Below are 72,089 nucleotides of genomic sequence, written 5' to 3'. Positions count from 1 at the left end.
TGCAAGTTCCAAGGTGGGGTAAAATGTTTTTCAGATCAAAAGATGCATTGAACCTAGTCAAGCATGAAGATCTGATGGCTATGATTGATCATGGGAAATGTGATCAAGGAGATTAAGTGGTTAGCTAATTGTTTATAAATAGGGAACTGTTGATAAACAATGTATGTGGGCAAATGTATGCACAGGGATGCTACATAGTGATTACCGAGCACAGAAGCTTGAAGACCTATTTGAATAACATAGTATAGAAGCCTAGCAAATGGACAAGATTAGTTCTATGTCTAGATTGTATTGAGCAAATAAGAATCTGCTTTAGCATTTTAGATGTGAAGTTGCAGATAGATTTTTATTACTATTATTTTGTGAAAGTGACAAAAAATCTCTTAACCGAGTGGACTTAACAGTCTTATTTGTAAAACCCTCTAGCAAGGTGACATTCTGATTGAGTGTTTGAAATCCTTTAACATGGTCACTTCTAACAAGGTGAAGATCCTAACAGATCTGAGGGAAATCCCTTAACCGGTTCGCATCTAGCAATGTGTTTGTAATCTTTAATAGGATTTGCTTTTAACCGAGCATACTCTAGAAGAGTATATTTCTTAGTGGGTCTAAAATCCCATAATGGTTTTTCCCTATTTGGGTTTCCACGTTAAATTTGGTGTTATGAGGTTTATGATGTTTATATGCTTTTGAGTTTGCATGTTTAGCAGTTTTGGTTATATTACTGAAGTATATGTTACCGAGGTTGAATCTGATGTTTTTATGGAAGATTAAGTTTGTATGATTCACCCCCCCCCCCCCCCCACCTCTCGTCTCGTTGGCTATTGGATCTGTACTTATATTAAGTATCAAAACTATCAGAGATCACTCCCCATGAATTGGAGAAACTAAAATAGGCCCAAGCCCTATTTCCAAAGAATTTGTAAGAAAACTCTGTAGAAACATATCTGGGATTTTCTAGTCTTATGGAGAATACTCTGAGTTTTGTAATATTTTCTCAAGATTAATATCAATATATGAACCATCATCTTTCAATCTTAAATTCTGTGTTGTCTTCTAGTCTACTTGTAAGTATTTACTATTTTCAAATATGAGTAATCTAGGGTTATTCAATTGAGGATTGGATTGTAAGGCAGTCTTAATAGAGGCGTTTCTTAGCTTTTATCTCCAGGAAGGAAATTAATTACACATGAATCATCTATATCAGTGAATTCCTTGTGGGAAATTTTGAATTTGGTGAATGCAGTCTAGTTTCATAAGGATAAACTCTTATGTATGTCAGGCATATGTGGGGTTTTATAGAAGCCAAGGTGATGGGATGTGTGGAGATATTTGATTGTGGGAGTATTGTTTAAATTTTAGATGACTTTGTGGCCTGGATAAGGCACTTGCATCAATTGTGGTTATCTTTTACATATCTTGTAGATCAATACTAAACATGAGTATAAGCTTTCTTTCTTTGTTTCAGTTAGTTTTGAGGCGATAAGATTCATAGGTTTTTGGACTGGTTTACTGTGGATCTGTCTTTTGAAAGTGTGAAGTCAATTCACATAAGGTATACCCACCTGAACTTTGTATAAGTTTGAAGTGTAGAAGGTTGCAAAACCTTGTCATATGTTGCTCTGAAGTTTCCTTCTCTTTAATCTCTCTTCTGCAGACAAAGTTTATCATATTATTATAAGGGTTTTTAAGGGGAATCAGATTTTGAGAACAACAAAAGTGGTGACTCTGCTGGGGAGAGTCATACTATGAATCCAGATGCAGATTGGTGCTTCAATAGAATATTGGTGTTGTATTGATGTATTCATTTAAAGAAGTTTGCATGATATTTGATATGTGATGCTGGTTTGAGGATTTATTATATTTTGTTCAAAGCTTTTTTTCATATTTCCCATAGATCTATGGGTGGTGACTCTGTTAGTTCAACTAGTCCTTTTGAGATAAGAAAATTTTGAAAAGGGAAACAAGCATAATGCAAGGCAGAAAAGACATCAGATCCTGCATGAAAAAGAATCCTCGTGAGATGTTGTAGGAGGGATTACCTGAACATTCACGAAGAGGTCAAAAAAGGTCAGTACAATATGAGCCATCAAATGCTACATGGGTGCAGAAAAGTAACAATACTAGTAAGGTATTTGATAGACTAGTTTATGCAGTGTCTAATTCTTCTTCCCGAGAATCTGAACATGATGTTTTTGGTTTCCATTCTAGTTTATTTGGAAATATAGAAGATGTTAATGTTTTAAATCAAGGAATATCTCATACTAGTTTTTTTGGTAAAGACATAAGTAGTTCTAATGTAGTCAGACATTCTGTGCCTAGAACAGTTGATGGAAACATCAACTTGATTGATATAGATCAAGTTAACCTATCTGACTCTAAGGAGATTTTCCCTAATGAAGATAAAGTATCCGAAGAAATAGAGGACCTAAATAGAAAGGTTCATCACTTAATCTTCTTAAGAGCCCAAAAGGAAGCAAATAGGGAGAAGGAAGTTAAAGAAAAACTGATGGAAAGAGATAGGCTTCTTAGGCAGATTGTTGATCTTGAATTATTGGCCCAAGAAAAGAAAAAGAGTGATGATGAAGGTCCTGTGATCAGGAAAATTCTAGTCCCCAAAGCCAAACCAACGTACAAGTCAGTAATCCAACCAAATAGGGAGGTTTTAAGTGACCCACAACTTGTTAGAAATGAGGTTGATAAAGGAAAGAAAAAATGCATGGAAGGTGGGTCAAGATCAAAGATTATAGTAGACATCTCTCATAGATTATCAGCACATGAGAGGGAAATGGAAAGAATGAGGAAAGAGAAAGAAGATCTGCAAATGGAGCTAGAGAAAGATGAATTGGAGGTAGCTAACCAGGAAGTTAAAAGAAAAATTGGCTACCTAAAAGCTCCCCCTATCATTTTCCCATTAGAAGATCAAAATAAACCTATTCCTCAGCAAGTTACCCTCCCCCGTATTAAGATTCAGTCCACTCTGCCTGTCAATACAACAATGGCTAGTCAAGCCCTTGTAATTCAAATGAATAACCAGATATCACAAACTCAAAACCCTCCTCTGAGAATGAACATAGGTAATAACAATATTGTTAACCATTTCCAAAGAAGACCCATCAACTTAGAGTAGTACAAGCAGTTATTTTTTTATGGAATCCCAGGATATCCCAGCCATGTTCCTACCAAGTTAAGAGATAGACTCCCTAAGTTTGCTGGAAATAATGCAATTAGTGCAGAGGAGCATTTAAAATCTTTTAGTGACTTGATAAATGGTTATGAGATAGCTGATGAAGATGTCATAATGAAATTATTTGTCCAGTCCCTAATAGATGATGCAAGAGATTGGTTTAGAGGTCTCCCTATTGATAGCATTGTGTCTTGGGAGGATTTAAAGAATTGTTTCCAAGAACAATACGGTGACAAAACAAATGTGAGTTTCATGCTAAATGAATTTAATAATATTAGAAAATCTGATAATGAGATGGTCACTGATTTCAATGCTAGATTTCAAAAAGCCATACATAGGTTGTATCAGGTGATGAGACTAGATGATAACATGTGTCTGAATACTTATTATAATGCATTTGATTCCAAAATGGCTTACATTTTAAGGGATAAGAATCCACATAGCCTAAGAGATGCATTCAAAATTGCTATGAATGTGGAGAGCAATAGGAAAGCATCCAGAAAATTAGGGAGAAGAACTGATGGTAGGCTATGGTAGGAAACAAAACAACAATCAAACAAAGTTGCTAAGGAGGAAGATAAGATAGAAAAGTTAGTCACTGCTATGAAGGATCTAACTGCTAAGGTAAATAAAATGACAAGCCTCACTATAATTGGCAAGATAGACCTCCCAAATTGCATGACATGCCTTATAATACCAACTAGAAGTACGGTAAACCTCAGAATGAGAAGCCTAAGAATGTTTAGAGCCAAGATACCTTTGATCCCTTAAAAGGAAAAAATGTTCACAACATAGAGAACACTCCCTGGTGTATTGCTTGTGATGGGCCACATTCTCCTCATCAGTGTGTAGTTGCTCAAGCCCTTGAAGAGTCCATAAGGCAAGAGATTGAGCCTGATATTAATATGTTTGAAACCATTGTAGAAACTAATGCGGAATCTATACAAAGTGAATTTAGTGATGTGCTAGATAGTAAAAGGTCTTTTTAAGGATAGCTAACACTTGATTGGCATCCTACTCTAAATGTGGTAACCATTGAAGATGAAGAAGTTCATCTTAGAAGACCTAGTGAGGAAGAAGTGAAAAATCTCACCAAGGCTGCTATAGCTAAGGCAAAGCACAATTTTAACCTAAGGAGCACCAAAAGGGATAGTGATCAGGGTGAACCTGGTTCTATGTTTATAAAAGAATTTTTTCAGAAAAAAGGCAACAAGTAGTGCTACTACCCCTCAATTGGGTCAAGAAAAGAAAGATCAAATTAAAGATATGCACAAGAGTATAGATGACAAAAATACCAATGATACACAAGGAGTTGCCACAACAAAGAAGGCAAGTCAGCCTAAGGCAGAAAAGGTTAAAGCTAATGCTAAGTTGAGAAACAATTCCACATTTGACATGGCTCAGGATCTTACACAAATGAAAGTTACTGTCCCATTAATAGAGTTACTGAAAATAAAAGAACATAGAGAAGCTGCCTTGTCTCTGTTTTCTAATATATCTGATTGTAACACAGTCCTACCCACCAATTCAGTTAAAAATGGAAAGGATCAGGAGTTCCAAACCCCAGAGGTTTATGTTGGAACAACTATTACTCAAGAGCCTTCATAGGTGGATCCTTTTTATGTCACTTTGCTAGTAAACATCCGGTTGATAAAAAATTGTATGATAGATTCAGGTGCAGCTGCTAATGTAATGCCTTATGGTGTTATGAAAGAATTAGGGTTAGTAGTGACTACAGTATATGGGAAATGCTATGCTTTGGATAACAAAGAAGTACCTGTTATAGGTACAATGAAAGATGTTGAAGTAAAGATAGTAGCATTCCCTGAAGTGACCTATAAGATGGATGTTATTGTCACTGACACTAAGCCTCATTATGGCATGTTATTATCCAGGCAGTGGGCAGCAACAGTAGGTAGAAATGTCCAATTGGATCTATCTTATGCTACCATCCCAATCAATGGGAATCAAGTCAAACTATACAGAGAACCACGTGCTCCTAGATTGATTGAAAATGTAGATCCTAGCATGCTCAATTGTATGATTGATGTGGATCTTGACAACTTTAAAGTGCAACCAATTTTACCTCAGTTAAAGAATACTAACTCCATTGTAATTGAATTAGAATGACAACAACATGGTTTATGGCAAATGTATTTTGATGGAGCTTTCTCCAAAGAAGGGTCTGGAGCAGGAGTTCTTTTTGTATCCCCATCTGGTATAACTTTTAAATATTCCTTTTTGTTAGCCTTTTAGTGCACAAACAATACTGTAGAGTATGAAGCTCTATTGTTGGGGATTGAAGTTTCAAAGAGGCATGGAATACAACTATTGAAAGTTTTAGGAGATTTAGAATTGGTTGTCTCTCAGGTAAGATCCAAATATGCATCAAAAAATGATAGATTGAAAAGATATAAGCATGCAGTTTGGGATGTCATTGAGCATTTTAGTTCTTTTTCTATTAATTGGATAGAGAGATCAAAGAATATCATGGTAGAATTTTTAGTTGATGTTCCATTGAAAAATGATGATGCAACACTAACTGGCATATCCACTGTGGAAATAAAATCTAGGCCTACCATTCTTGATAATGTGTATAATTGGCAAGTTTTTGCTGATGATGAAGATATTCTTAGGTTCATACAATGCATCAATGATTATGATGGACAAAAAATTGATTGCAATGCATTAGTAGAGGTTATTGACAACAGAGAGACAATATTTGGGAATGACTTGGTTCAGTTGGAAACAAATGAGATACAGAAAGGGTTGGTAGAGCTTGAGGGCTTGTTCAACTATAATGATAGTCATTTGCACTAGCAATCTACTACCAAGTTAGAAGAATTGGAGGAAGTAAACTTGGGGATAGAATTATCCCCTAAGTTGGTATACATTGGAAAAAAATTGCCCCCTCATGTTAGAACTAATCTTATTAATTTATTGAAGAGATATAAGCATGTGTTTGCTTGGTCATATGAAGACCTAAGGGTGTATAGACAAGACCTTTTTCAGCATGAAGTTCCTCTACTTCCAGATGCTAAGCTTTTCAGACAAAAGCAAAAACCTATCAATCCCTTGCTAGAAACCAAGATGCAGCAAGAATTGACTAAGCTAAGGGAAGGGGGCATTATTAAACCTATAAGACATTCTTCATGGGTCTCCAATTTGGTCCTAGTAAGAAAGAAAAATGGGGACATAAGATTGTGTGTGGATTTTAGAAATTTAAATTTTGCTTTCCTGAAGGATAATTATTCTTCTCCCAATATGGAAGCTATGTTGTAGAGAGTAACTGGTTGTGATCTTTTGTCCATGATGGACAATTTCTCAGGGTACAATTAGGTGCTAGTGAAGGAATCTGAGCAATTCAAGACCGCTTTCACCACCCCATGGGAATGTATGTTTATGTAAGGATGCCATTTGGATTAAAAAATGTTGGAGCTACATTTCAGAGAGCTATGGACGTAGCCTTCAAAGAATTCATCAACATCATCATGGTTGTATACCAAGATGATCTAACATGTTTCTCTAAAAGGGTTGATGACCACTATGGACGTTTGGAAAAGGTGTTCAATAAGGCTTTGGAATCTGGTGTGTCATTAAACCCCAAGAAATGTCATTTTGTTGTTACTGAAGGGAAGTTGCTGGGGCATATTGTCTCCAAGGAAGGGGTAAGGATAGACCCTGAAAGGATTGAAGCAATAAACAATGTGCCTGAACCAAAAAGTGTTAAAGGTATTCAATCTTTTTTAGGCAAAGTTAATTTTGTTAGAAGATTCATTGCAAACTTTGCAGAGGTGGTAAAGCCCATTGTTAGACTACTCAAAAAGGATACCAAGTTTTGCTGGGATCAAGAAGCTTCAAAGGCTTTTGTTGAGATTAAAAAGGCCATTTAGGAAGCACCTGTGTTGAAATCCCCAGATTATATTAAGCCCTTTTCTTTGTTCTCTTTTGCTTCATATCATACAATAGCTACAATGCTTTTGCAAAAGGATAATGAGGGACATGAACATCCCATAGCTTTCTATACCAAGTCTTTACAGGAAACATAATTAAAGTATGAAATCATGGAAAAGAAAGCATATGCTTTGGTTAAAGTTGTCAAGGATTTTAGGCCATATCTTGTAAATGCACAAATAGTTGCTTACGTTCCACATGCTGCAGTCAAAGACATCTTGTCCCAATTTGAAGTCACAGGTAAAAGGTGTAGATGGATAAACAAAATTCAAGAATTTGATTTAGAAATAAAGATTACTAAACTAGTAAGAGGTCTAGGCCTTGCAAAGCTCATGACTGAATCAAATCTTCTTGATATTGAGGTAAATAATGTTGAAGTTGATAACACCATGGTCACCAGCATTGAAAGGCAACCTTGGTATTCAGAAGTAATAAATTTCTTGAGAGATGCAACATTTTCAGAGGGGATGACCCATAATCAGAAAAGGACATTAAAGCTTAAGTCACAAAAATATGTTCTCATTCAGGGTGACCTTTTTTGGAGAAATAGAGATGGAGCATTGTTAATGTGTTTGGATGAATTCCAAGCCAAGAAAGTGTTGATTTAGATGCATGATGGAGTATACGGAGGTCATTACTCTACTAAGACAACTGCTGGTAAGATAATTCAGGCTGGGTATTATTGGCCTACTTTATTTAAAGATGCCCATGAACATGTAAGAAAATGTGACCCATGTCAAAAAATTTCATCCAAATTGAAGTATGAAGGAGCTTTACCCCTAAATCCAATCACAGTGGAAGCCTCTTTTGTCCAATGGGGCATTGATTTTATTGGAGAGATGGTTGAAAGATTAGGAAGAGGTCATATGTGGATCATAGTAGCCATTGATTATTTTACTAAATGGATTGAAGCCATACCCACCAGAAGAGCTACAAGTAAAATTGTCATTGACTTCTTAATGGATAATATTATAACTAGATTTGGAGTCCCTGCAAAGTTAGTAATGGACAATGCCATGAGCTTCAGGTCAGAAGAGTTTGTGGGATTTTGCACTAGTCATGGAATAATTATGTCCTACTCTTCACCCTATCATCCTTAAGGGAATGGACAAGCTGAATCCAGTAATAAAAGCCTCTTGAACATTATTAAGAAAATCTTAGAAGAGAACAAGAGGTCATGGGATCAAAAGTTGAAATTAGATTTGTGGGTTGATAGAATTACTGTCAGGAAGGCCATTGGGATGTCACCTTTTGAATTGGTTTATGGTACATAAGCTAGAGTGCCAGTAAACAATCTTCTCCCATTATATAAATTCCTGCAAGCCAGAGACATGGATTTGTCTGAGCCTATGGAGGACCGGATGATTCAAAGGGTGGAAGTGGAAGAAATTAGAACCTTAGCCCATAAGAGAAATTTGAAGATCCAATTGTAGTCTAAGTGTCTCTTTGATAAAAGGACATCATTGAGAAAGTTTCAAATCGGTGATGTTGTTCTTCAGTGGAATGCCAAAGGTCAGAACAAGGGAAAGCATAAGAAGTTTGATTCATTATGGATTGGCCCCTTTGTGATCTATGATGTGAATGGAAAAGATTCATACTTTCTGAAGAATATAAATGATGAAGTATAGGAATTTCCAGTGCATGGATAATTCCTGAAGCATTACTTTTCTTAAGGTCCATGCACAGTAGGTCCTTTGTTTGTATATATCTAGTTTGCTTTATGTTGTTGTTTTTTGGGTTCATGTTTTGGTTTGTTTCTCCAGAGTTTTTTGAGTTCTTGTGTTGACCTTGCGATCAACCATCCCTAGTCAGAGCCGATGTTATCACTATTTTAAAAAAATGGGTATTCTTTTCCCATAATTGGCTAAGTTTATGATTTTTTAAGTCTAGTATGACCTTGTTGCTTCAAAATTGTTTTAAGTCCAAAGGGGGTTTAGGGTTTAGTCTTTATTCACTTTAAATGTCTGAGAAAAAACCTTTTAATTCTATTGTGGTGTTACTTTATTCACTTAAGTGATGGGTCCCTTGGTCGTGCAAGTGTCCCCATTATTCTTTGCCTAGGCGGTCGCTAAATATTTGTAAGATTTTCTGCCTATTTCATATGCCTTTTCTTAATGTTTGTTAGGCCTAGTAAGTATCGTGCAACTCTCATATAAATCTATGATTTTCATTGTTTCATTGGGCGGAGTTGCTAGCATGTTAGCCTTTGCAAAATAGCGAAAGGCATAAGCTAGCCTGACCGGGTGCACTAGGATCTTGCTTAACGAGACTCCATCTTGTTTTAAATCCAATGGCTCACATTGATTCATAGCTGAAATAAGCATGCAAGTTACCTATCACAAAGTAGCAAAAAGGTTTGGTGGGACCCAGTGGTGAGGACCTCTCCTTTGGCTAAAAGGCGATTAAGTTTGAAAGAGATCAATGGCTTGCATTGATTTGCGACAGAGAGATATTGGTGGTTTACTCTTTGTGAAATAGAAAAAAAAATTTGGGCTTGGGCGAGGAGGCTCATGACAGGCGTAATAGATGCGCAGGTCCCCAAGATCTAAAGGCTAGCGTAGTTTCGCGGGATGACAGTTCTCGAAAGATAGCTTTCGTGAAATGGTGAAAATGACATGGCATTCCAAGTGAGTAGTCAAGCTAGCTTAGATGGCAAGCAAGAAAGTGACATGTGGCCAAAAATCAAAGTGTACAGCGAACTAAATTTGAGGATTAAGGGCCGGTGGGCCCAAAGGACAGGCAAGGCACAAAGTTAAAAGCCAATCAACTCTGTTTTGATCCAACGGTTCTCGTGGCTTTGTAGCTGCAAACCAACCAGAAATTAATGTTCGCGAAGTAGCAAAAGATAGATGGAAGTCACATGAGGGCGTGATGTGGTATGACAGTTGCTACCTTTTGTAGAGCTCGATGGTGATGTGTTGGATGACACCTAGTTTTAAAAGGTGATTGAGGGCCTCCTTGGGTGTAACCGTTGGTTATGTGGAAATGGTGAAGTAAGACACGTGGCTGACTCAGAACTGAACATGAAGGATCTTCCAGTGCTAATGTGTTGGCATATGCACACTCCAATGAGACATTGTATGTGATTGAAGGTTTTGTCATTGATGGCAACACTCATGAGAAATTTCAAAAAAGTGTTCAAAAGTGTGCAATCCAAAAATGTTATGAAAAATGTGAGAGCTCCCCCTAAGCATATGATTCCTGTGTTTTGAACTTTCTCATCCCACTACTCCCCCTTTGGCATCAATGACAAAGGTTGTCAAGATGTTAGTAGAGTTTGTAGTTTCAGCTATCCATAAACTCAACCTTGTACCTAGGTGGTTATAATCTGAAAAAGATCTCCCAAAATCAAGTTTATACTATCCATAAACTTCTTACTATCTTTTATTGTTGTCTTAGTTCTCTTCACTGTATCGGTGAGATGCTGCAAATGCTCTGCCAGTGTTTTGCTTCCCTATGTTAATGCCTCAGAAATTTCCTTCTGTAGAGATGCTAGATAGTCCAATCTTGGACTTAGTTTAGATCTCAAATGTTTTGCCTTGTTTATTATCCTTTCTTTCTCTATTTCCAATTTGAGTAGTTCTTCCTCAAAATTTGATATCTTCTCTTCAAAAACTGATAGCGTATTAGGTGAGTTGACAAAGCTATCTGCGAGTCTATTTATCTCATCCTATACCTTGCTTATTTTCTTGTCAATATCTACAGTCAAAAAGTTTGTTTTACATGTATCTTTATACAGATTTTTGTATTCTTTCAATAAATTACATAGTTCCGGTAGAAGTGTGTCAAAATCTCTATTACACTTCTTTATTTCCTCTACAAAGAATTTCTGCTTTTCAATCTCTACCTTATCCTTCACTGATTCTTCTTTTATTTTCTCAAAATTTTCTAAGATATATTTACACAATGTATCCAATTGTCCTAAAGAATCTTTATTATCTATATTATAGTTGGGAGCTATTATCTTCAAAATTGGTATAGAATCATCAATTGCTTTGTAAGCTTGTGAGCTGCAGTCAGTTATTTTCTTGACAGAATCAAGTAATACCTCAGTCACATTTGTTGATTTGAATGCTGATGATGATCCAACGATCTAAGTACTAGTGGAAGTAACCATGCTTGTATTGACCTCTGGTAGGTTAGTTTGTGTCTGCATTTCTTTAAGCACTGGTTTTCCTACAAGTCACTAGTTACCGGTGGCATTGTTTCATTATGTACCTGTTCTGATTGATGTTGTTCCAGAGCCTTTAGCTCTATTGGTTTCTCTGTATGTTGTGTTGTCTTTGTCTATGACTCAGTCTCTACCTTTTTCTCTATATCTTCTGTTGGTTTCTCTGTTTCCCCTGCTACTAGAGGCTCATTAGCCATATCTGACTTATTAGTTGTATCTTTGTCTACTATTATGTTGATCTTCTGAGTATCAACATTCATAGTATATAGGACTTTAGAATTAGGATTGTTATCCTCTACATCCATACTTTCTGCTATTGGTTGTTCTTCAGTAGTTGTTATTTTCACCGGTGGGGGTAGGTTGTCTTTAACTTTGATGCTTGGTAGTCCACCAACTTTACCTTTCCCCTTGTCTCTATCTTTTTGATATACATTTATAGGTTTAGGGTTCCTGTACTCCTCTTGTTTTTCTTTGTCAACCAGAAATATATCCCATCCATCTTCTGTTTCCTTTGTCACTTCATTAACTCATCCTACCATTAGTGAAATATGCCAGTGTGTAGTAGAGAATACTGACTGGTTTGCTTGAGCAATCAAATCATCAATTTCTTTTGGAGAGTTTACTGGATAAACAACAAGTAGCTTCTCAATTTTTATTTTCTTATCTAATTCTATCACCGCTTGCCTTCTAGCCTCAAGTCTTTTGAATAATTCATCAAGAATTTCATTTACTACTTCCATCAAGAATTTCTTGTACATGTCCATATGCAATAGAACACTATTCTCAACTTTCTCTTTCTCATCAGTTGTTAGAGTGTCATAATTTTTCTCTATGTTCTTCAATTTTCATTTCACCGTGATTTCAAATTTTCAGAGAGCACGAAGATTCCGAGCTAAGGCATTTCGAGCAAGAAGCAAGCACACTCCAAGAAATCATCCATCCAAGGTAGTAAAAGGTATTTAATCATGGCATCCACCTCTGCAATTGAATACATAGCAAACCCTACTGTTTTTGAAGTAATAAAAAGACCTAGGCCCGTATTTCAGTTAGTTACCAAGATAGCAAAGAAGGATGATACCTTAGGTGCATTTTCTTAAATTCCTAAGGGAGTTGTTTATGCTGAAGACCCCCAAATGTACATCCACTGTAACATTGAAGAGTTAGGAGATGAGGAAATCAAAAACATGTATAAAACCATGATATGTGATAACACCGGCAATGTTAAAGATGAACAAAAAATCATTGAGACCCTAGGATTTATAGAGATCCTTAGCATTCCTAAATTTCCAAAGGATGTGATTTGGATAGTCTTAAGCAGAGTGCATGGAGAATTTTTCTGGTTAGATGCAATCCATAAGATCATCAAGGAAGTTGTGAAAGCTGTCACAGGGTTACCGACCACCGGTAAGAGACCAGATAAAACCAAGAAGGTTCCCAATGACCTAGTTACAAAACTAACTGGTGCAACATTTGACAAGAGGTCTCTAAGGGTTAATGATGTAAAAGATATCAATGTGAGATTCATTAGTATGATATTATGTTATAAAGCCACTCATGCTAATAGACTTAATTCAGTTTCAAGTTTATGCATTAAGAGTGCTTATGATATGGTAACAGACAATGCAAAAATTGACATATGTGAATGTGAATGGTTAAAGGATGAACTAATTGACAACCTTGGAAAGATCAAGAAGGACAAGAAAGGAATTTTCAGATTTCTAAATCTGTTAATATGCCTAATGCTACACATAACAAAACAGGTTCCTGGTATAGGTTATAAAGAACTTGGATATGGCATACCGATAGGAAAACAATTGACTGAACTATTTAATGACATGGGTGAGAACAAGGAAAGCAATATTAATGACTTTTTTCAAGGATTAAAGACCAAAATGAAGAAAAGAGTAAGGTTATCACAAAAGATTGTCGATAAATACAAAGATGATATATGCTTTGTTATTAAGAAAGATGAAATCTAGATGGAAGCGGTCATCCCAAGGACAATTTGCATAACCGAGATGGGCTATGAAACAGATGATCACATAGTTGAAACATATGCTAAAGCACTTCTGGAAGCCCCCAATGAACCTCAGGAAGAAGTATTTGGTAGTGCTGAGACTATAGAAAGCCAAATACAATCAGAGAAGAGAGTAAAGAAGGTTGAGGCATTTGTAAGGAAAGGGTCTAGACAAGCAAAAGCCATTAAGGAAGATGTATTGAAGAAAATCGGCATAACAGAGGATGAGTTGGCAGCTCCACAGCTTGAAACTCATCTATCACCAATAGGTACCTCTTCAGAAGGTGACATGCCAACAACTTTTAAAAGAATTGTAAGAAAAAGAGATCCCTCATTGGCAACCACACCTTCACCTAGAAGAATAAGGCAAAAGCAACAAGTAGTGAGATCTCCGGTTAGAAAGGCCACACTAAAGAAGAAGCTGACACCTAAGAAGAAGAAAAGGACAAACAGAGACTTGGCCCCTCTTGATGTACTGCTAAATGAAATCATAGAGGAAGGAAAACTAAAGAACATAGAGAAAACTTATGACACTCTAACAGATGCTGAGAAAGAGCAAGTTGAGAATAGTGTTATATTGCATATGGACATGTACAAGAAATTCTTGATGGAAGTAGTAAATGAAATTCCTGATGAATTATTCAAAAGACTTGAGGCTAGAAGGTAAGCAGTGATAGAATTAGATAAGAAAATAAAAATTAAGAAGCTACTTGTTGTATATCCGGTAAACTCTCCAAAAGAAATTGATGATTTGATTGCTCAAGCAAACCAGTCAGTATTCTCTACTACACACTAGCATATTTCACTAATGGCAGGACGAGTTAATGAAGTGACAGACGAAATAGAAGATGGATGGGATATATTCCTGGTTGACAAAGAAAAACAAGAAGAGTACAGGAACCCTAAACCTATAAAGGTATATTAGAAAGATAGAGACAAGGGGAAAGGTAAAGTTGGTGGACCACCAAGCATCAAAGTTAAAGACAACCTACCCCCACCGATGAAAATAACAACTACTGAAGAACAATCGACAGCAGAAAGTATGGATGTAGAGGATAACAATCCTAATTCTGATATCTCTTGTAAGTAATATTCTATTATTGGCCAGTGAGTGAATATTGTGGGTCACAAATCCCACCAAGGTTTTTCCCACACCGGGTTTCCTCGTTAAACATCTTGTGTTATGGTGTACTTTTCATGTGGATATTCTTGATTCTGTTTATTACATTATTTATTGCATACTGGTACACTGTTATATTATGTTCTACATGTTTTAACTTAAGAAATTCTTATTACCTGTTAGATACTCATTCACCCCCCACTCTAAGTATCTATGGGACCCCTAACATAATGGCTGAATGCCATGTGGCATTTGTTAACCAGTGAACAAGTGGGGTAAGTAATACCTAGGTAAAGGGCCCACTTAAAAGGCATTCATCTCAAGATTGATCCAACGCTTCTCGTTGTTTCGTGGCCCAAAGATGGAAGAGGATTAACTTCAGGGAAATAGCGAAAACCATTAGCCATCAAGATGAGGCACAGTTAGTTAAAAGGACTGACGGTCTCGGTTGGAAGTTAAAGGCCGAGTGATTAGAGTTCCATCTAATGCTTGGTGCGGCTTCGTGAAAGGAAAATGCTCGAGGGTTAAAGCCCACAAAGTGGTGAAAAGGAAGTAGGGCCCAACACTAAGGTAAAGAGATAAAATGGAGATAAAGACTGATCAAGTTCCATCTGATTGGATGGCTGGCACGGCTTCGCTGGGTTAAAGTGCAAGTTGGCTACCGTCTGTGAAATAGTGAAAAGATATTTAGCCTGTCGCCAGATGAGGAAAGGTAAAAGGGTAAAGGCAGTGCAAGTTTGATTTGATCTAGCAGTTGGCGTAACTTCGTTGGATGAACATGCTAGGGTGTTATGCTCTATGAAATGGTGAAAGAGCAAAAAGAAAATACACAGGTATGTTATGACCCGTTGGAGCCAAATTTTGAAATTCTTTCATGAATTCAATTCTGAAGGGACGGTCGAAGCATGCGGTATCAATGTTGCAGTTAAGAGCCCAATTGCTGATATATGGTCTCACATCAATTGAATGTAGGCATCATTTTGAAGAGCTATTGTGAAGAAGAGGGTGCAGAGCAGATTTCTTCAAGCCAAGAATAGGTTCTCTTGTACTTTTGCTTAGCAATTACTTGACAGTTTGTTTGAATTGGGGTTTTGATTTGTTATAGAATTGTTGTGGTTAGTAATTAAGTTACTTTCATAGTATTATTGAGATGGCACCTAAAAGGGAGTTCTCAAAGAAAGTCAATTACCATGAGAGGACAATTTGTGATGATTTCCTGGAGCAGTTAACCATGTCAACTAACATGGAAGCTAAGGTTAAAGAGTTGGTGCCAAAAGCTCCTCGCCTGAGAATAGGAGAAGGATTGTATGACAAAGGCAATTGGCTAAGAGACCCACAGATAGGATTGTCTGGGTTGGGTCTATTCAAGGTCAGATTCAGTATGAGACATTCCCCAGCCCCAATGAACAGTATTTGGGAGTTGCTGGAGTATTCATGGATGTGGATCTCCTAACTCAGATTGCACACAACTATGACCCCATTACAAAGAGTGTTAGGGACATAAATGGAAAAACCCTCATTGAAATAAATGATGAGGAGTTCAGAAATGTATTTTGGCTCAGTGAATGTTCCAATTATTTGGAACCCATCAATTTTAAATCATTGGCTCAGGTTTACAATGCACAGAAGAATCACCTTAGGAATGGGCCTCTTAAAGAATTCTTTGTCAAAGTAGGTGGATTAACCATTGTAGGACCTAATACTATGGAGCCTTTTTCCTTAAATCTGTTTACTCTTAGAGCCAAGGGATTATAATGGTCACTCTGCCAAATTTTTGGAGAGGATGCTGAAGAAAACATGCCAACTCATTGCATGTTAATGATTGCTCAAATTTTAAATCCTTCTCTAGTAGTGACATTTGATTATGCCCCCTATATTACTGATGCCATCCATGAAGGCTTGATAGGGATTAAGAATGGAAAAGTGGATAGGCCTTTTGGATGGTACTCTCTCCTCATGCACCTATTTCTTTTCAAGGGTGGTGATTACTTTGCAAATGGAATGGATCTAGTAAAAGAAAAGGATGGAGAGAAGATGCCAGTTCAGTTATGGAGCATAGTGTTGTCATGGGACAGAGAAGATGCTAGCTACTTGAGGTTTGATAAGTGCTTTGTATCCAAGATCAGGACTCTTTTATGCTCAGAGAATCCAAGAGTCCCTAAGGCTCTTTTGGAGTTTCTTAGGCCAAAGGAATTTGCTGAAGGTATCAAAATTGTCCACAATTGGTGTGATATGTACTTATACCCTGTTTCCACAGTTTTTAGAGTGTATGGTTTCAGGGGCACTCCATTTTTGTTGCCATATCAAGTCCCACTAAAAATAGGAATTGCAGAAGTCCTCAAGTAGATTGGTAGTGTGCAAGAGGCAGAGCTAACAGGTAGAGGTAAAGGGACCATTTTCCCTACAATAACTATAGCACATCAGTTTGTAATAACTAAAGGAGGTTGGAATTGCTTTGAAGATTTCCTTCAACCCTACCATTTATCAATGAAAGTGTCAAGGTGTGCTAACCCTAAAGATTTCTTCAACAACATGTTTAGAAAAAGGGCAGTATGTAGAGGCAGACCTCATCAATTCCAATTCCCCGAAGACCTCGTCAGGAATGAGTTCGATTTGGATGAGCAAGAGCTAAGGAAATAAAAGTTGGTGGCTTACAAGAAGGCCCTAGATTTTGTGCACCAGTTTGAAACCAGCTATGACCCTTTGTCTAGTTTCCACCCCTTTGAAGAAAAGGCAACATTCTTAATTCTTTGTTTTGAAGATGTAATGCAAACATTGAAGGAGAAGAGGAAGGCTGTGATTAAGAATAACCCTGAGAAGTCAAGATTAGTTTTAACTAGGTCTACATCTACCAAAGCAATCCCTCTAGGTGATTATATGCTACATAAAAAGTCCAACTATAGTGTGTTAGTGCCAACAACAGGGGAGCCTTCTACCTCAAGAGGGAAGAGGAAAGTACAAGATATTATAGACATTCAGGAGAGCCCAAAGAGGCAAAGGGTGGGAAAAGAAGTGCAATCTGATGAGCCCTTGTATTCCCCATCTCAATCCCCTGTTCACATAGGAGATGAATAGGTGGCAGCCGAGCAACTATTAAAATTAGGTAGTCTTGGGGAGATAGCCTACACCTATGATGAAGTAGAAGAGGGAATGCCTTAAGAGCCCCTTAATGCTGAGATGAACATAACCACAAATGAGTTCAAAGGCCAAGAGTTGGATCCTGATATTAAACAAGCTAGTGAGGATTTCTTGGCTCATAGCAACTTTGTCACATCAGGAGCTTACATGCAATTCATGTGGTATCAAAATATTGATTAGTTTAATACTAGATGCGAGAAGAGGAAGAGTGAGCAGCCCCACAAGGATCCAGCTATGGTGGAGGAAGAAATAAAGCAAGAAATGGTCATTGAGTTCAAGACCATCACTCCTAAATAAGGAAGAGACATGGTAGCAAAGGCTGGTGTACTCATTCTCCCTGAATGGGATATAGCAGATGCCTTGGTTTTAGAGGAAGTAAGGAAGGAGACCAATCCAATGGAAGGAGTCACTTTCAGCAAGGACAATGCTACCCTGGTCATGTGGTCTTTGAAAAGAGATGAAAATAGAAATAAAAAAGACACCCCAGGTTCAAGCTACCTAGGAGGAATGATAGTGAAAAGAGTACAAAGCACTAGGGTGGTGGAGGCTGCTAGCACAGTCCTAGAGACTACAAAGTTTAGTGTTGCAGTGGCAGAGAAAGAAGCAAAGGAAAAGGCAGATCTCCAAGCTAAGTTGGAGACAGTTTTAAAAGCTTGCAACAATGCCAAGGAGGAGGTAATGGGTAAAGATAACATCATTGCCAAGTTGACAAGTCAGTTGGCAGGACAATACCATCAAGGTGAGTCCTCAACATTGATGATCTCTTCTTCTCCTACAAGGCCTCCACCTACTAACCCTATCATTGAATTCCCACCATCTCCAGCATCTTCTAGTTCCTAATTGGTTGAGATCGCTCCCCATGAATTGGAGAAACTAAAATAGGCCCAAGCCCTATTTGCAAAGAAATTTGAAGAGAGAGTGAGGGCTACAATTTTGAGTTTTGCTGACACCATAGGGTCCTCATTAATATACAACAACATGAGAAAAATTTTGGACATGTGGAATGAGCTAAATAGAGACAAGGCTGTTCTAATGCCTATTTTTGACTAGTGGAAACCCAAAGAGAAGGATCTAGAACTTATTTGTGTATCTTATGATGAGGCAGGGGCTGACCCCATTATTAAATCCACTTGTGATATAACAAAGGATCTAGCAATGTTAGCAGAAGGAGTAGATAATGTAGATAGAAAGATCAACTTGTACAAGAAAGAGTACACTGATCAAGTATTTGAATTACTCCCAGGGGGTTTTTCTAGTCCAACTCAATTGAAGGAAAAACAAATATGACTTAATGAAATAGAAACCAACTTATCATTAAAAATAAAAGGAATCATTAATACCAATGATACTTTTGTATTTGTCAAAACAATTGAGGAGATAGAGAAAATCAAATCACACTATGATTTTCTAAATTCAGAGGTCAATAAAATGAGGAATGCTTGGAAAAGATTAGCCAAAATGAAGGGAAAAGTGATTAACTTCTCATGGCCTACTGACGATGTATACTAGGAGTGGACAAGAAAGTACGCGGTGCTGGATGTAGAGTAGTTAGAAGAGGTTGCAACAAAACAACAAGCTGAGGAAGCCGCAGAAGCTGAAAAGGACTTATAACTGCTTCTTGGAAAAGGCTGTTGTTTGTAACAAACTTTCTTTTGAAAGGTCCAAAGCTTGTATGCATCCATGATATTATAAATGGATACCATGACTAGTAAAAAAAAGGATCGCAAGAATTTGTAAGAAAACTCTGCAGAAATATATCTGGGATTTTCTAGTCTTATGGAGAATACTCTGAGTTTTGTAATATTTTCTCAAGATTAATATCAATACACGGACTATCATCTTTTGATCTTAAATTCTCTGTTGTCTTCTAGTCTACTTGCAAGTATTTACTATTTTCAAATATGAGTAATCTAGGTTTATTCAGTTGAGGATTGGATTGTAAGGCAGTCTTAATAGAGGTGTTTCTTAGCTTTTCTCTCCAGGAGGGAAATTAATTACACATGAATCATCTCTATTAGTGAATTCCTTGTGGGAGATTTTGAATTTGATGAATGCAGTCTAGTTTCATAACGATAAATTCTTATGTATGTCAGGCATATGTGAGGTTTTATAGAAGCTAAGGTGATGGGATGTGTGGATATATTTGATTGTGGGAGTATTGTTTAAATTTTAGATGACTCTGTGGCCTGGATAAGGCACTGGCATCAATTGTGGTTATCTTTTACATATCTTGTAGATCAATACTAAACATGAGTATAAGCTTTCTTTCTTTGTTTCAATTAGTTTTGAGGTGATAAGATTCATAGGTTTTCGGACTGGTTTACTGTGGATCTGTCTTTTGAAAGTGTGAAGTCAATTCACATAAGGTATACCCGCCTGAACTTTGTATAAGTTCGAAGTGTAGAAGGTTGCAAAACCTTGTCATATGTTGCTATGAAGTTTCCTTCTCTTTAATCTCTCTTCCGCAAATAGAGTTTATCATATTATTATAAGGGTTTTTAAGGGGAATCAGATTTTGAGAACAACAATCCCTAATAGGCTGAAAGAATAAAATAATAGAATCTAATTCACTGTCAATCTTGGTTAGAGAATAATAATTAGCATGAACCTCCTATAATCTATCCATGACTCTGCTAGCTACCTTTAAAATTGAAGCATTTCTGATCTCATAATAATTATTTGAGGCTTCCTCTTTGGCTTCTTGTAGCTCCCTTGTGGCCTTCTCTAACTCCTCACACCTTATTCCTACTGAGGTCCCTCTCTCAGCTTTAATCAAATTTTCTTTCAATTTACACTTTTCTATAAATAATAAATTCTAACTATGATTAAGATGGGCCAAACTATCCTAGAGAAGAATGTACTTTGCTTCTAAATCCTGCACCACTATCTGAGCAAATTGGGCCACATGGGAAGTCAGAGAGATGACCTCTCCTATAGTGGTGTCATTGGTTGTCATCAAAATTGCTTCCCCCCTCTATTGTTCTAATCCAAAAGGAACAATTGGCTGATTGACATTTGATCCTCTAGCCCAAACTCCAAAGGCTTTGATATCTATATCTATTACGGACCCATAGTTCTCATATTCTTTAAGATACCTTGGGTCATTCTGCCTGATTAATTGGTCTAACAAAAAAAAAATTCTATGATCCCATCCTGGGACTAGGAGCATGCCACTTTTGGTAACCATTTCCCTTGCCTCCTTAGGGCTACATTGAACATTGTTGGGATCTACATTTATTTATTCCCCCTTAGCAAAATTTCTGAATTTCTCTTTGAGCCAAAAAGATTTAAATTCAGTGGAGTTTACAAAATTGTCATCTGACATGAACTCCCTTGAGGCAGCCACTCTTTCATCATCCACCTCATGTATATGGATGACACTAGGAATAAAATATCTATCCATGTCATCTAGCTACTCTGCTGCTTCATCCTCATTGAAAAAAACTCTAGAAGGGGAAGGGGAAGGCACATTGAGATCATCAGTCTTAGGGATGTCTACAAAATCTGAGATCTTTTTTTTTCCTTTCTCCACTCTTCTTTTCTCTCCCATTGTTGGCCTCTTATCTTTGGCTGCTAATTTAGAGGACCCATGTTGCCCTTCTTCTATGATAACTACCCCCTTTTTGGAAAATGTGGGGATATCAACAACAGGTTGCTCTTGAAATTTTTCTCCCTTATTCCTATATTCCTTCCTCTAGATGTTCTTTTGAATTATTTCATCAGCATGTCGGAGGACAATGATCATTTTGGAAATGTCAGATTGGAATTCCTCTCTGAAAAGCCCCTTGTAATTTCCATCCTCTACCATTCTCTCCTTCTCTTTCCTTTTCAATAGCTCCCACTTCTTCTTCCTTTGGATGGATTCACCTATGAGAGCATTTATCAACAATTATTCTATCTCATAAAATTGGTGATGGTAGGCTTTTTATTTGAGTTTATTTAGCCTTAAATCCCCTATGTACCCCTAAGGATTATAATTTCTTGCCATAGCCACCTTAAGCCTGTAGTTCTTGATAAAAAAATCTTGGATCTTCTCCAAATTTTCATATTCAATGTTGAATTATCTGAAGTTAGTGGATTTGGGGAGATGCTTCCCCTTTCTTTATGGGATTTTATCTTTATCCACCCACATCATTTTCCACATGAATTCCAAAAATGCAAGACTAGGAGATACAAAAATTGGTAGCCTGTGAGGAGAATTCTCAAAATGATATGGTGCAAGAGCACCTTGTTCAGAGGATTTAAGAGGAGGCTAAATCAAATTTTGAAGATGATTAAGCTTGTAGAAGTCCATCAAGGTGTTGAAGACTCCATTTTAATGTGTTTAACTTGATTTCATGTAATTTGTAACCTTGGTGTAAAAGTTGTCATATGTGTTAATTATGGTATAAGGTCGAGAAAGGGCATGGTCTATTTCATGGTTGTAAGGCCTATTAAGGCCATTTCAATGTATTTGGCATAAGGTATGAGTCATTTAGTGTAAAATAACAAAATATTTCTAAGATGTCAAAAAGTTGTCTTAACAACTTTTCAAAATATGTATAATCAAGGGAACACCAACTATCATAGTTGGTTGTAGAAGGTAGTTAGGAGGTCTTAATCAGTTTGGGGATTGAAAGAATCTATATAATTCCTTGTAACTTGAATCAAAGGGAGAGGAGGGCAATATAAAGCATTTTCATTTCATATTTGAGTTATTTTGAACTCCAATTTTGTGGTTTTAGAAGCATTCCTTGCTGTTTCTAGGATTGTAGAGTCTAGTACGGCCTGGAAACATTGTATTAATGATGATTTAAGTTATAAATGATTCTCTTCTTTCATTTTTTTCAAGTGTAATTTATTTTCATTAAGATTTGAGTAAGCTACATTGTTTTTTTTTTAGAACCGTTTGTAATTGCCAGACTCCTGCCCTAGGTAACCAGTTTTAGTAATATCATCATAACTTTTGATTCAGCCATTGGATTGGGCTATAATTGGGACAAAAGTTTTGTATACATTCAATCTAAAATCCAACTAGAGATATTTCCTCTATGAGAAATATTTAAAAAGTTATTAATGATTGTACATGACTGTATTTTCTTGTTCCTTGGTATTGGACAGTGTACTTTCAATTCTTTGCATGCATACTCATGAATGCAGGTTATGTATGGATATGGAAGGAACTTGGAGATATTATGGAAGATTTAAGAACCATCAAAATATGGTGGTATGATGTTTTGAGAAAATAATAAGCCTAAATAAGACTATTGTTGATGGTTTCCATACAAGTTGTCATGACAAGAAGTCTTGTTGCTACTACAGTGAATGAACTTTGTGATTGTCATCCAAATGTTAATGACACCTTGAAAGGTACAAGGTTGTATTGTGAAGGAATGTGGTTATTAGTTATTTTATTTTTTTGTCACAAAGAGTTTAGTCCCATCAAGCATGTGTAATGGGCTTGTGTATTGCTGTCATAAGTTGAAGGATTTTTGTGTTTGATCTAATATATATTGTCAAGACCCAAAGAAGTAGTGTATGTCTTAGTCATGAAAACCATGAGGGTAGAAGTAGTGTTTTGTTTATCTTGTTGAGGAAGTGGATTAAGAACCTTGAGTATGAATCCAAGTAATGTGTTGGTCAATGTGAAATTGTTGCCTTGAAACAAGTTGTTTGGAGTTGTTTTTGACAAAAGTTTTGCCACTTATAGGTATGATAGGTGGTTTTCATGATGCTCTGCATCACCATAGCACCTTATAATTGTTCAGTCATCATAAAAGAATAAGTATCCAAAATTATAGCTAAAATTCCCCTTTGCATATTGTACATTTTTTTTAATCTCTGTATGCTTTTATTCTTAATACCTGAATTATATGTGCAAGCAACCTTGTTATCACAACATTCAACATATCCAAAACCATTTTGAAAAAATAATCAAAGAATAAATAATAATCCCCAAAGTGAGAGCCCTTGTCCCACACTTATGTCCATATCTGAACAGGCCTTGGTAAGCCTGTCTGTGGATCTACCATTCTGATGTTCAGCTTTGGTGACCATGTTGACCTGTTTTGAAATAAAATGAGCTGACATGCCAAAAAATAGTACTTGAAGTTCATTGCAGTTGTTTCATCCTTTGACTTCATCAAGCTCTCATATAACTTGGTTTGGAGGATTGTAGCAAAGTCAAAAAGTTCATTAGTGGATGGGTGTTGAATGGATACTTCCAACATCATGTAATCAACCATCAACAAAGTAAGCCCACAATCTTCTTTGAGGGTCTGGCACAGGGCATAATATGTCCTTACAAAATAAATTTCAAACTTATCCAGTGCAAAAGGGTCAATCTCGGTGGGCATGATATAGCTTGGGGAAAACTTGGAGAGCCTTCTCAAAAACATAGGTAGATACTCCCTCCTGATTCTCCCCTTATTCTTCTTCTCACACATTCTCAATAAGGTCTGCTTGTTGATCTCCTTAATGGCTGACCCATCCAGCATAAAGAATTTAGTGATAACCTTTTGAGAGATATCCAAAATGACCTCTCCTTGAAGGTTTCTGAGAACAAGGATTGGGGGGTCAAATTTCTTACTCAATTATTTGATTGAAATTGGCTCAATAAATACATTTGAAACCACTAACTTTACTAGGTTCAACTTCTAGGAGTTGGATATTGGGCTAGGTTGGTCCTTGTTTCCATAAAAGGAAAGGAAGACGTCTCACCCCCTCAATTCCATGATGGCATCCCTGCATCTAGCCTTCGTGTCTGCCCACTAGATCCTGGTTGACTCCAATGAGATTGAGTTAGGGAATATGTCTAACAAATCCTGGCTTAGGACCTAGGTTGCCCTAGTTTGCCTCCTAGCTAACTCTTCCAATTTGATCAATGTTTCCCTCTCTACTTTAGTAGCTATCTTGGGAGGCTTAGCTGGTGCTACTGGTTCTTCCTAAGGTTGTGGGGTCTCCTCTATAATAGAGGCGGATCCAGTCTTCCTTTTGGGAGGGGATTTATTCTTTACTTCCCTCTTATTTGGTGGTTCCCAGGGAAAAATTTAAGAAACTCCCCTCGGATAAGGTGTAAAAACCTGGCGAAAGTTGTATAATTCTCGAGAAAATTTTTAATTTTACTGATGAATGTTTGTGGTTTACGGAGAAAAAATAATAATCTCCATTGGCGAATTAGCCATGATCACTCAAAGTTTGTGAAAAATCCTAGCGAATTGTATTGTTTTTTAAACAAAAAAATATTTGCATGGGCGAATTGTAATGTTTTTAAAATTAGAAAAATATTTGCATTGGCAATTTCAAGCTATTTTCAAACCATTAAAAAAAAATATTGGCGGTTTCAACCTATTTTCAAACCATAAAAATAAAATATTGGCGATTTCAAACTATTTTCAAACCATTAAAAAAATATATTGGTGATTTCAAGATATTAAGTCATTAAAACACGTGGCAAAACTTTTACAAAGCCCGACAAACAAGTTCGCGTGTCAATCCCCATCTTTAATCACACACTCACAATTGGTTATAACAATTTGGAAAGTAACCAGTGACTTATTGACAATGCTACCAAATCCTCTTAATCGCAAGCTCGCAACCCCTTTTAGGAATCCTCAAAGAATCACACGAGTGAGCGATAGTCGTTGATCTTCATCAAGCCCTTCAGTTGCAATCTCACAACAACATTTGTAATATTCTTTCTTTACCTGGGAGTTGGCAACCACTACAAATATAACAAAACAACTTATTTCATCTCAAGCTCGCAAATCAAAACTTAACTTGACTTAAACCCTTGCGATCCCACGACAGTAAGACACTTAACCGCCATCGCATGCTCGCAACACTTTTTGAATTAGGACTTACAAACCCGCGAGCATGCGGTGACCACAAAATCAGACCAAAACTTACATGTCGCTAGATCACAACATAAAATGCTAAACAACTTCAAAACCTATGAGCAAGCGACAAAACCAAGCTGTGATACCAACCACATCTCATAATTGCAAATTAAAATGACTTAACTGCAAACACCTCACAACCTTGCGATAACATAAAATCACACCCAATCGCAACCTCACAACATAAAATGGCCAAGTGCAAATTATCTTGTGAGGTAGTGACAACTAAAATCTCCCAGTACTCGCAAGCTTGCAAGTTAAATTGACTTGATGATAAAGGACCTGCGAGCTAGTGATAACCATAAAATCTCAAAACTATTTATCTCTTGACTAGAGTGACCCAACAAGTACCAACAAAAATTGATGTTTTATGTTAATTACTATTACCTTCATAAACAGGCACGAGTAGTGGCACACTGACCCTTAATGACTTACTTGCTAACTCTCGCGGCTATACTACATGACATCAAACCAATTCGATACCTCATGACCAAAGTAATTTCATTAACAATCTCCAGCTCGCTAACATAAAATGCTAACACCCAAAAAACTAGAGACCTCGCAATTTAAACCCCAACCAACACTCGCTAACTCACCACTTAAATTGTTAAACATAAAATTTATTTGCGAGTTGGAGATGAAACATTAGACATGTCTCATTGTCTGACCAATTGTTTAACCACACTTGACATTGACATGGACAAATAAAGAGAGGACAACTCACATTTTCAACGCATGACAACTTTGGTTTACTAGCCAACTAAGACAAAAAAGAAACACAAAACCCTAATCGCCATGAACATCATGTTAAGCATTTAATGTAGAATAGTAGAAAGGTTCTAACAGTTATGCAATATGAATAATTTAATGGATCTTATGACACAAATTATTGCATTTCATGTTCAACATAATGTGGAACCAATTTACTAATAATTCAATTGTTTACTAATAATTCAAATTCACAATTAAAAATATGAAATAAGTATCCATTTTGATTGAGAAATTAAAGGAATATAATATCAAAAATCATCAATGACAACAATAGTATTGCAAATTGTAATATGACTCAAGAACTGTAGTATAAATACCTATAAACTGACTACTAATTTACTTCAGTGACTCAGTTCGAGGCTCCTATATCCCAAATGGACTCAAGATCCGAAAACTGACTAGTACTAACAGGTTCATCCTCATTCTCAGTCGGGTATTCAAGATTTCAGGATTGTAACTCTGGCCCTCCATCCTACAATGAACTTCGATGTTCCAACTCAAATTGCGAAATGTGAATCGAGAGCTCCCAAATTTACTAATCAGACACAAAAAATTTGTAAGAAAGAATGTATTTATATCAATTCATGATTGCATTTTTGGCGAATTGCGCGAGCATTTCAAAATGCATCTTGATTTAAGCAGGGCGAAATGGGTCCTCGAATCTTTATAATTTTTTAATTGATAGTGGTGAATTTATTATTTGGCTGACGTGTGCAATGAATATTTAATTTACCATTGGTGAATTAGGTCCTGGGTACGTGGTCATTTTACTATTTCTGGCGAATAACGAAGGTGATCTAATACCCATGTCTGAGTGATTCCAAGCAAATATTACAGCTATGCACATCAAACGGTGTGTGGTCAAAGGAAAAGCAAGAATATAGTGTAGTGTTAACCCCAAAATTCCTAGCGATTTGACCACTATGTTACCCTACACTATTCGCCATTTTCTCAAAAAAAAAAACTGTAGAATTCGCCAATTGGCGAAGATTCGCCACTAAAAAACTCTTTGTTGGTTCCTTAGTTGTTTTCTCTGCAACCCCCTCCTTTTCAATCACTATGTTGTCTTCAAAATCTGATTCACTTCAACATCCTTTTAATGATATGACAACTCTGTGCAAAAAAGATATTAAAGAGAAGGAAACTTCTAGGACAACATATGACAAGGTTTGATTTAACCTTCTACACTTCAGACCTATTTTGAGTCCAGGTGGGTATACCTTTGTGAACTAAATTCACACTTTTAAAAGATAAATCCACAACAAACCAACCCAGAAAACCAGTGGATCTAATCACCTTAAAACTTACTGAAACAAAGGAATGAAGATTGTACTCATATTTAGTATTTGACCTACAAAATATGTAATAAACAACCTTGATCTATACCAGTGCCTTATCCAAGGTCACAAAATCATCTAAATTCAAACAATACTCCCCTAATCAAAATATCTCTACACATCCCATTGGCTCGGCTTCTGCAAATCCCTATATATGCCTGACACACATAAGAATTTATTCATACCACATCAAACTACGCTCATCAAGATTCAAAGTATCCTACAGAGAATTTACTGGTAGAAATCATTCCTGCATATTTAATTCCCCTCCTGAAGAGAAAAGCTAAGAAAATTATCTACTGAAAGTTGCCTTACAACCTTATTCAAACAAAATAACCCTGGATTATTCTGAATGAAATAGTAAACACTTGAAACACATTTGAAGATGACACAAAGTTTAAACTCAAAATCGATGGTCTACATATTGATATTATCTTCAAGAAAGTATTACAAAAACTTTTGAATATTATCCATTAAAACTTGGAAAAGGTCAGATAAATTTCTGCAGCATTTTCTTACAATTCTTTTTGATCCATCTTTTCTACTAGTCCTGGTATCCATTTATAACAATATGGATGCGCATAGCTTCAGACTTTCCTAGGAGAATTTGTTACAATTATTGCTTCTCAAGAAGAAGTTACAAAACCTTTTACAAAAATGGTTACAAGTCTTTTTCAACCTTCGCGGCTTCTTCTACTTGTTGTCCCGTTGCAACCTCTTCTAACTATTCTGCATCCTGAATGGCATATTTTCTTGTCCACTCATTGTACACATCATCAGTTGGCCACGTGAAGTTAATCACTTTTTCCTTTGCCTTGGTTAACCTTTTCCAGGAATTTCTCATCTTGTTGACCTCTAAATTGAGAAAACCATAATGAGATTTGATTCTCTCTATCTCCTGAATTGTTACAACAAAAAAGGAAGCATCATCTAAGTCAACAATTCCTTTTATTCTAGCTGACAATTTGGCCTCTAATTCCTTAAGCCACACTTGTTTATCTTTCAATTGATTTGGGCTGACAAAAACTCCTAGGAGCAATTCAAAAACCTAATCAGTGTACTCCTTGTACAAATTGATCTTCCTGTCAGCATTGTCCACCCCTTCTGCCAATTTTACTAGGTCCTTGGTGATGTCACAAGTGGATTTGATGATAGGATCAACCCCTGCTTGATCATAAGATACACAAATAAGCTCCAAATCCTGCTCTCTATGCTTCCACTTGTCAAAAATAGGCATCAAAATGGCCTTATCTCCATTAAGCTCATTCCACACATCCAAAATATTGCTTATGTTATTATACAATAGTGAGGCCCCCATGGTGTCTGCAAAACTTGAAATGGTAGCCCTTACTCTTTCTTCATACTTCTTTGCATACAAGGCCTGAGCCTGTTTTAAATTCTCCAATTCTTGGGGAGTGATTTCAACCATTTGAGAACTAGGAGGTCCTGGAGATGGTGGGAACTCAATAATGGGGCTGGTAGGTGGAGGTCTTGTAGGAGAAGAGGAGATCATCAGTGTTGAAGACTCACCTTGATGGTACTATCCTGTCAACTGGCTTTGCAACTTAGCAATGATGCTATCTTTACCCCTTACCTCTTCCTTAGCACTGTTGTAAGCTTTCAAAATTATCTCCAACTTAACTTGGAGGTCTGCCTTTTCGTTAGCCTCCCTTTCTGCTACTGTAACACTAAACTTTGCAGTCTCTAGCATAGTGCTAGCAGCTTCCACTACCCCTGTGTTCTGCACTCTTTTCACTATCATTCCACCAAGGTAACTTGACCCTGGGGTGTCCTTACTTCTCTTATTCTCATCTCTCTTAAGAGACCACATGACTAGTGTAGCATTGTCTTTGCTAAAAGTAACTCCCTCCATGGGTTTGGTTTCTTTTCTCACTGCCTCCAATACCAAGGCATCTGCTATGTCCCACTCAGGGAGAATGAGTACTCCTTCTTGTGCCACCATATCTCCTCCTTGCTCAGGAGTGATGGTCTTCAAATCATCTATCATTTCTTTCTTTATTTCCTACTCAACCACAACTGGATCTTTAAGAGGCTGCTCACCTTTTCTCTTTTCACACCTTGCATTGTATTTGTCAATGTTCTGTTTCCACACAAATTGCATGAATGCTCCTGATGTAACAAATTTGTTGTCAGCCAAGAAGTCCTCACTAGCCTTCTTGATCTCAGGATCCCACTCCTAGCCCTTAAACTCATTGGTAGTGATGTTCATCTCAGCATCAAGGGGCTCTTCTAGCATTCCCTCTTCTACTTCATCATATGTGTAAGCTATTTCTCCCAGACTGCCTAACTATATCAGTTGTTCAGCTGCTGCCTATTCATCTCCTATGTGAATAGGGGATTGAGATGGAGAGTACAAGGGTGTATCAGATTGTATTTCTTTTCCTACTCTCTGCTTCTTTGGGCTATCTTGGATGTCATTGACATCTTGTATCTTCCTCTTTCCTTTAGAGGTAGAGGGCTCCCCTATTGTAGGCATCAACACACTATAATTAGACTTCTTGTGCAACGTATAGTCACCAGGAGGAATTGCTCTAGTGGGGGCAGACCTACTTAGAACCATTCTTTCCTTTTCAGGGTTGTTTTTAATTACAACCTCCCTCTTTTCTTTCAAAGTCTGCATTACATCCTCAAAGCAAAGAATTAGGAACTTTATTTTCTCCTCAAAAGGGTGAAAGCTAGACAATGGGTCATAGCTGGTATCAAGCTGATGTACAAAGTCTAAGGCCTTTTTATAAGCCACCCACTTTTCCTTCCTCAGCTCCTGCTCATCTAGATCAAACTCATTTCTAATGAGGTCTTCAAAAAACTGGAATTGATGGGGTCTACCTCTGCATATTGCCCTCTTTCTAAACACGCCATTGAAGAAATCTTCAGGATCGGCACACCTGGACACTGCAATTGACAAATGATAAGGTTTAAGAAAATCCTCAAAACAGTTCCAACCTCCCTTGGTTATTACAAATTGGTGGGCTATAGTAACTGTAGGGAAAATAGTCCCTTTACCCTTGCCTGTTAGCTCTGCCTCTTGCACACTACCAATTTGTCTGAAGATTTCTGCAGTTCCCACTTTGAGAGGGACCTGATAGGGCAATAAAAATGGAGTGCCTCTGAAACCAAATACTCTAAAAATTGTGGAAACAGGGTATAAGTAAATATCACCCTAATTATGGACAATTTTTATACTTTCTTCAAATTCTTTTGGTCTAATAAATTCCAAAAGAACCTTGGGGACTCTTGGATTTTCTTAATAGAGGAGAGTCCTAATCTTTGATGCAAAACATTTATCAAACTTTAAGAAACTAGCATCATCTCTGTCCCATGATAGCACTGTACTCCATAATTGCACTGGCATCTTTTCTCCATCTTTCTCTTTTACAAGATCCATTCCACTTGCAAAATAATCACCACCTTTGAATAAAAATAGATGCATTAGGAGGGAATACCATCCAAAAGGCCTATCAACCTTCCCATTCTTTATTCTTATCAATCCTTCATGGATAGCATCAGTGATAAAGGAAGCACAATCAAAGGTTACTGCAAGAGAAGGATTCAAAATCTGAGCAATCATTAGCATGTAATGATTGGGCATATTTGCCTCAGCATCCTCTCCTAAAATCTGGCAAAGTGAACAATACAATCCTTTAGCCCTAAGGGTGAACAGATTCAATGAGAAGGGCTCTTCAGTGTTGGGTCCTACAACTATCAACCCACCTATCTGCACAAAGAATTCCTTAAGAGGCCCATTTCTAAGGTGATTCCTCTATGCACTGTATACTTGAGCTAATGATTTGAAATTAATAGGTTCTAGAAAATTAGTAAACTCATTAAGCCCAAAAGCACTTCTGAATTCCTCATTATTTATTTCAATGAGGGCTTTCCCATTTATATCCCTAATGCTCCTTGTGATTGGATCATAATTATGTGCAATCTGAGTTAGGAGATCCATATCCATGAATACTCCTGGAACTACCAATTTTCCCACATCTAACTCCCATATGCTATTCTGCGGGGTTGGAGAATTTCTCATGCCAGTTCCAACTTTGAACAACCCCAACTTAGACAAACCAACCTGTGGGTCTCTTAACCAGTTGCCCTTATCATATAACCCTTCTCCTATTTTCAAACAAGGAGCTCATGGCACTAGTTCTTTCACCTTTGATGCCTGATTAGTTGACAATGTCAACTATTCAAAAAAAAATCACAAATGGCCCTTTCCTGGTAATTAAATTTTCCTGAGAATTCTCTCTTAGGTTCCATCTTAAAATATGCAAGCAATTTAACTGTTACCCCCAACTAGCTCTGTGACAAATCAAGACTTCAATTAAAATACACTGCTAAGAAATTGCCACACAAGAGTACAAGAAAACCTATTTTTAGCTTGAAGGAATCCACTCTACGACTGAATGAATTTGCTCTATATTTGAAGAAAATAGCTCTGCAACTAGTTTCTCTACAACAATTCTTTAGAATGATACCTTCATCCGATTGATATGAAATCATATATGGTACTCAGGCTCTTAACTGCGACATTGATACCGCATGCTTCGGTCGTCCCTTCAAAATTGAACTCATGAGAGAATTTGAAATGTTTGCTCCAACGGGTCACAACATGCCTGCACATTTTTCCTTTTCGGTCTTTCACTGTTTCGTAGAGCATAACCTTCGAGCAATTTTGTCAAACGAAATCACGCCAACCATCTGATCAAATGAAACTTGATCGGTCTTTACACTGACTTAACAACTTTGCCTTAGCACTAGGCCCTACCTCCTTTTCGCCATTTCGCGGGCTTTATCCTCTGAGCACTTTTCTTTCACGAAGCTGTGCCAGGCATTAGATGGAACTTTAACTGCTCGGTGTTTAACTCTTACTGGGACCATCAGCTTCTTCATTAACCATGCCTCTATCTTGACGGCTAACGGTTTTTCGCTATTTCGCATAGCTTAAACTGCTTTCAATTTCGGGCCACGAAACAATGGGAAGCGTTGGATTAAATCAGAGATGACCATCCTTTAAGGGAGACCTTTATGCTTGCTTCACTTACGCAACTCTTTCACTAGTTACCGAATACCACGTGGCACTCAACCATTAGCTTTGGAAAACTCTTCAAGTTTAGTTGAAAGTCAGCCACGTGTCTTTCCCTTATAACCACCGGTTACACCTTGGCGGGCCCTCAATTTCTTCTGAAACCACGTGTCAATCAACACGTCATCATCTAGCATTACACCTGGATGAACCTTCTCTTCCTTTTGCTACTTCGTGAAGCATATCCCTCGGTTGGTTTGCAGCCACCAAAGAACGCGAGCCCTTAGATTGAATCGAAGTTGATCCCATTTTAACTTCATGCTTTATCTGTCCCTAGGGCCCCAAAACCTTTTCGCTAGTTTTAAAACATGAGCACTTTACCTTTGTGAACTCATGCAGACCGTTAGATTATACTTAACTTGCTCGATGCTTAACAACTTAACTGAATTTGGCAGATGTGGGCCCTCTGACTAAACTCCATCCACCTGACATCTATTCACTTTCGAACTTACATGTCAACCTTTCATTTGCTGAGAGAAAACATCAGATTCCACCTCATCCTTGCCACTTGTATCTGCCAGGTCACTTCTTATCCCGTGACATGACTCACCTCTGGGACCCACTTTTTAATCCTTAGATCTGACTTGCTGACTATTTTGACCTTATGCCACGTGCCATCATCTTACTCGCCATCTCAACCAAATGGACTGCCTACTTGGAATGCCATGTCATTTCGATACTTCACGAAAGCTAACTGTCGAGCATCTTCCTCTTGTGAAGCTACGCTAACTGTCAGATCAAATGAGACTTGCGCATCTGTTATGCTCTTATAGAAACTCCCTTTTCGTGGACCAAAAAACCTTTTCGCTACTTTGCAGGGCATAACCTTTGAGCATCTACCAGCTGTGAAACAGCGCAAACCATCGATCTCTCTTGAATCTGATCACCTTTTAGCCATTTGAAAAGTCTCCACTGTCGGGTCCCACCAAGCATTTTCACCATTTCGTGAAAGGTATTTCACTTTCTAGTTTCGACTGCGAACTAATGCCAACCGTTAGATCTTGAATGAGATGGAGCCCTTTTAAATAGGACCAAATGCACACCATTGAACACACTTTTCCCTTTCGCCATTTCGCAAGCCTTAAACCACACACAACTTCGCCTAATGAAATAGCGAAAACCATAGATCCATCTGAGAGCTACGTGCAACTTACTAGGCCCAACAACATTAGGAAGAAAAGACATAAGGCATAAATTTTTACGATTAATTCAATAACCATCTAGGCAAATGACATGGGGGGATACCTCATACGACCCCAAGACCCATTACTTAAGTGGATAAAGTAATGCAGGAATAGAAACTAGAGGGTTTTTGATCAAACATTGAATGATTTAAAATTAAAACCCTAAACCCTCAAGACCTAACATAGACTTGAAGCAGTTGATAGTGTGTCTGACTCAAAATTTCAAAAACTTAGCCAATTATGGGAACATAAAACCCATTTCTTTAACAGTGATAACACACTAGAGGGGTTTGTTGAGAAGGTATTTCTTCTATGGAAGCTCCAGCCTCTCCATCCTTCTTTGATTTCCTTTTATTAGGAGTGGGCTTCCTCCTTTGTCTCCTCCTGTGAAACCATAATTGAAGCCTTCTTTGATTCCCTCTTCCTCTTTTCTTACTTGGGGGAACATTAGCTTCAAGATTCTCAGCTTGTGCAAGAGTTGGCTTAGGGTTTGGCCCAACATCGGGGGCATCTTGTAATTCTTGCAATGGGGCAATTATGCTCAATGGGATGGCATGGGTAACACTAGGGACATTTGAGATGGCTCCAACATCTTGGGTTATCTCAGTAGCAGGGCTTGTGGTTTTCTCAACAGGGAAGGCCATAGCTAACTTATGTAGAGCAAAAAATAAAAATCTAGGGCTCTGAAAACACCTACAACTCACACGAACAATTCAATCAAATTCACAAAGAGCACACTTTGAATTTTAATTGCTGGTTAGCTTCTTGTGTTTGGATGCCTTGAGACTACTTGAATTCGCTTTCTTCTTGCTCTTCAACTGCTCTTCGATCGCTTGAATGCTTATTGAAGATGAACATAGCTGATTTTTTTCTTTTATTGTTTCGCCATTAATTCCTCCGTGCAAAGGAAAGTTGTCGTTGGCTTCAAAAATTTGAATTTTCACCATAGGTGATCAACTAAATGGCCACGATCAATCCTTGACTTCCTCTGACTACTAAGTTGGCACCCTCATATTTCCTCTTTGGCAACCTTTGCCTTTTATGTTATGTCAATCACCATGTGGGGCAATAAATGCCATGAATTCGCTGTATTCTCTTTCCTTGGACATCCTTTTGCAACTTTACTTACCATTCCAAGATAAATTTTCACCATCTCAGGCTTTGTTTCTTATTCGGGGGCCCATTTCTCTGATACTTTTATCTCTCTAGTATAAGAATTACTTTGAATTTCATTCTTTTCTTATCTTGAAGCAAAGCTTTATCCTTCTTTATTTATTCTTATTGAAACCGAAAATCAAGCCACCACTAAACCTTGTGTTTCCTCGGGATAAGCTTTTCACTTTGTTGTCCTTTGATATTTTATCCTGGAACTTCGAAGGATGCAGTTCCCAGTTCCCTGGGATAAGCCTTCTAATGTATTTCCTTTTTCCCTTTTACCCCGGGCCTCTTTTCTTTGACCTTTGCGACCCTCCGAGATAAAGATTTCATAGCTCATTCACTAGTTTTCTTATCCCAGAACCCAAGTATCTATGTGCATATTCTCACTACAACCCAAAATATTACTCCATATATACCCTTTATTCCTTCAGGATAACTTTTTCTTTGTTCCATCCTACTTCCTTATCTCAGGACAAAAAAAAAATGCTTTGCTAACCACCGCGGGATAATATTTTGCTTGTCCACAGCCTTATATTTTTATCCCGAGACCCAACCTCCTTTCTTGATAAGTAATCTGGGGCAAAGAAAATCCTCTCTATTTCTTTGTAAAATTATCCCAGGGCCTTTCAAAGCTAACTGGAAACCTCCCCAGGACAACTTTTCTATAGTGATTTTATTCTTTGGAAGTTACCCCAGGATAGAACTTTATCCCCTTGTAACTCTTTATTAGGAGTTATCCCAGGCGGTCTTTGGATGTTGCCTTCTACTCCCTGAGATAAATTTATTCCTTTACTCCCACTATTTTTGTTATCCCGAGCAATTCTTAAATGACCCTCATGATATCACGGGGCAATTTTTTTGTCACTAGCTTCTTTTGAAATTTTATCTTGGAGCATGGACTACCAAATATACTTCACTTAAGACCCGAAACAATCACATGGGGAAACCTTGAGGGTTTATGACCATGGCATGAGGCCACTCCTTAGGACCCATGAATACTTAGACATTAATAAAAGGCCATAACCAAGACAAAGGGTTTTCAAGGGAAACTAGCCTGACAAAAGGCTCTAACACTCAAGGCCGATAAAATAACGACACAGACCCCTTAGCATTGCAACATAAAAAATCGAGAACCGCCAGTAGCCGGTCAACTTAAAATTAAAACAGTGCCCAAAGGGAAAACAGAGACTTTGAAATAAGGAAAAACCCATGTCCTAAAACCCTAAACCCTTGGATTTTCAAAGGTCTCACATGCTATCCAAGGAAGGAAAAACGTATTCCAATAGGGTATGTTGTGAAATGAAGGTTAAAAAATAGTGTGTTTAAAACAAAGTATGTTTTGAAAATACAATGTGAGTTAAAACACATTGTTTTGAAACACAATGTGTGTTGAAACACACCATGTTTTAAAACAAACTATATTTTGAAACACACGGGCCAAGTATGTAGTGAAATGAAGGTTAAAGAACATAGTGTGTTTTGAAACAAAGTATGTTTTGCAATACAATATGAGTTGAAACACCATAAGTTTTAAAACACACTATATTTTGAAGCATAGTGTTTTGAAAAGCAATGTATTTTCAAACAAAGATAAAAAATTTAAAATCATGTTAACATTCAAACTTTTCCAATATCCTCTATGATTATATCAAACTTGGAACTTTACAACAAGACATGGACATTCTTAAATCATAATGAAAAGATTATTATAAATTTATCCATGTTATTATAGTTAATAATTATTGTGACATCCTTCAATATCTATTGAAATATTTATCAATGTCAGTTTATTAAAATTTATTGAAAGCTGCATCTTTCTCATAAACTCATAAAAAATTTGATACATTATTACATCTATTCAATTCTTAATATACTTGAAATCATTTTTAAAACAACAAATAAATTATCAACATAGTTTTAAATAAATTAAATATTTTAATAGATGTAGCTCAATATATAAGGTCACAACGTATATGAATTAAAAAAATTATTTATATTATTTGAAGTTGTGACATGGCACCTGTGTAGAAATGAAGATCATGAAAAAAAAACGAGTAGAAAGTAGATACAGATACAATTTAAAAAAATGGAATTTTAATTTTCCAAAAACATCCTTTGATATATTATTTCTTGGTATTTTCTACCAATGACAGCCCCTCTCATGGCAGGGATATGACCAATTGCATAACCTGGTTTTGCATAAATCAAACACCATAAAAATAAAAAAATGCGTACATATAAAATTAAATATAAAATGTTATAATTTTTAACAAATCCTATCCTTTTGCCTTTTCTGCCATGATAATGTTTGTAATCACTCCTCTACTTCTGGCTTGGATTGAAAACCCCCATTCGTAAGAAAATCGATATAATATTGAAAATTTTCACAGAAACAAAATAAATAGATTTCACATTGAGAACAATCTCATCAGATGTACTACCATAATTTTTTAATAGATTTCACATTTATGTAGGAGTACGTGGACATCCAGCTGTACATGTCTAATCTGCCCTGCTTCATTTTGTTCAACTACCCCAGCCATCGCATTCACTCCTTCTCATATATTCTTTCATACATTTCGATGGATCTAGACTCTTCCTTTTCATGCATTTTCTACAAGTTTCTCCCATAGCTAGTTGTTGTATCAGAGCAGGGAGATTAGGGCAAAAGTTGCAAAAAAATCCAAATAGAGAAGACGCCCAGTCTGGAAGCAATCATCTCTACACAGTGACGTCGCTGAAGGTGATATTGATGTGTGGAGAAGACATGGTGGTAACGAAGAACTTGTTGGTGTTGAAAGTTAACATAGCTACCAAATCAAAGCTACTAGATATGTATTGTCACTGATAAATAAATAGAGAAACTGCCTTTATTCAGATGTGGAAACTAGCAAGAAAAGTCAAAGTTGTAGGTTAGAAAATTCTAGACATAGAAGGAGATAAGAAGATCTTGTGTTATTGAAGCTTGCCTAAAGTCAAAGTTTAATTGAGGTAGAAGGTTCTCCAATAGAAACAAATAGAGAACTTTGGAAAGGCAAAGTTTTATTTAAAAATCATGACAGGAACAAGTGGAAGTATTTCAGAACCTCAGATTCCAATCTTTAATGGCAAAAATTATGATTTTTGGAGCATAAAAAATGAAAACTCCGTTTTTCTTCCAGGATGTTTGGGACTTGGTTGAAAATGGGTTTCCTGAACCATTCGACCAACAAGCTTATTAGGCTCTTCCACAAGCTGAGAAGGATTTGTTGAGGGAAAATAAGAAGAAGGATGCCAAAGCACTATTTTGCATTCAACAGGCAATGGAGGAATCAATTTTTCCAAAAGTACTAGCTGCCACAAGATCAAAGAAGGCATGGGAAAGTTTGCAAACAACATACCAAGGCACAGACAAGGTGAAAACAAAAAAATTACAAATTCTCAGAAGGGATTTTGAAAATTTGCAAATGAAGGACTCATATTCAGTAGATTCATTCTTAATTCATGTAATATCAATAGTAAATCAAATTAGATCATATGGAGAAACCATTCTGGATCAAAAAGTTGTAGAGAAGATACTTAGAAATTTACCTACAAAGTTTGATCCAGTTGTAGTGGCCATTGAAGAGTCCAAAGATCCCACTCAGTTATTAGTAGATGAATTATCGAGATCAATCTGGGCACATAAACAAAGATTAAATTAATCAGGAACATCATCATTGGAGAATGCATTCAAGACTCGACATTCATCTGGTAGGACAAGAGGGAGATCAAATCACAACAGAGGCAGAGGACATCTTACACCAAGGGGAGGAAGAGAAATTACACAATATATTTTGAAAGTAGAAGACCAACAACAAACCCGCATTCTCATTCTACACTAGCAAGAGGAAGGGGGAGAAACCATTCTCATAGCCAACATCAAGGAGAAAGGTATAATAAATCCAACATCCAATGTCATTATTGCAATAAATTTGGGCCTTTTCATCAAAAATGTAGGAAAAAGCAATATGATATGAACAAGAAAAAGTCACATTTTATAAATGAAAACTAGCTAAACACTAGTGAACAAGACACCATATTGATAACATGCAATGTAGCACAGGAGAGTTCCAAAGAAGTATGGTACCTAGATACTGGTTGTAGTAATCATATGAATTGGAATAAGGAGATGTTTGCAACAATCGATGATTCAATAAAATCAGAAGTAAAATTAGGAAATGATCAACAAGTTTCAGTCATGGGCAAAGGGTCAATTAACATAAGGACTAAGCAAGGGGAGGAGAAGCATATTTCTGATGTATACTATATTCCTCGATTGCAAAAGAATCTCATAAGCATTGGAAAACTAGTGCAAAAAGAGTATAGAATATACTTTGAAAATGGTGAGTGTGTGATTCTAGACAAGAAACCAAGAAATAGGCTGATTGCAAGAGTTGAAAGGACAAAAAATAGGATGTTTCCACTTAGGATTCAAAGTGAACTATTCTCTTAGTCAAAAGGATTGTAAAACATTGCTGAATTAGCAATCAAAGTTTCATAAAAAAATGAATCTTGGCTATGGGATTTAAGACTTGGGCACTTAAATTTCAAAGGTCTACAACTATTATATAAGAAAGGAATGGTATATGGATTGCTAAGAATAGAGCCACTCAAGATAACATGTGAGAGTTGCATATGGGAAAAGCAATGTAGAAACAAATTTTCAGTTGCGGAGTCTTGTAGAGATAAACGACCACTTGAGTTAGTGCAGTCAGACCTTTATGGACCGATGCAAACACCATCCATAAGTGGAAGACTTTATTTCTTGACATTTATTGATGATTTCAGCAGGAAAGTATGGGTTTATTTTTTGAAATATAAATTAGATGCATTTGTTGTTTTTAAAGAGTTCAAAGAAAAAGTTGAGAAAGAAAGTGGTTACTATATCAAAACATTGAGAACCGATTGTGGTGGTGATTATATATCAAATGATTTTCAGAATTTTTGTAAAGAAAATGGCATAAGAAAGCAATTTATAGCAAGGTAAACTCCTCAACAAAATAGAGTCGCTGAGAGAAATAATAGAACAATTATGGAAATGGCATGAAGTATGATAAAATAAAAACATCTACCAAATGAGTATTGGGCTGAAGCAGATGCATCTTCAGTATACATATTAAATAGATGTCCAACAAAAGAAGTGATAAATAAAACACCAGAAGAAGCTTTGAGTAAAAGGAAGCACAATATAGTACACTTGAGAGTTTTTGGATGTGTGCTATACTCATTGATACCTCAAGAGTTGAGAAAGATACTAGATGATAAAGGAGAGAAGTGCATATTCATGGGATATAGTGAAAAATCCAAGGCATATAAGCTATACAATCCTATCACAAAGAAGCTGATAATAAGTCATGATGTTGAGTTTTTTGAAGCAGAAGCATGGAATGACAGCATAGACAAAACAACTACAGTTGCAACTAGTGTTCCACAAGAGAATGAAGAGAATGAAACTCAAGTTGAGAATCCTACTACACAAGCAAATGTTCCTACAACAGCTCCTAGGGAACCTCCCACTCCAAATCCTACTACTCCACCATGTAATAACATAAGTTAGTCTTCTAATCCAACACTTGCATCACTATGATCAAGGTCAATAAACACTTCAAATAAAACACAAAGTCTAAGGGAGATATATGATGAAATATAATATGCTGAAAATGATGATTTATGATCTAATTTTGCATTTTTAACATAAGTTGATCACATTTATTTTGAAGATGCCATAAGAGATAACAAATGGGTTGCAGCCATGGATGAAGATATTCAGTCAATAGAAAAGAATCGAACTTGGGTTCTAGTAAAGGAAAGGATGTGATTGGAGTTAAATGGGATTACAAGAAAAAGTATAATGCTCATGGAAAAGTAGAGAAGCACAAGGCAAGACTAGTAGCTAAAGGATTCACACAACAACCAGACATAGATTATAATAAAACTTTTGCACCAGTGGCAAGATTAGATACCATTCAAATCATCTTATCTATAGAAGCTGAAAACAAATGGAAGGTTTACCAAATGGATGTTAAATCAACATTCTTGAATGACATTTTAGAAGACGAGGTGTATATAAAACAACCACCAGATTATGAAGTTTTGGGAGAAAAACATAAGGTATACAAACTGAAAAAAGGCCCAATATGGTTTGAAGCAAGCTCCTAGAGCTTGGTACAGTAGGATAGATTCTTATTTTGTGGACAATGGGTTTAGAAAGTGTGACAATGAACCAATTTTATATCTCAAAGTGAATGAAGAAAGAGAAATCTTGATAGTTTGTTTGTGTGTAAATCATTTGATATTCATAGGTAATATGTCAATAAACTCATTCAAGGCAGCCATGGAAAGAGAATTTGATATGACTGATTTGGGGCTCATGTGATACTTTATTTGGATAGAGGTAAGTTAAAATGATCAAGGCATTTTGATATGTCAAAGTAAGTATGCTAATGATTTGTTGAAGAGATTTAAGATGACAAATGTGAATCTAGCCCCTACACCAGTTGCATCGAGTTTAAAACTTAGCAAAGATGATAAAAGTCCTAGTGTTGATGCAACGTTGTGAAAGAGATTAGTTGGCATCCTCGTGTATCTAATCACCATAAGATCGAATATTATTTATGGGGTTAGTCTCATTTCTAGATTCATGGACAAACCAAAGGAATCACATTGAAAAGCTGGAAAAAGAATTTTAAGGTACATAGCTGGAACAAAGAACTTTGGAATTTTGTATACACCTTCAGATGATTATAAACTAATTGGATATATAGATAGTGATTGGGGAGGTAGCATGGATGATAAAAAACACACTTCAGGGTATATCTTCCATCTAGGACCAGGAGCTATCTCTTGGGCATCAAAGAAACAACCAATTGTGACGAACTCATCAGCTGAAGCAGAATATGTTGTAGCCACATCAATAGCTTGCCAAGAAGTATGGATGAGAAGAGTACTTTTAGACTTGAAATATCCACAAGAAGAACATATGGAAATTTATTGTGATAATAATTCAGTAATTGATTTATCTAAAAATCATGTATTTCATAAACGGAGAAAACACATTGATACAAGATATCATTTTATTCGAGAATTGGTGAACAATGCTGACATATATCTTGAGTTTTGCAGGTCCAGGGAACAACTAGCTGACATCTTCACAAAGTCATTGGCAAATAATGTTTTTGAGCATCTTTGAGAAGTAATTGGTATTACAAACATACATAGCAGTGAAGATTAAGGGGGAAGTAGGAGTACATGGACATCTAGCTATACATGTCTATTCTTCCCTCCTTCATTTTGTTCAACTACCCGAACCACCACATTCACTCCTTCTCATATCTTCTTCCATACATTTCGAAGGATCTAGACTCTTCCTTTTGATGCATTTTCTAGAAGTTTCTCCTGTAGCTAGTTGTTGTACTCTATTTTTTGAAAAGGGAATGTAATGTAAAAAAGCTTTGTTTTTGAGCTGGGCGTGAATACTTTGTTCTAATGATTGTATAACGAAAAGAGAGTACTGGCAGCTCTGTATTGGGAAAGAGCATAATTAATCTAATCTATTTTGGCAACAATAAAAACTATTTATCTGTCATAATATTTCTATTTTACTGCATTTTTGTGTTCTTTCTCCCCTTCAATTTAGAACAATCTCATCTTATGTACTACCTTAATTTTTTAATTTCTGATTGACAAATATAAAAAAAAAGAATAACACTTATCAAACACATTAGCAGGTACAACAGTTTTTGCTAATTCCTCTCCTTGATCCAACCGAAGCTAGGCAACCAGTCTGGGTTCAACACAATCTCGCAAAGAAGATATCCATACTCAAATTCAAGAAGGTTTTGAAATTCATTGGAGTTTGGAGTCAAAAACTCTTACCTGAACAACACAACTTATAACCTTGGCCAAAACTTAATAGCCACGTCCATACCCATTAAATGCAAAAATATATCAGCTACAACTAAGCTCTCCTAACATCCAAACCTCGAGAAGAGATATGAGAAATGCTACAAATAACCCAATGTAAATATGATTTAAACAACTAACTGCTATCCATATAGTGTTTGCATTACTGATATTGACAAAACTGGTTAATCCAGTGAACCAGTATATTAGCTGAGATTTGTCATTGATGACTAACACTAACCGGTGGAGTGATGTATCTCAGTAGCAAAGGTGATGGCTTGCAAACAACATGGAAGTAGTATGAGAGATAGATGATCAAGGTTCAATAGGTTCAAGGGAAGACAAAATAAGCCAATTGGTCTGTCATTCAAGAAGATCGGTGTTAAAGTCAAATATTCAAGTTGGCTATTTTGATGATGATATAGTCACAAAAGGTGACTTAGGAAAGAAGGTTTGAGGTCCTATGCAAACAAAAATCTCATTGGCAAACAGGAAAAAACTCTTGATGGAAGTACCGCAAACTGGTAGCAAAGGATGAACCGGTAGTGAAGAGCATAGTGGTATACTAGTAGGTCGGTGAAGTAAAAGGAAGATAGGTGGTCACCGTAAATCTAGGAGTGGTGATCAGTAACAAAATTGCAATGGAAAAAGGTGGGTTGGTTAGTTTGTGATAACTCAAAACTAAAGGTTAGTGAAGTCAACCTCAGTCATCATGCAGTTAAGCCATGATTTTTGCATATTTTTTGGTTCACATTAAAAAGGCAGAACACGACCCATAGATTGGTGAAATTATGAGTTGTTGAGGCAGATAAGGATGAGTTGCTGGCAAGATTGATGGAGAGTGTGCAGAGAGATTGTAGGAAGATTTGGAAAGATTTGAATTTCAAATCTACCAAGTCTTAGGTGTAAACTAATTGAGGAATCAATGGGTATGTGTTGGAAAAATATGGTATAAAAGTTTTTGGTGAAAACCAAAAAGATTGATCAAAAAAATTTTCAAAGTGCAAATCCTCTGAGAGGCGATCCAACGTGCAGATTAAAGAACGAGGAAGTGCTAAGTGATTTAGCATAACAGATTGTGTGTGAAGTAGACCAGTAGAGTGCAGAGCCAAGGGTATGAGGAGAGTAATGGTGTAGTGCAGAGATATAATGGGTGTAGACAAAGTATGAGATTCATTATGATCTGATCAATCTATCAGTAGCTATTCCAGCAGATCAACTTCCTATTGATTTCTAACCATTGCAACTCAAAATTCCTTAACCAAGTGGACTCTAGTAGTGCATGTTGTTTAAATCCCTTAATCAGGTGTCATCTTGATTGATGATTTAAGTCCTTTAATCAGGATACCTTTAACAAGGTAAAGGCTTTAAAAGCCTAGATTCAAATCTATTAACCGAGTGACACTTAACAGTGTCTTTGTAAATCTCATAATAGGGATGGCTCCTTACAGGGTGTACTTCAGAAGGGTAAAAATTTTGTGAGCATCAACTCACACTACTTTTTTCTCCCATTTGGGTTTCCATGAGATAATTCTTGGTGTTATTGTGTATCTTTTCATGCATGCATATTTTCTTGCAATAACTGTTTATATTGATGAATATTAAGTTAGTGGAGACTTGATTAAAAGGGTTTTAATTATGTATAACCAGTAGGTGACTGATTCACCCCCCTCCCCCTCTCAGTCACTTGTAGGGACCAACAATTGGTATCAAAGTATAGGTTCCTCAGTTTCAGAAGAGTTTGAGAACTTAAGGAAAGTTCCAAGATGATGTGAAAGGAGGGCCCTAAGTTCTCTAAAGAGAATTACACTTTGTGGTGTGGTAGAATGAAGATCTACCTAAGAACCTTAGGAGATCAATACTGGAATCATGTAAGCATAGAGTACAATAAACCTATAGGGTTTCTCACTGCAGATTAGATCAAAGAAAGGAAAGACAACATTGCAACTATGGGTGTGATTGCTAGCACTCTATTTGATAATGAGTATGTTGAGGTTCAAGATCTGAAAACAACCTATGAGATGTGGAATAAGTTGAAGAATTTTTATGGAGGAGATCCTCATTTACAAAAGGCCAAGGTGGACAGCTTAAGAGGTAAATTTGATGAGATGAAGATGCGAGAAGGGGTATGTGTAGGATCATGAGGGGCCAAAAGGTGGTGATATTCTGACTAAATTTTTTATGAGAGGCCGATTGAAAAATATCTATAAATTTCAAATGGTATCACATTTTTTCTTGAAAAATGCGTCGCATTCTATGTTTCATATACTATAGGATTAAAAAAAGAAAAAATAAATTTCATAGTGTTTTGACCAAGTTATGGTGGTTAGACATAGGAGTTTTTTATATTTTTAAAAAGCTACAGTAAAAAAATCATAATTAATTATTTATTTCAAATAAGAAAAATAAAAAAAAATGTGTCACATTTGGACATGAGTCTTCTACTTATAGCTAAAATCTTATAAAAAAATATTATGATTTGACTGTGATTAGGGTGGTCAGACAAACACCTGCTTCTTATCTTTTTCCTAAAATTTTAGTACTACTACATTGAAATTTCATTTTTTTGTCAAATAGATTTATTTAAAAAAAACAAAAACTAGTAGCTTAGAAACTACATTCAATTTTCTACAGATTCTATTCTTAAATATTTTTGAAATACTATTGATAACTTATTCAAAATTTTACGTCAAGTTTCCTAACTTTGTTTTCTAATTTTCATTGCCACTTAAGAGCTTGTTTGGCCCACCATGATCCTACACATACCCGAAGGAGAAAATATAGAATAATACAACAAAAGAATAAACGATGTGGTAAATTTCATCAGAATTTTTGGAGGAAATCTTGAAGAAGATGATGTGGTCAGCAAAATCTTGAGAACCTTGCTACCACAATATGCCATAAGGGTTTCTGCAATTTAGGAACTCTGATCTTTGGGAACAGTGAGTGTTTCACTTGACTCATCAATTGATAAGTTAACTGCCTTTGAACCAAGAAACTATGATAACAGTATTCCAAAGATTGATGTTGCCTTCAAAGCTTCCATGATGTCTGCATCAACAAGGGGAAGAAAAGAAACCAAAAACAATTCTACTACAAGAACCGGTCATTCTCATAAACATGACAACCTATTATCTGAAGAACATGAACAAGATGAGATAGAAGCTCTATTAGCAAGAAGGTTGCCAGAGGAAAAGGAAAGTTTAAAGGTAATCTCCCCTTGAAGTGTTTCTCTTGGAATAGAATAGGTCATATTGCATCCAAATATCCTGACAATCATAGGAAGGATAACTTTAGAAGCTACAAAGAAAAGAGCAAGGAGGAGTTCTATCTTCCAGAAGAAGGAGTTAGCGATGAGGAATTAGAAGGATCTGATGGAGATGGAATTGCATTTGTAGTAGTAAAAGAAGATAACACCAAGGAAAGTGATATAAAATTGATCTCTAGTTCAGACCAGTGTGGAGACAGGGTAATTGATAGTGGTTTCACTCACCACATGACCGGTGATAGAAATGAATTCCTTAGCATGGAAGACTGTGATGGAGGATTGGTAATATTTGTAAATAATGCTCCTTGTGTAGTAAAAGGTAAGGGATCTATAGCCCTAAATGATAAAACCAATTGTTATGATGTTTACTAGGTAGAAGGGCTAAAGTATAGTCTGTTAAGTGTTGCAAAACTTAACAATAATGGTTACCAGTTAGAATTCAATGAAGGAATATGCAAAATAAATGATAAATTAGGAAGTTTGATTGCTAGCGGTAAACAAACTAGAGGCAATTTGTTCTACCTAAACACCATTGTAGGTAGTTGTCTAATGGAAAAGGTAGAAGAAAGTTGGCTGTGGCACAAAAGACCTTGTCATGTTAATTTTGATAGCATAAAAAAAGTCAGTAAAATGAAGTCTGTCAGAGGTATGCCTGATATTATGAACCCTGAAAAATGTTGTGTAAAGAATGCCAAATAGGAAAGTTGATCAGATCTAGTTTCAACAACAAATATTATTCATCTGAGAATGTGTTGGACTTAGTTCATACAGACTTGTGTGGTCCTATGAGGACTAAGAGTTTCTATGGGGACCAATATTTCATGTTTTTAGTAGACGACATCTCAAGAATGATGTGTGTTGTATTCTTGAAAGAGAAGTCTGATGCCTTTCACATGTTCAAAGTCTTCAAGGCTCAAGTAGAGAGAGGAACCAATGAGAGTCTGAAATGTCTGAGATCAGATAGAGGAGGAGAGTTCACCTCTCAAGAGTTCATTAATTACTGTGAAGAATAAGGGATTATGAGACAGATGTTTGCACCTAGAATAGCTCAACAAAATGGGGTTGCTAAAAGAAGGAACAAAACTCTGATTGATTGGGCAAGGACTCAGATGATACAGAAGGATATTCCACATATCTTCTAGAGAGAAGAAGTAAGCCTTGTTGTGTATACCTTGAACTGGATATAGGTGAAGAAAGGGACAAATAAAACTCCCTATGAATTATGGTGTGGATACTCTGTTGGCATCTCAGTAGAAAGAAAGATTGTTAGCATTTCAATGAGGATATTGAGAAGGTTGTTGAAGATTATTGATATAACTGAAAAGGGATGATTACTATCTTTATAACATTATTTTCTCATTGATGTCAACAAATTGATTTTCTGATTCAGTATGATGTTGCCATATCTTAAGAAGTATGTTTTGATGAGTATTAAGTGGTCGGTAAGTGACACATAAAGATTGTGATGAATAAGGGGAGAAATAAGTTATTCAATGGGCAACTACTACCGATTTAGACAATGATGAGATCATGATGTTTAGATTATTTTTATATTCTACAAATGTTGTTGATTATAAGGTTAATACTATACTATGTCATCGAGGAAAGAATCTAGTCGGTACACCTAAGGAACCTAGTCGGTAAACCCTAAGGTTATCGATATCGGTTAATGAAGGCAAAATGTCTACCGAGTGAAGTTTAGTATTTATTGAGTTCCAACCAAGTTATGATAGATCATATCGGATGAATACAATCATTATTTAATGAAGGTCAATGATGAGCTAGAGTTGTTTAAACGATTGGTATGTTGTGCATGAAGTTTGTTAAGGATCTATGGCAATGAAAGATTTGGAGAAAGATCTACAGCTCAGATTGAACCGCAATAACCTTGTGCAAGTTCCAAGAAAGGAATGCAAGTCCCTAGGCAAGGTAAAACATTTTCAGATCAGAGGATACATTGAACCTGGTAAAATTTGAAGATCTGATGGCTAAGATTGATCATGGGAAATGTGATCAAGGAGATTAAGTGGTTAGAATTGTTTATAAATAAGGAATTGTTGATGAACAATGTATGCGGGCAAATGTATGCACAGTGATGCTACATAGTGATTACCGAGAACAGAAGCTTGAAGACTTGTTTTGAATAACAGAGTTGGGAGCCCAATAGAGGGACAAGATAAGTCCTATGACAAGATTTTTTTGAGCAAATAAGAATCTGCTTTAGCATTTTAGATATGAAGTTGCAGATATATTTGTATTACTGTTATTTTGTAAGTGACAGAAAATCTCTTAACCGAGTGGACCTAACAGTCTTATTTGTAAATCCTCTAGCAAGGTGACATTCTAGTTGAGTGTTTGAAATCCTTTAACAAGGTCACTTCTAACAAAGTGAAGATTCTAACAGATCTGAGGGATATCCCTTAACCGGGTCACATCTAGCAATGTGTTTGTAATCTTTAATAGGATATGCTTTTAACCGAGCATACTCTAGAAGAGTATATTTATTAGTAGGCCCAAAATCCCACAGTGGTTTTTCCCTATTTGGGTTTCCACGTTAAATCTGGTGTTATGATGATTATGTGTTTATGAGTTAGCATGTTTAGCAGTTTTTTATTATATTGCTGAAGTTTAAGTTACTGGGTTGAATCTGTTGAAATATTGAAGATTAAGTTTGTATGATTCACCCCCCCCCTCTCATCTTGTTAGCTATTAGCTTCAGAACTTTACAATTGGTATCAGAGCTTTGGACTCCGTAAGAAAAGTTTAAAGGTACTTGAGAAAAGATCCGAAGATGTATAAAAGGGATGCACCAAAGCTGAACAAGTCAAGTTTCTCCACATGGTAGAAAAGAATGAAGCTGCACCTATCAGGAATTGGAGAATATGCTACATATTATCTGGAGAATGATTGAATTGCAGTGATCACTAACCTGATGACCTTGGAAGAGATAAAGGCAAATCAAGAACATATTCAAGCTATGATTGAAATAACATCAACACTGAATGACTCAGAGTTTAATGATCTAGAAGGTTGTAATGATGCAAAAGCAATGTGGACCAATCTTATATCTATGTATGGCGGTGATGAACATGTCCAAAGAGAAAAGGTAGATAGCCTAAGAGGACAACTTGAATCCATGAGAATGAATGAAGGTGAGAACATAACCCAATACAACTCAAGGATAACAAGAGAAGATTATAGCAATCTGAATCCAAATCAATTTGCATATCTTGTTGGTATTGCCATATTGTTGGTTTTGCCATCAATGCCAAAGGGGGAGATTGTTGGCATCTCAATAGAAAGAAAGATTGTTCGCATTTCAATAAGGATATTGAGAAGGTTGTTGAAGATTATTGATATAACTAAAAAAGGATGATTACTATCTTTATAACATTATTTTGTCATTGATGTTAAGAAATTGATTTTCTGATTCAGTATGATGTTGCCATATCTTAAGAAGTATGTTTTGATGAGTATTAAGTGGTTGGTAAGTGACACATAAAGATTGTGATGAATAAGGGGAGAAATAAGTTATTCAATGGGCAACTACTATCGAGTTAGACAATGATGAGATCATGATGTTTAGATTGTTTTTATATTCTACAAATGTTGTTGATTATAAGGTTAATACTATACTATGTCACCAAGCAAAGAACCTAGTCGCTAAACCCTAAGGAACCTAGTCGGTAAACCCTAAGGTTATCGATATCGGTTAATGAAGGCAAAATATCTACCGAGTTAAGTTCAGTATTTATCGAGTTGCAACCGAGTTATGGAAGATCGTATTGGATGAATACAAGCATTATTTAATGAAGGTCAATGATGAGCTAGAGTTGTTTAAATGATTTGTATGCTGTGCATGAAGTTTGTTAAGGATCTATGGCAATGAAAGATCGGGAGGAAGATCTATAGCTCAAATTGAACCTCAATAACCTTGTGCAAGTTACAAGAAAGGAATGCAAGTCCCTAGGCAAGGTAAAACATTTTCAGATCAAAGGATACATTGAACCTGGTAAAGTTTGAAGTTCTGATGGCTAAGATTGATCATGGGAAATGTGATCAAGGAGATTAAGTAGTTAGAATTGTTTATAAATAATGAATTGTTGATGAACAATGTATGTGGGAAAATGTATGCACAGTGATGCTACATAGTGATTACCGAGCACAGAAGCTTGAAGACCTATTTTGAATAACAGGGTAGGGAGCCCAGCAGAGGGACAAGATAAGTCCTATGACAAGATTGTTTTGAGCAAATAAAAATCTGCTTTAGCATTTTAGATGTGAAGTTGCAGATATATTTGTATTACTATTATTTTGTAAGTGACAGCAAATCTCTTAACCGAGTGGACCTAACAGTCTTATTTGTAAATCCTCTAGCAAGGTGACATTCTAGTTGAGTGTTTGAAATCCTTTAACAAGGTCACTTCTAACAAAGTGAAGATTCTAACAGATCTGAGGGAAATCCCTTAATCGAGTCACATCTAGCAATGTGTTTGTAATCTTTAACAGGATTTTCTTTTAACTAAGCATACTCTAGAAGAGTATATTTCTTAGTGTGTCCGAAATCCCACAGTGGTTTTTCCCTATTTGGGTTTCCACGTTAAATCTGGTGTTATGATGATTATGTGTTTATGAGTTAGCATGTTTAGCAGTTTTTGATTATATTGCTGAAGTTTAAGTTACTGGGTTGAATCTGTTGAAATATTGAAGATTAATTTTGTATGATTCACCCCCCTCCTCTCATCTTGTTAGCTATTGGCTTCAGAACTTGACATACTCACCCAGTGTGAGATATTTCAAAGTATTTCGAAGCAGGTGCTACATCAAGAGGGATGAGTACTCTGGAAATTTTGATCCCTAGAGTGATGAAGGAACCTTCTTAGGTTACTCCACAAAGAGTAAAGCATATCGGTGTTTGAACAAAAGGACAGGTAAGATTGTGGAGAGTGCCAAAGTTAGAGTAGATGAGTTCTCTGAGAAAAATGAACAAGATAGCAAGAGTGAACCAAAGGATTATCAAGGATTTGAGTACATTGTATCAGTCAAACCTACTGAAGAGAATCTCATTGTAGCAAAAAATGAGGAAGCATGTGAAGTAGAACTTGCACAACCGGTAGAAGAAGCTTCAAGAAATGAATCAGTACTAGCAAGGTATGTCAGAAACAATCACTCTGCTGACAATATCATTGGTGACATAGATACTAGATTATTGACTAGAAGAACAATGAGAGAATACCTATCTACTCTCCAAAATTGAGCCCAAAATGGAAAAGGAGGCCCTAAAAGATGAAGACTGGATCAAATCTATAGAGGAATAACTTGAGAAGATTAAGAAAAATGAATCTTGGACTCTGGTGCCTAGACAAGAGAACAAAAATGTGATAGGCACCGAATGGGTGTTTAGAGACAAAATGGATGACACCGGTCAAGTAGTAAGAAACAAAGAAAGGTTGGTCTGCAAAGGGTATGCACATGAAGAAGGTTTAGATTATGGAGAGACGTTTGCATTGGTGGCCAGATTGGAAGGGGTCAAAATCCTACTTGCTTATGTTGCTTACAAGAAGTTCAAATTTTACCAAATGGATGTCAAATCGATATTCTTAAATGGTGTTCTAGAAGAAGTGTACATAGAGCAACCATAAGGGTTTGCTTCAAAAGATGAAAAAGATATGATGTGTAAACTAAAGAAGGCTCTGTATGGACTTAAGCAAGCACTAAGAGAATGGTTTGACAGGTTGCACTCATACCTACTAAGTATAGGATTCATAAGAACTAGTGACAACAATAACTTGTACCCAAAAATTGGAGATGGAAAACATCTGATTGCAAAGATTTTTGTAGATGACATCATCTTTGGAGGAGGTGATGAAATGAAAAAAGGTTTTGCAGAAGAGATGAAGAAGGAATTTGAAATGTCCATGATTGGTGAAATAAAATTTTTCATCGACTTACAAGTATCTCAACTAAAGAATGGTATTTTCATTAGCCAAACCAAATACATAAGAGAAATATTGAAGACCTTTGGAATGGAATATTGCAAAACTGTTGGAACTCTGATGGTTACAGGTTGCAAGCTCTTCAAAGATGATAAGGCTAATGAAGTAAATGAGACACTATACCGATCCATGATCAGTGAGTTGCAGTATTCAGTACATAGTAGACCAGACATAGCTCAAGCAGTTGGCTTGGTTGCTAGATTTCTTGCAAATCTAAAGGAGAAATAGATGGTGGAAATAAAGAGGATATTCAGATATCTTAAGGAGACTGATTAATATGGTCTCTGGTATCCACATAAGGGAGACTTAAACTTAAATGTCTTCACCGATTCAGATTGGGCAGCGAATATTGATGACAAAAAGAGTACTAGTGGAGGTGCATTCTTTCTTGGTGACAGGTTAGTGTCATGGACCAGAAAGAAATAGAATTGTATATCCAAGTCCACAACAGAGGTGGAATATGTAGTTGCAGCTATCAATTGCACACAAGTGGTCTAGATTAAACAAATTATGGAAGGAATATAAGAAAAAGCATCTGAATTGGTGGTGATTCACTGTGACAACACTAATGCTATCAACATATCCAAGAATCTGGTGATGCATTCCAAGGCAAAGCATATAGCTATCAAATACCACTACCTCAAGGAACAGGTTCAAGACAAGGAAGTAAGATTGGAGTATATACCAACAAAAGAATAGGTGGCTGATAGCTTCACCAAGCCACTGCCGAAGGACACCTTTGAATATCTCAGAGGTAAGATACAGGTGATACCCCTACCTCCATTAAAGTAAGTGAAGAAGGGCTCTACATCAATCTGGTATGATTTCTTTATGAAGAATTTGTAAGACTAGATTGATAAGTGTGGACTACTCTGGTTAGGGGGAGCAGTCTAGTCAGTGTATTGAAATACATCTTTGGCATTGTTGTCAAAGGGGGAGATTATTATAGTTTTTAAGTATTATTGAAGCAGAGGATTGCTAGAAGTGGTTAGAGTGGTCTAATGAAAATAGAGTATTGCCAGTGTTAGGGGGAGATACTCATTACTCAGAGAAGAAGTAATGACTGGTATAAAAATAAATAAAGAAAAAGAAATGAAGAAAGTACATGCAAGAGAAACTGATAAGATAGAGTCTGAAGTGTTGTCATCAATGCCAAATGGGGAGATTGTTGGCATTACTAATATTGACAAAATTGATTAATCTAGTGAACCGGTATATTAGCTAGGATTTGTCATTGATGACTAACACTGACTAGTGGAGTGATGTATCTCAGTAGAAAAGGTGATGGATTGCAAACAACATGGAAGCAGTATCAGAAATAGATGATCAATGTTCAATCGGTTCAAGGGAAGACAAAATAAGACAACAGGTCTATCATTCAAGAAGATCAGTGTTAATTTCAGATATTCAAGTTGGCTATTATGATGATGATGTAGTCATAGAGGGTGACTTAGGCAAGAAGGTTTGAGGTCCTATGCAAACCAAAACCTCATTGGAAAATAGGAAAAGAGGATTGATGGAAGTACTGCAAACTAGTAGTAAAGGATGAACTAGTACTAAAGAGCATAGTGGTATACCTGTAGGTTGGTGAAGTAAAAGGAAGATAGGTGGTCACCATAAATCTAGGAGTGGTGATCGGTAACAAAGTTGTGATGGCAAACGGTGAGTTGGTTAGTTTGTGATAACGCCAAACTAAAGGATAGTGAATTCAACCTTAGTCATCATGCAATTAAGCCATGATTTATGTGGATTTTCTGGTTCACATTTAAAAGATAGAACATGACCCAGAGATTGGTGAAATTATGAGTTGTAGAGGTAGATAAGGATGAGTTGTTGGCGATATTGATGGAGAGTGCACATAGAGAGTTCGGGAATATTAGTTTACATCTACCAAGTGTTAGGTGTAAACTGATTGAGGAAACAACGGGTATGTGTTGGCAAAATGTGGTATAAAGGTTTTTGGCGAAAACCAAAATGATTGATCGAAAAAATTTGCAAAGTGCAAATCTTGTGAGAGGTGATCCAACATGCAAAGTGAATAATGAGGAAGTGCTAAGTGATTTAGCAGAGCGAAGTGTGTGTGTGAAGTATACTGATAGAGTGTAGAGCCGAGGGTATGAGGATAGAACCAGTGTAGTGCAGATAAGACACAACCAGTGCAGATAGAGTATGAGATTCATTGTGATCTGATCAAGCTATCAGTAGCTATTCCAGCAGATCAACTTCTTGTTGTTTTCTAACCATTGGAACTCAAAATCCCTTAATTGGGTGGACTCTAATAGGTCCTATTGTTTAAATCCCTTAATTGAGTGTCATCTTTATTGATGATTTAAGTCCTTTAATCAGGCCACCTTTAACAGGTTAAAGGTTTTAAAGGCCTAGATTCAAATCCCTTAATCGAGTGGCACTTAATAGCATCTCTGTAAATATCCTAATAGGGGTGGCTCCTTACAAGGCGTGTTTCAGAAGAGTACAAATTTTGTGAGCATCAAATCACACCTTGGTTTTCTCCCATTTGGGTTTCCATGAGAAAATTCTTGGTGTTATTGTGTATCTTTTCATGCATGCATATTTTCCTACAATAACTATTTGTATTGATGAATATTAAGTTAGTACAGACTTGAATAAAAGGGTTTTAATTCTGTATAATCGGTAGGTGACTCATTCACCCCCCTCTCTGTGACCGGTAGGGACCAACATATAGATAATGAATATACTACATACTTGGCAACAACTAGAGTCTAGCTACACAGAGCTTGAGGCAAGAAGCGGCTTGTTATTAATTCATTATTGGTGGGGCGTTGGTTTTGCTTTCATGGCTACTTTTGGAATAGCAAATGGGAAGACTTACTTCTTCCTTTTTTTGCCATTTGTAAAAAAATTTAAATTGCTAGTTATAAAATAAATTTTTAAATTTTTTTGGTACTGAATGTTAGGATGAAGAAACGAATTTAAAATAGTAGAGAAAATAGAATTATAAACACACAACATAGACAAATGAGACACACAGATTTATTGTGGTTCGGAAATTGCCTACGTCCACACTTGAAGTAGGGGAATCAATAGATTAATAACCAATATAATTTACACACATACAGAGCTGCAAGCAGCTCTAGAAAATCACTCTACAAATGAAATACAATAAGCTCTTAAAGAGCTTGCAAGGAGAAGTTGAAGAGCCAAGAGTTTTGGCGGCAAGATGAAGGAGTCTGTTGGACTTCACTTCCAACAATCTCCTAGTGAAGGCCAACAAACTATTGCAACAAGTAGATTCCCCCACTCAGTCTTGCTATCAGTCATTGGAAAGGCTGAGAGAAGCTTGGCAGAAATTGAACTTCTCCCACTTAACCACTTTAGTGAGCACATCAGCTAGATTCATGTTAGTATGAATTTTATCTAAATGAAACTTTCCTTGTTTGACCATATGGAGAACATGAATGTGAAAATCAACATGTTTTGACCAAGGCTGAGATGTTTGATGTTTAGTCATAAAGATGACACTGCTATTATCATAAAACAAAGCAAAATCTAATTGCTTCAAACCCAATTTGTTGAACAAGAGTTGCAACCATACCATCTCTTTTGCTCCCTCAGAAAGAATAATAACCAGAGGCATTGCCTTGTAGACATCATAGCATACGATTTTGTGTGAAGAATTACTAGAGGCATTGCCTTATGGTTGTTTGTGAGCCTATATTACCATGCAGTGTCATTGGTGGATGTGTTTTCTTCGTGACCATATTGTTTTAGGGTTTGCAATGGATTGTGGGAGGTGATATACTACCCTTCATGCCATGGTAAAATTGCATGGTACCCCTTTTTTATTGCTTGCATAATCATTTATTGTAAGCTAATTATCTGCATCAAGTTTTTTCTCATTTCAAATCCTTTCAAGGCATTTTTTTATCTATCCACTAGCATTGGCTTTGTTTGCCATTATGGATCTTAGCCACCTTCATTATTTTTCTATTGAAGGGTTCACTGCTTTGAATTTTGCCCACGACTTGCATTTGAATTGACATTATCCTTGGTTCATGGTTTACATTAGTAGATTGGGTGTTTATATTTGTTTTTGGCTGAGATCTTATCCCTCCATTAGCTCAAGCATTTCATTTTGCATCCATGCATCTTTTATTGGTAGATCTGCTGGCGATCGATCATTGCAGCAGATAAGTATTTTTCATTGGCCCACACTTTGTACCTCAGATCGGGGTTCCTTGTATAGAGAGTGGTGTTCACATTTGTTTGGATAGGTAAGTTTAACGTATGCCTATAAGATTGGTTTGTGGGACCGTGTGCCTTTGTGTTGGATGCATTATTTTTTTCCTACTTTGTTATCTTTTCCATTGTGTCCATTGTGGAAATAGATATCTAGTTCTTTAATATGTATCTTTCTTAAAGATGTATCAAGTATTTATTATAATGTATTTATAATGTATAAGGAACATTAATGTCTTGGTGCATCTTAAAGGCTAGATAGTCATTTCTGTACATTGTTGGTATTTGATGAAGTTTGATGGTGTCTTTGTTTTCTTTGACCTATTTTTTGGTTGAGAATGACACCTAATTTGACCAATGCTTTATTGTCATTGACTTACACTCATCATTTTGGTCATTTTCTTTAGTTATCTTGAGGGTTTCCTTTTCTTGGCATGAGCTTATTATATTAGGCATTCATTGTTTATTGGCTCATGTGTTTGTTTTTGATTAGTGGTTTCTTTGGTGACATTGTTTTGTTAGATTATCGGTTTTGGCTGGCATCATTATATCAGTTTTTGGAGGAGGTTTTTTACTTTGTGGCATGTGTAACTACCACTTTATTACCACCTCAATTCCTTATCAGTGGGTCCCACAACACTACCCTCATCATCAAATCAGACTATTGCTTGATTTTTGCCTCATAGGTTATTATTTTATCATTTTTGGAAGTTTTCATTTAACTTGTGATGGTTATATCTTTGATTTGTTTTAAAGAATCATCATAATTGTAAACAGGGTTTTCCTTTCATCCTTCCTTGATTGTTTTGAAGAGGGGGAACTATAATAGATGGAGAAATAGAAATATCACCCACCTCTAATGGCTGAAATTGTTGCCATATTTATATAATTTAGTTCATCTACCTAGCACACCTAGTCAATTTTATGCTTGGAATTGTAAGAGAGATCATGTCCTATGAGTCAATTCTAAGTATGTCCTTGATGACATTTTGACTTCTATTATTGATTTTGAGTGTCCCCATGCTCTTTGGACTCACATTTGGGAGTTATATGGAGATCATGATTCTCAACCATTCCTTGATGATCCTCTTTTTTATTGCAGTGTGCCTCTTCATCCTTTAGAGAATATACCCTATGATTTTGATACTATTAGGGAATTTGATATTTTGGTGTCTCTTGAGACTTTAGATGAGGTTAAGGTTGCTTCCAAGGTTCTTGATTCTTCTTTAGAGGTAGCTGATTTGCCTTCACTTTTATTGACTCCTTTTCCAAAGTCATGCATGAAATCCATCATTCCTGATCAACAGGAACATTATTATCTTTTGGACTTGGCTGGAGGACACATTTTCAATTTTTCATTTCTTTCCTTCTTGGATGCATATTTGACTGGTATTTTAGATTTACAGTTTGTTGAGTTTAATATTGCAGATTTGGGAGACCCTATTAAGGGGATCTCTCTCCACTTTAATGATAATTATTGCATTTTTGCTATCACATCATCTTTATTTTTGGATCTTGCTCCATGCATAGTTCTAGTTTGTCATCTTCTTATTTGTTTGATTGGAGTGTGACATCATCATCTTTCATGGACAAAGAGACACATGATCATTTTTCAAAAAAATGTCTAAAATTGAAATAAATTATATAATACTATTCTACAATTCATTCTTTACACATTCATTTTTTTTTCTTTTTCTATTATTTTTCATAAATTTATGTGATGTGCATGTTGGTCTTATGGATGTGTTGCATTGGTTTTGTCATTGATGTCAACACTTGTCAACACCTGTCAACACTTATCAACATTGGAGATCTTTGGTTATGTTCACCGGCATGTTCAGTGACTTATGCACAATCATCGGTATTTGGTTCACCGATAGGTTATATCATTCATCGGCACTGAGGATGATCTGTTATCATCTAGAGATTACTTGGTTATGTCAAAGACATGGTTTGGACACTTGGTTTTGGTGATTTGGTTATTGGTCTAATTGAGTTTGCATATTTATTGTTACTGGCAAATAGGTCTAGGTTATGGACTGGCAAGCATTATCTATTCTAGATCAACACAACACATTATGGAGATGATTTATTGATTGGTTATTATTGTAAATGCATTGAGTTGACATTATGCATTGCATATTGATTCATTTGTAATTGATATAATTGTAATATTCTTAGTGAGTCGACCTACACATTTGGTCTTAGGTTTTGGTATATATGTAGGATCTCATTTGTGAGATTATGTAGAAGGTGTGGAAAAGGATTGTAATAAGGTATATGCAAATATAAGCAGAGCTGTATAGGAAGACATCATTTGAAGATTCAAGGAAGGTATGAAGAAGACAATAAGAGCTTAACCGGTACTGAATCCAACATATGAAGATTCTATTTTGAGCAGTACATTATCATTGGATTTAACCATACAATTGTAGTCAGTGTGACTCCCATTTTTGGATTGAGCAGTGAGCTCTAGGAAATTGGCCTTTCTGCATGTGCAGATCCCATTTGTACACACATACTATCTGCAATAATATCATCTGATTGTGAGTAAGGTTTCCCACCATGGTTTTTCCCCTCATAGGGTTTCCATGTACAAATATCTATGTTATATGTTGTGGATGTTTTTGATTAAGGAAAATTAGGTTTTAAGGGACCCAAAACCTGCTTAAATTATGATAGATGAACAAGAAAGAAACAAGAGAAGATAAGACCAAGACAAAACAACTGCAAGAAACCAGCACAAAAACCAGCAGCTAGGACAAAAGGACAACAAAGAGCCAGCGAGAAACCGGTGTCCAAAACCCTGCATTACAAGTCAAATGAAAATTTTTATAGACTCCTTAGCATTATGAACCAATAACATTATGGCCTTAGCGGCTTCTTTGAGATCATTGTTCTCCTGTTTAAATTGAGTGTCTTTCATTTTTGTCTCCATATCAGTGGTGGTCTTCCTAGTCCTTCGCCTGGAGATTTGATGAGTAGAGTTGGAGGTCGATATATCTTCAATGATTACCAAATCCTTATTCTAATTTTTCCTCTCTAAGTGATCCACCAAAGCATTCATGTTTTGAGAAGAAACTCTCAAGACCTCAAAAATGTGGTTCATGAATCTTTTCAATGCCTTCTCAGTTTGAGCAACTCGATTGATGATGTTATCATTATCTGCCTCAGTCTTTTCTTTTACAATTCTAATAACATCCTCCAGATGTTTGAAATCCCATTTTATCAGGTCTTTTTCTGACCAGTCTTGCATCTCAATTTCCTCCTCAGCTTCACTGGTTTCCAACTCCTCACTCTTTTTCCCTGAATTTATTTCCTTAATCAAATTGTGTATCTTATTTTCTAGGTCCCTCTGTTCTCTTTGAATGCTTGTTATGTTGTCAATAACCCACTTCTAGAGATTGAAAGGCTCCAGTGCACAATTTCGGATAGTATTCAAAATAGTATTCGTCTAATCCCTACCCTGCTCAGTGCTCATAGATTTAGGATTGTCTTCCCCATTGAGTTTGGGGCGACATTCCTGCTATCCGAACCCATAGGGTTAGAATCAGGGTTTTCAGAATTGGCATCTTTTTTCCCTTCCTCCTCTTCTCTAGCATTCTCTTCCTTCTCACTCTCCATTTCAGTCTCAACCTCCTTCCCCTTTTCCTCCTCCAAATCATCATTCACCTTTGTGTCCACATTATCAATGTCAACTCTCCCTTTTTTATGGGTAGGGGCATTAGATAGGTCATCATCAGACTCATAATCATTACAACTCTTATAAACATGTGCATTAGTTACCAGGTAATCATCCTTGCTAACCTTAGCTTTTTCCTTTGGGTGTTCATAAATGAGAAAAATAAGCCCCTAATTGGCTATGCGGTAAGATTTGGGCTTTTTGGTGTGGTCAGCCAAGCTCTCATTCAGAGAAGAAGCTAAATAAAAGGGTAGAGAAATCTTAACCCCATGGCGGAAATGATTGAGAATTGCAAAATGATAACTGTAGGCTTTAGTAAATCTACCATCAGCAGTAAGGAATTCCATCAAAAACCCTTAACACTTTCTGCCAAAAAGACTTTACCTGCTGGGGGAGGTAGTAAGAGACATTGTCTTTCTTGGCAAGCCAAGCCTTCTCATCCTCAGTTTTCGAGAAGTTTTTAATCGCTTTAGAAAAAAACTTTTGGTCTCTATAGAATTTTGTGCCCTTCTTCTGAAGTCTCATGACCTCTACAACCAAATCCTCATCAATATTCCAGGTCTCCCCAAACAAAGTGACTCTGTTGCTATTCTAGCCCCTATCAAAGCCTTGAGACACCGATTTTCTGCTACCATGCAGTTTTTCCATATAATCAGTGAATCCATATCTATGAAGCCTCCTCCACACTTTCCGCTCACTCTTCCAGTTCTCACAACCAGAGGACTCATTCCGGTTTAAGTTACCTCCCATATTGAACAGCAAGTCGAAGTCCCCAATGGTGTATCTCACAATTTGCAGACCTAGATTTAACCACAGGTTCTTGAGCAAAATTATGGGGTAACAAAATAGAGTCATGTCCATGATTTTAAAGAAAATAATAATGGCCGCATAGATCCATCACTTATTATTATAATCCTCATCATACATATGATCATAAAAATGATGCCTAATAGCAATCATTAACTGATAGTTCATTTTCCCCCAAACTCTATCTTTGATTTCTGGACCCCAAAAGGTAATCATGATTTTAACTTGACCCATTGATGCGATCAAATAATAATTGCTCCCTAACATCCCTTTTACATTGGACCTCTCTGATATATTTAACCTCCACCTCTAAATTGACTCCTTCATTAGCTAAAAGGTCCGCAACCTTATTGCCTTCCCTTAGAGTGTGAGTTATGAGAATACTAACATAGTCATTTAATAACTTTTTAGCACTTTCAATCAAATTAGTAATATTCCAAGATGAGGAACTAGTACCTTTAAGAGCTTGAATGATGTTAAGGGAGTCCCCTTCCAACCAATTTTTTTAAAATTTGAATCCCTAAGCAAGCTGGAGGCTTTTTAGCATAGTCTGAGCTTCAGCCACGTGATTAATTTGGACCCCAAAAGGAGAAGCAATAGAAGCAATACAAACACCTTGAGCATTTCTGATGACTCCTCCCCCACCAGACTTCCTAGGGTTACCTTTAGCAGCCCCATCAAAATTCACCTTGATCCATCCATGATCAAGAAATCTCCAAACAATATTATCTCTCCTTGTCTTATTGTCAGATCTGCAAACTTTGTGAATTAAGTTCCATTCACTAAGGATGCCTTTTTCAATTTTATTCATATCAGTAAAAAACCATTGTTTATTGTTCATGTGAGGAATATTTATGTTTTCTTTTATAGCCCTGCACACTTTTTCAAAGACCACCTGAGAAGTGCACTTAGCTTCCCTAAATATTCTGTTATTTCTCTCTTTCCAGATTCCCCAGCAAGTCATGGGAAGGATCAGGGACCAAAGGTTCTTGATAAGAGGAAATTTGGTGGGAAAGGTCCATTGCCAAATAATTTCCTTGAGACTCTTGTGCATAACCCAATCAACTATCCAATTCACCCAAAACTTACTCCAGATTTTCCAAGTGAAGGAGCAATGGATAAATAGATGATCAACTGATTCTTCCTCTTTCGAGCATAGTTCACACCTATTAGAGAACATAAAACCTCTTCGGACCAAGTTTTCAATAGTAAGGATCCTATTGTTAGTAGCAAGCCAAAGGAACATGTTGACTTTAGGGATAAGAATTTTATTCCAAACTTTACCCGATATAGGGTTGCTGATCTGGGTAAAAGTGTTTTTATAGGTTGAGGGAACTATAAAGTCACTCCTTGGATTACTCTTCCAGAGGAAAACATCATCATAATCTTTGTTAATAGAAAAGGACAACAACTCCTGCTGAAGCAGGGAAAACCCAACATGTATAACATCAAGCCTAACCCATCTGTTCTCCTACTAGTAGTTACACACCATAGACCCAAACCTCCTTTTACATTCCTAAATAAATTGATTGCAGTCTTGATTAAAGAGAGGTTCATTTTTCATCCAAGGATCCTCCCAAAACCTAATTTTGTCACCTTTTCCAAGGACCCATCCAGCTCCAGCTTTGGCCACTTTTATGGATTTAATAATACTATTCAAAATGAAAGACCCAATAGGGATATCTTAAGAATTGAGGAGATCCCGGAGAGGCTAATCATGAATATATTTGTCAAACCAAATTCGGTTCCAATCTTTCTTAATGTCATAAGCTCTCCATATTTGTTTAGCAAGAAGAGCTTTATTAAAAGTTTTGAGAGCTTTAATACCAAGACCTCCTTTTCTCTTTGTCTTACACACTTTGTCCCAAGAAACCAAGGATAATATCTTTTTTTCTTCAACCCCTGACCAAAGAAATCTCTTCTGAATCCTTTCTAAGGCATCAACAAATTTAGCTAGGATGCCAAATAGACTGAGAGAATAGACAGGGAGATTCTGGAGAGTGGCTTGAAGAAGTTGCAACTTTCTAGCCTGAGATAAAATGAATCCTTTCCAGCCAACAAGTTTTTTGTTGAGTTTGTCAATTAACATATTCCAGAAGGAATTTAGGGGTACTAATCCCAATGGGACACCCAGATAAGCAGAGGGGAGCATTTCCACCTTGCACCCAATAATTTTAGCAATTATTTGTTGTCTTATGATAGGAGTATTCATGAAGTATATAGTGATAACTTAATGATGAAAGGATACTACCAAACTGGTACTGAGAGGGGGGGCTGAATCAGTATAGGCGAAAACACATTCCTAAAACTAGTTTGTCAATAGACACTACGCTTTGAAAAACAAACAATAACATCGGTCTTAAATAGAGTACAACCGGTTAAAACCAGAATAACTGAGACTTGCATAAACTGGTTGACACTTATCTTTTCATACACTCTAATACTTCATTTCCATTTCACACTAGTGCATGAATAGGTAATCTATCACCAAAAGCATAATAATAGCTAGTTCAACATGTTTTACCATCAGAAATAAGACAATGAATCATCACATGAAAAACATCACACATGACACATAGATTTTTCACGTGGAAACCCAACTGGGAAAAACCACGGCGGGGATGAATACCCACAAGTTGTTTTGAACTCTTTAGAAGTCTGGTCTGCTAGGAGCCTTGTCTGGTTAAAGACTGATACAATAGGTTCTGTTAAGAACTGATCTTGTTAGGGATCACTTGGTTAAGGGATGGCTAGAATACTCGGTTAAGGGTTAAACCCTATTAAAGGTTACCTTGTTAGAGGATTTCAAGAACTCAATGGTTTTGAGTCACCCTATCAAAGGATTTACTGAAAGCCAGTTAAAGCTACCCTGTTAAGGGATTTCTTAACTGTTGAAGTGATTAGAGATCAACAGGTATTACAATGATCTGATAATAGCACTCAATACCAATGCAGATCCATTTTAGCTCCTCATCACCTTCTGCACTAACACTCTACATGTATCACTTCTCTCCTTTGGTCTAGCAAGAATCACGATCTCTTCACTTGGATACACACACACAATTTTTGCCAACAACTTTAGAAAGAAACTCAACATCGACCTTATAGGAAACAGACTGGTCAATAGCATAAACCCTAAACCCTAAACCTGTTAGGTTAAGCAATTCAAACGGTTCCATCCTGACCATTGAGCACATTGCATTAAATGCAACAGTCTTAAACCAATTTCAAGATGTTCTCCATCATTCATTTTCCACCGTTTTCATGGCAGCTAATAACCCATCATGCATTTTCACCGTTTATAGACTTCGCACATTCCCAAGGTAGATAGGAACAATCTCCTTCATGCAGGATTCTTCACATACACAAGGCTAACATGGCAACACAGTCTATTCTTCGTTGCAATGCTAACTCATCACACACAGTCACCAGTTGAGTCACACAGACTTGAAACTCATCAATTGGAAACCCTGAGACTGTCAACCAAAACCCCTGATACTGCCAATCGGTAGTCATAAAAAGCTTCCATGTACCAGTTCTCATATCAACATGCCGGTTCGCCTTGAATAGACACATTGCTTCATTTTGGCACACATACCGGTTCACAATGTTATACCAGTTCTGACATATACCGGTTCTTGGTAACATGCCGGTTCTCTTAGCTGTAGCATATTGACATCAATGACAACATACAATGTTATAATCTCCTCATACCGGTTCATGTAATGCCAACAATCTCCCCCTTTAGCATTGATGGAAATATACAAAGATATCTCGCCGCTTTGCATCTTCTCCTCTAAATTCTGCAGATATCTTCTCCGCATCACTTCTTCTCCCCCTTTGACAACAATGCCAAAGTGGAGGCACAAGCTTTTCCTATTCCATTATGCTGCTCTCCCTGAGGAGTAGCATCTATCATCACATCAATCCTAAAGAGAATTTTGACTATGCAATACTTGACTGATGTGGAGTATATATCTTTAGTTTACCTCCTAAAGGGGCAGCACCCCTAACTCACCTCTTAAGTACATAAATGTAGCCTTTGGGAGAGGCTTGGTGAATATGTCTGCTAACTGCTCCTTACTGGAAACATGTTCCAGTGCAATCTCTTTGTTCTAAAACTTTTCTCTCAAGAAATGATACTTAAGCTCAAAGTGCTTGGTTCTAGAATGTAAAACTAGATTCTTGGAGATGTTAATTGCACTAGTATTGTCACAAAATATACTTACCTATTCAGATACAGGAACTTTGAAGCCATTTAATACATTCTTCGTCCAAATTGTCTGAGTGCAGTTCATGAAAGCTGCAACATACTTTGCTTCTACTGTAGACTGAGAGATACAACTCTGCTTCTTACTCATCCATGAGACCAGTCTACCACCAAGAAAGAATGCACCACCGGTTGTGCTCTTCTAGTCGTCCACATTACCTGCCCAATCAGCATCTGTGAATACTTTCAAGTTGAAGCCCTTGCCATATGGATACCACACTCCATAATCAATAGTTCCCTTCAGATAACTAAGAATCCACTTAATTGCAACCAAGTGGGATTCTCTTGGATTTTTTTGAAACCTTGTAGTGATGCCAATTGCATGTGCAATATCTGGTCTACTATGCACTACATAATGCAACTTACCAATCATTGATTGGTATTCCTTCTCATAAACCAATGCTGAGTCATTCTCTTTAGATAGTTTACAACTGGTCACCATCAGTGTACCAACCGGTTTTCTATCTTCCATGCCAAAGGTCTTCAACACCTCTTTGACATATTTAGACTGAGTGATAAAGATTCCATCTCTCATCTGTTGAATCTGTAGTCCAATGAAGAACTTAATTTCCCCTATGAGTGACATCTCAAACTCTTTCTTCATATCATCTGCAAACTCATGACTCATCTTGTCATCTCCACCAAAGATAATATCATCAACAAATACCTCACAGATCATCATATGATCTCCTTCAGATTTCAAGTAGATATTGCTATCTTTGCTTGTTCTTTCAAATCCAATCTTCAGTAGATGGGAGTCCAGACGTTCATACTATGCTCTGGATGCCTTCTTTAGACCATACAAGGCTTTATGTAGCCTGCACACCATGTCACTATCTTCAGATAGGGCAAATCCATTTGGTTGCTCTATATACACCTCCTCTTCAAGTACACCATTTAGGAATACAAATTTTACATCCATTTGATATACTTTGAATCCTTTATAAGCTGCATATGCAAGAAGCATACAAACTTCTTCCAATCTAGCTACAGGAGTGAAGGTTTCACCATAGTCTTCTCCTTCTTCTTGGGCATATCCTTTACACACCAATCTGGCTTTGTTCCTTACCACCGTGCCATCCTCATTTAGCTTGTTTCTAAAAACCCATTTGGTTCCAATGGCATTTTTATGCTTCGGTCTGGGTACCAAAGACCATGTACCATTCTTCTCTATCTGGTCAAGTTCCTCCTCCATTGCCTTGATCCAGTCCTCATCTTTATGTGCCTCTTTGAATGATTTAGGCTCAAAGTCAGAGATCATACAAGAATTTTCTCCGACCTTTCTTCTGTAAGGATTCCTGCATCCTTATCTCTTATTATCTTCTTAGGATCATGATTCATCTTGACATACCAAGGAATGGCCTTGACTAATTCCTCATGCTTTTCTTCTTCATCCTCATCTTCAACTTCATCAGCATTCACCGGTGAAGGAACACCATTACTGGTACTTGGCTGACTAGCAACCGGTTCCTAGAAGGTTACTATCGGTTCATCTCTTACTTTCTTACTATCGGTTTCCTCAAGTTTTACAGAGTTTTCATCAACTTTTACATTGATGCTTTCCACAATTCTCTGAGTCCTATTGTTGAAACATTTGAGAGCTTTGCTCTTGGTGGAATATCCTAGGAATATTCCTTCATCACATTTTGCATCGAATTTGCTTTGATGTTCACTCCTCTTGATATAGCATTTGCTACCAAACATTCTAAAGTAGCTTACCACAGGTGTCTTACAGGTCCAATACTCATAAGAAGTCTTATCTTTTCCTTTCTTAATAAGTACCCGGTTCATTGTGTATACTGCAGTGCTCACCACTTCTCTCCAAAAGGTGTGAGCTACCTTTCCTTCGATCAACATTGTTCTTGCTGCTTCAACCATAGTCTAGTTATTCCTCTCTGCTAGGCCATTCTGCTATGGAGTTCAGGGGGTAGATAGTTGCCTCTTGATGCCATGTTCCTCATAGTACTTGTTGAATTCATTGGAAGTGAATTCCCCTCCTTGATCAGTTCTAAGGCACTTGATCCTTTTACCACTTTCCTTCTCCACTAATGCTTTGAAGGCTTTGAACTTTCCAAAAGCTTCAGACTTATCTATCAAGAATGTGACCCACATCATTCTTGAGCAATCATTAGTTAGAATCATGAAATACCTATCTCCCTACACACTCTTAGTTTTCATAGGACCACATAAATCAGTATGCACAAGATCAAGTAAATTGTCTGCAGAGAAAGATTTACCTTTAAAAGTTGAGGAAGACATTTTCCCCAGTTGACACTCTCTGAACAAGGTATTTTTTGGTTTTCTCAGCACAGGCAACCCTCTAACTACCTTGATCTGACTAAGCTTCACAATGTTATCAAAGTTTACATGGCGGATTCTCCTATGCCATATCCAACTGTCATCGAACTTGGCCATGAGACATGTACTGATATTTGTATTCAACTGAAATAGGTTACCTTTGGTCTACATGCTAGTGGCCACCATTTCACCATTCTTCCCTTTGATTCTGCACACTCCTTTCTTGAATTCTAGAGTGAGACCACTATCATTCAGTTGGGCAACACTCAGAAGGTTGTTTCTGAGACCATCAACCCAATACACATTGTCAGCAATACTCTTTCCATTCAGAGAGATGGACCCTCTGCCTTTGACCAAATATGGTGCATCATTACCAAAGCGAACCACACCACCATCATACTCTTCCAAGGATAGAAACTTGCTCCGGTCACCAGTCATATGGTGAGAACAACCACTATAAATAATCCACTCATTGGAATTATCAAAGCGGGAGACAAGAGCCTTCTTGTCTGACACTTCTTCCTTGACAACAACAAAGACAATATCTTCATTTTCTTCATCTTCAGATTCCTCATCTGTGACACCTTCATCAACTGCCATAAAACAGTTTCTCCAGTTTCCTCCTTTGAATTTCTTGAACCTTTTCAGTTTATCCTTGATGTCACCATTAGAACAATTTATAGCAATATGTCCTATCTGGTTGCAAGAAAAGCATTTCAAAGGGAGCTTGCCTTTGTATTTACCGGTTCCTTTTGGAAGTTTCCTAGCATGAAGAGCTTCAAACTCCATCAAGATCTCCTCATCATCCATTTCTCTGCTCTGTCTTGGTTCACCACTGGTGCATGCTTCCTTTCCTTTTCTTGATGATACAACAGAAGCTGTAAAAGCTGATTCAGTCTTTTGAACACTGCCATCAAAACTATTTAGCTCATAGGCTGTCAACTTTGCAATGATGGAGTCAAGGGATACCTTAGTCTTGTCTATTAATCTCAACTCCTGAATAGGAGCAACCCTTATTGCATAGACCGGTAATAAGGATCTCAGAACTTTTCTTACCACAGTGGAATCTTCCATTTTACCACCTGCACTTTTGATATCTCCAACAACAATTTTGATTCTTATACCATACTATTGAATGGTTTCACCTTCAACCATCCACATGCCTTCAAACTTCCCTCTAAGGCTTTCTTCCTTAGCTTGTTTTACATGCTCATCACCACCATAGATATTTTCAAGAGTATCCCATACTTATTTGGGATTTACTTTATCTTGGACATCAATAAACTCAATCTTAGATAAACTACTAATTAGGGCTTCCATGACTTGCCCATTTTCCTGTATTTCTCTCTTTTGATCATTGGTGAGAGTACCGATAGGAGAAACATAGACATTCTCAACATAGCTCCTGTGTTGAGCACCCATGCTTTTTATATATATCTTCATTCTTTCTTTCCATATTTTGAAATTATCTTTGTTGAACTTTGGACCTTCCCTCTTCATCATTAGACTTGGATCTTTTCCTCAAGTGGTTAAGCTTGTAACATAGAGCACCTAGGGGATGCTCTAATACCAATTGATAACTCAATGATGAAAGGATAGTACCAAACCAGTACTGAGAGGGAGGGGGGGGGTGAATCAGTACAGGCAAAAAAACATTCCTAAAACCGGTTTGTCAGCAGACACTGTGCTTTGACAAACAAATAATAACATCAGTCTTAAACATAGTACAACCGGTTAAAACCAGAATAACTAAGACTTGCATAAACCAATTGACACTTATATTTTCATACACTCTAATACTTCATTTCCATTTCACACTAGTGCATGAATAGATAATCTATCACCAAAAGCATAATAACAGCTAGTTCAACATGTTTTACCATTAGACATAAGACAATGAATCATCACATGAAAAACACCACACATGACACACATATTTTTCACGTGGAAATCCAACTAAGAAAAACCATGGTGGAGATGAATACCCACAAGCTGTTTTGAACTCTTTAGAAGTCCAATTTGTTAGGAGCCTTGTCCGGTTAAAGACTGATACAATAGGTTTTGTTAAGAACCGATCCTGTTAGGGATCACCTGGTTAAGGGATGGCTAAAATACCCGATTAAGGGTTAAACCCTGTTAAAGGTTATCTTGTTAGAGGATTTCAAGAACTCAATGGTTTTGAGTCACCTTGTCAAAGGATTTATTGAAAGCCGGTTAAAGCTACCCTATTAAGGGATTTCTTAACTGTTGAAGTGATTAGAGATCAACAGGTATTACAATGATCTGATAATAGCACTCAATGCCAATGCAGATCCGTTTTAGCTCCTCATCACCTTCTACACTAACACTCTGCAGGTATCACTTCTTTCTTTTGGTCTGGCAAGAATCACGTATCTCTTCACTTGGATACACACACACAACTTTTTCCAACAACTTCAGAAAGAAACTCAACATCGACCTTATAGGAAATAGATTTTTTGATAGCATAAACTCTAAACCCTAAACCTGTTAGGTTAAGCAATTCAAACGGTTCCATCCTGACTGTTGAGTGCATTGCATTAAATGTAACAGTCTTGAACCAATCTCAAGACATTCTCCATCATTCATTTTCCACTGCTTTCATGGCGGTTGATAACCCATCATGCGTTTTCACCATTTACAGACTTCGCACATTCCCAAGGTAGATAGGAATAATCTCCTTCATGCAGGATTCTTTACATGCACAAGGCTAACATGGCAACATAGTCTATTCTTCATTCTAATGCTAACTCATCAGACATAGTCACCGGTTGAGTCACACAGACTTGAAACTCATCAACTGGAAACCCTGAGACTATCAACCAGAAACCCTAAGACTGCCAACTGGTAGTCATACAAAGCTTCCATGTACCAGTTCTCATATCAACATGTTGGTTCACCTTGAACAGACACACTACTTCATTTTGGCACACATACCAGTTCACAATGTTATACCAGTTCTCACATATACCAGTTCTTGGTGTTAGGCGAGGGGTGAATCAGTACTCCAAAACTTTTCCTTGATAATAACCTTACTCTTATGCATAAACAGAATAGTGCAGTAACATAAAATAAAACTATAATCAACAGATAACAATCATACATGATTCACTCCATAACACATATATTTTGGTCACACAGAAACTCTTGGTTAGAGAGAAAAACTGCGATGGGGATGGCACCCACAACTTCACTACTACAATAATAAAGAATGCTCGGTTAGAGCTACATTTAGCTATTTCTGATAGCTTACCCTATTAGGAGTATTAAGATCAGTTAGATCTACCTTACTAAATGATTTTTACAACACTATATAAGTGTAGAACCTGGTTAAAGGATTTACAATTTATAGACTTGGTTAGAGTCTTTTACCCTGTTAAAGGTTTCTCTTACAACTTCAAAATATTACAATATAATCATTACAAATATCTACAACTTTACATCTGAAATGCTAAAATAGATTCTATGTGCTCTGAATAAGATTACCTAGCTTGTAGCATACCTTGGTAACCGATAATGAAACTCGATAAACCCTTCTATTTACTCTATTCTTCGACTGTTCACTGATAACCTTCTCGGTGACCTCTTTGTGTCTCTGTAATAGTCTTCCTTCATGCATACACACTGCTATTTCATTGCATCTCATATCATATCATGTCTAACCCTAGAATCATGTTGTATATATAGATCTCTTACAGTGGTGATCTGATTCATTGCTTTGATCTTACAAAAAGATTCTTCGAATGAATAACTAAATAAAATATCTCATAGGTTAGATTGGCCTTGTAATCATACACAATCTCCTAATGCAATTCCCAATGCAAAAATGGATAGATGTGCCTCGATCTTGTAACATGTTTTCATGTGCATGTCCAGGTTCAATTTATTTGGTAAAACATTTCACTTGGTGAATATCAACTCGGTGAGTTCACTTTCCCACTTGGTAGCCATGAAACTTTACTCGGTAAATAGCTCAGTGAATACTATGTTCTGTGACTGCTTTCTTTAGTAACCGACTAGACTGTTCATACAGACTTCTCTATGTGTACCGACTGCATGATTCAGTAATACTAACCGACTAGAATATAGTATGACTTTGGATATGAAACTAATGGCAATTTGATAAGTAGTAACAATCTCCCCTTTTGACATTAGTTGAGATGTTTGACAAAAACTACTTACAAAGTCATAACTCAAAAAACTATTTACTTGACAATATGTACAATAGTCAATAGTATATGCATATATACTTCCCTTATCATTATCCTCTACATAACTCTGAATTTTGCATGTTCGGTTCTGTTCTATACTTGTGTGCTCTGAATGCTCTATATATTCTGCTTGGTATACTCCCCTTGTATACAATACTCAAAATTGTGTTATAAAAACTGTACTACTCTCCAAGTGTAGAATTGCTCCCCCTTTGCTGGGCTTTCCTCTGTGTAGTAACATAATATTACTCCCCCTTTTTGACAAACATTAAAAGCTTAATTTGCATCCGGAGGTGGTAACTGATAAAAAATAGTCTTATACTTGGTCCGGGCATTAGTGAGGGCAACTGAGAGTGAGTCCTTGAGACTTTCCATTAATG

The sequence above is a fragment of the Cryptomeria japonica genome, chromosome 11 (genome assembly GCF_030272615.1).
Source record: "Cryptomeria japonica chromosome 11, Sugi_1.0, whole genome shotgun sequence".
Taxonomy (NCBI): Eukaryota; Viridiplantae; Streptophyta; class Pinopsida; order Cupressales; family Cupressaceae; genus Cryptomeria; species Cryptomeria japonica.
Note: the sequence above shows the minus strand (reverse complement) of the source record.